General features: G+C 36.3%; 1 protein-coding gene and 1 long non-coding RNA gene across 2 annotated transcripts; one reads left to right on the top strand and one right to left on the bottom strand.

Moving 5' to 3' along the window:
- Positions 1-4,507: 4,507 nt before the first annotated feature.
- On the bottom strand, positions 4,508-16,604 carry LOC121727920. Its single transcript, XR_006035744.1, has 3 exons — positions 16,593-16,604; positions 15,349-15,354; positions 4,508-4,778 (listed from the first exon to the last, which is right to left on the bottom strand). It is a non-coding gene; the product is annotated as an uncharacterized LOC121727920 (long non-coding RNA).
- Positions 6,720-36,548, top strand: LOC121727919. Its single transcript, XM_042115977.1, has 5 exons — positions 6,720-6,987; positions 11,175-11,243; positions 14,358-14,428; positions 21,119-21,305; positions 36,137-36,548. The coding sequence occupies exons 1-5, from the start codon at positions 6,946-6,948 to the stop codon at positions 36,215-36,217; spliced, it is 450 nt and encodes a 149-aa protein (XP_041971911.1). The 5' UTR covers positions 6,720-6,945; the 3' UTR covers positions 36,218-36,548.
- The last annotated feature ends 35,541 nt before the right edge of the window (positions 36,549-72,089 follow it).

The following is a 72,089-nucleotide window of genomic DNA, read 5'->3' on the forward strand; positions in this document are numbered from 1 at the left end:
AGCGCAAGCGCTGTTTCACGCCGGTTCTCTGTGAGAACGTGGTATTTCTCCGGTCGAGCCAGCCCATTCGTGCCGAAGCATGGCTCTCCCACGTATAGGAATAATTAAATGTTATTCACTTAGATAGAGCCATAATTATTATACTACGTGCTGGGTCGAGTTACAGTTCAATACCCCAATTGTGCTATTTTAATGCAATAGCAAACACTCATTGACTTCGTGTTACTCAATAACGCCATCTGCTGGTCGTTAAAACAATTAGTTGCTTACAAAATAGTATTATTATTCGCCAACAGATGTCAGGAAGAGTCATATTTTTCTGTTTATCTATTATCGATACACGATACAAAACACGCATAAAAAGACATTTTCTGAAAATGATTCCTAGCTAGATCGATTTATCGACCCCAAAACTCTACATTTCTATCATACAGGACTAGACACAAAACTAGATAGAGCTCTGATTGAATTGGCCTGTGATCAGTCCAATAAAAACGACCTGCCTGCTTACTGCTATCGTTGGTGCATGGGTCCGTTTGGCATTTCGAGAGAATATTTTGCTGTTTGATAGAAAACTAGACCGAAAAGGAAATTAAGCTACAATTTTAGTGATAGAATCGAAGTACGGGGTACACAGTCTACTCCAATCCTCATCGTCCCTACAGATATTATATTATAATATATCTCTAGGGACGATGAGGATTGGAGTAGTGATAACCGTCTAATAGATACTGAATGCTTAGAATAACGACCCTGTTACGACGCTAACGTGAATTGTTTACTAATAAGAGATTCTGCATGAGACGATATTATAAGGTATAGATTATAGAATATGCAAGTAGAGTTATTGTACCAAGTACGTCTTGGGGCCGTTCACAATGCAAAAGCGAGTAAACTGCGAGTTTCTGACGGCGATTCTTGTAGTCGGGTTAGTTCCGGAATCGGGGTAGGCAACACATAGGACGTTCTGAAAATATTTTTAATTTTATTAAAAAAAATATAGAGTCATCGATTGCGATGTTGGGCTGCCTACTGCCTAGTCCGAAATAGAGGTTTGTCGCTTTGTATTTGAATTTTGTATCACTGGTATACCTTGTTCACTCTCGTTTCGGTATGTAAGAACGTGATTATATGCTAAATTACCTTCCATTATTAATATCCTTTCATAGAACTCAAATTTAAAACAACGCGGATTTTTTCAATGCAACCTTTTCTTCTTTAGCTTTAATCACTGCAAATTGAAAAGTGCATCGATAATGCACGGTTAATCCAATTTATGTCATCGATGGTGTTACACATTTGCGACGTTGCCACTCTTCGCTATGCGCCTGCGCAGCGCAGTTGTAGCAGCGCGCATATCGCTTGACATTCAATATAGCACCAAGGTTTAAACTTTAGTTAAGTCACCTGAGTTTGTGGCTGTTGTTATTTTAACCGAAAAATTAAGTTTTTGTAAACGTGAATAGAATTTAATTCTCTTTTGGGCTATTTTCGTTTTAGTGATCATGTTTGAGTTTACAAAGGATGTCATTTTAACGTTCGGAGTGTCGGCCGTGAGTTTGTTTATATTTTGATAAACCTAACCTTACATTCCAATCTTTAGTAGGTAAATGAATATCAGGTTTTCAGTATAAAATATAATATTATAAAAGGAAACATCTATTTATTATAGAATCATGTATATGATTTGCATTAAAATATGCAAATATGCATTAATTCTTTTACGATACCAATTATTACCATCCTACTTTATCCATGATTGAAATACTTAATTAATGTTAAAAACCTTGTTTCTTCTTGCTTGGATTTTGCGCGTACGCAAACCACAGATGTTATTGCTTTTGACCTAAAAACACATAAAAGGCTAGTTCTTTACTCAAGCCGAACAAAGAAAATCGGTTTTCCTCATCCTGATTTCGAGACGTATTGAAGTTGACTGTGAGCGTTCCGTCTGCTTCTGGTTTTGACGTTGATCGAGAGACGTACAACGACTTACAATACAAAAATAAACATCGGAAAAAAAAAAATCCACAGCCGAACATATAGCCTCCTCGTTTTATGGAAGTCGGTTAAAAACTTAGTATTTGTTACACCAAAGGAAAATAATTTATTAGTTTGTCTACAGGCTAATATAATTATCATAGATGTAAATTTTGTGAATATATTACCGTTACAAAATAATATCCATGCTAAAATGATAAGTGAGAAAGTGTGTCTGTCTGTCTGTTACCTCTTCACGCCCAAATATCTGTTTTGGTGTGTCTCGAGATACTTTGAGTCCCGGGAAAGAACTGTATAATATTATGACACTTTTCATCTAATCCGGAAATATACGGTACTTGCGCAATCAACGAATTTTGGCATAAATTAATTGCAGGCGTCATCTGGTACATATTATTATTATATAAGTACATAATAACAGGATAATTTTATGAAAAATATGTCACTTAAAAATATTCGATTTTTCTTAGCAACATGTAATTTATAGTTACTAGTTTCTTAAGAGGGCGATTTACCCCAAAAATCAAACATCGTCCTTCTCTCTTCACACTCACGCCCGTCTTTCATATGCCAGGTGAAAAACAACGACGCGGATTCATCGCCAAATTAGTTTTTTCTCGATAAATATACAACATTTTAAAAATCCGCTATCTCTCAATGATAGAATTTTATACAATGTGTTAAAATATTAACTTAGTTCAATGCACGGTTATGGCAATAAATGAAAAATTCGTGAAAATTAGATGCATCTTTGTGATTTTTTTCTATCGAGAAAATTTTAAGATATCATGTTTTTGCTCAGATCGAATTCTCGGAAATATAATGTAGTATCTAATTTTAGAAAAAGAAAAAAAATTGGGGCTTATTTTCAAGTATAAAAATGAATTATAAAATCGACACTTTAGGGTTAGTGCCCCCTTAATGCTTTAATTGATTTTTTTATACAATAAGTTATCAATACCTATAGCATATTTTGTTTATTTCTTTTATTTTGTTTCAGGGGTTGTCCTTTGTAGTATCGATCATTGTATTACTAGTGGTAGTACACACTAAGGGACTGCTGAAGATGGAGTCGTATCAAGAAGTCCTACTGCCGGCAAAAGTCGATCTGGGAGTAAAATCAGAAGTTACACCATTGACTGACTCTACAGAATGTAGAGCAGAGAAGAAGATTCATTTATGAGCTGCTGTTAAGAGGATACACTAGGGGCGAGAGAAATTGAAAATAGGTATTTGAAAATGAGACAACACGACAAAAGTTCTAATAAAAGAACAGAAAATCTTCGATTCGTTGTCCGCTGATTCCTTCTCCAAAACTTTACGGATTTAAGTACTTTTTTCATTAAGAATTAAAGCAAGGCTTGAGCTGTGTTCCTATGTTTTTTTTTTAATATTTTAGCCAGTTTTGTTTTCTGGGTGTTTGAACACAGAGGAAAATCTGGCAATTTTTTTGGGTTTTTGGACGTTTTTATCTATAATAATAATAAAATTATGAAAAAAAAAAAGAAAACATAGGGCCATGCTAATAGTGGCCATAGATATTTAGGAAAAAAATCATAACTCTACCGGCATTATATGTAAAATAGCAATTATTATGATCCAAAACATAGTTTTATATTTTGCATTCGGGACTGTAAAATATCAATGAAAATGTTGGGACAAGTTATTTTATAGAAAAAATCTAGTGCCATTAAAAGTGTGATGTTTTTTTCTTACAAAAAAGTACTATGTTTTTCTTGCTCCAACAAATCTTATAAAGTTTGATAAAAAGATTTGTCGTTTTCGTAAAGTTACCAGAGGGGCTTATACTCCTTGAATTCAAATTTAATACGTGACAAAGCTTTATCCTGGTTAATCTTTATTTTCCCTAAAGGAAGACATCTTAATTATAAAACATTATTATAAAATTGTTAAAGGCAAAACAATTAATTGGAAAGATACATTTTAAAGACTTTCTGAGATCATTATGTTGCATCTCAATTGATTAAAGATATGCATAAAGGTTGAGCATAGAATTCAAGAAAAATAAGCCTGTCATTCTAGCACTTGTGAAAATGATACTAAAAAATGAACTGAAAAGAAAACTGCTATATTTTCTGAAACTGTAACAAAAAATATTATAATAAGTAGAACGAATACAATAATGTATGTAGCGTTTTCATCATGCTAATTAATAATAATAGGTAAATACATAATTTTTTGCAATTGAAATAATGTTTCACAAATTCAATCCACGATTTGAATATTGAATATATTTTCATTTTGTTTGTAGTTCGAGTTGATGCAAAGTTGATTGTGTAATGTGTTGTGGTCTGTGATATGAATTATAATATCGTTATACTAATAAATATTAAATCGTAAAGTTTTTTAATTTGTACATAATTATATTATTATAAACTACATTTTAAACAAAAAGCTCCTGAGGGTTATTATAGCACAATTTTGGGGGTGAAATTTGGTTGCAGCTGAAACACTCTCACGTCAGATTTTAAACAATCCGTTGTGACTTGTGAGCTACAACCCCTTATAAAACACATTAACATAAGTACGTAAAAAATCGAAACGGGATTTACCCAGTGTGACGGAGGCAGCATAATAATAGATCGCATGTTAGGTAAGTGTTTTATTCAAGTATTTTCAGAGGCCATGAGGCTGTTGTATAACGAGGGAGAGGCGGAGACAGACGTCGCGACAGCAGTGGCGCCAGCTCGGTCCGGACCGCAGAGTAGACAGAGAGTAGAGGTGCAGGGAACATGCATAGTACCTAACACCATTAGCTATGTCCAAACCAGGGATGTTGCGGATCCCGATTTTTTCACATCCGCGGATGCGGATTTTTAGAGGTTCACATCCGCGGAAGCGGATGCGGATGCAGATGTTTCGGATCCTACATAAATATAGTTTATAAAATGAAAAAGTATTATTTAAATTTTTAATTAATGTGTTACAAAATAATAGTACAGGTTCCCTCGAACAAATTTTTTAATTAATATCAAGCAAATTTTTTGTGAGTAGCTTCATTTTGAAACGCATTTTGATTAGAACAATCCATATTTAAAAGTTAAAACCATCATAATCGAAATATTAAATCATATTTATCTTTGTTAGCTACCACTTTCGCAGAGGAAATTGTTGTACCTTTTATCAAAATGAAACTGCTTACAAAAAATTACCTTGATTGTAATAAAAAAATGTTCTAGGGAACCTGTACTGTAATAATACTTTTGTATTAAAGAGATAATAATTTGTAAATGAAAATTACATTAATTTCCCTGTATTAACCTATACCACTTTTTTGTTAGTAAGTACACGAATTTATAAATAGCATAAAGCATTATACTTAAGTTATTTAATAGTAATAATGCCGCTTTTTATTAAGTAAGAAGCACAAACAAACACGTAGTGATTAATTTACATAAGACAATAATTAATGCACCACAATAAACGCGTCGGATCCTGTGACCGTTTTTAGGGTTCCGTAATCAACAAGGAACCCTTATATTTTCGGTCTATCTGTCCGTTTGTCTGTCTGTTTCTCCGTGGTTTCGCTCAGAGAATAGCCTACGAAGCCGAAATTCAGCATGAATGCACATACATATAAACGGTGTCGACAAAATGGTATATAAAACCTTTAAAAAATTTATGGGACCTCCCTTACACACCAAGCGGGGGATAATTCTTTTTATTTTGCGTCCACTCCACCGTGTGTGGTGTCGTTGGATAGGGTTTTAAAAAATATTACGAGTATTATTATTCGAAGAAATATGCAAAGTTTTAAAGTGGAATAAATCGTTAATGTCCAGTGTCTCCCCCTTCTACCAGCTATTAGTTAAACGGTTGATTTTGAAAAATATGTGGAAAAATTCACGGGAGTAGGAAATATGGTAAATTTTAAAAGTACACAGGAATTTTTCATTCAAATTCCTTTGAATGTAACTGAGATGATGTTGTTAGTAGTGTAAAACATGATATAATTGTACATTCATTGACGATACAAAACTTATCAAAAACTGGCGGTACTACGGTACCCTCTATTGTGCGCACTTAGCCGGCTTTTTCGCTCCCATTGGTCATTTGTCACGCGCAAACGGCACGTACCATTCACAGACCCCGCCGCCTTTTTTTTCTTGTCGCAACTCGTATGACATTCGCATCCGCATAAAAATCCGCATCGATTTAATGCGGATGCGGATGCAGATGCGGATGTCCAAATATATGCGGATGCTCCGCATTTGCGGATGCGGATGCAGATATTCGCAACATCCCTGGTCCAAACTATGCGCTTTCGTCTTCAATTTTCGTCATCTTCTTTCATTCAAATTTATTTTTGGCGCATTCAATAATTGAATGCGTCAACGAACGCAACGCCAACTGTCATTTTTCATAACAAAGCGAAAGTTTTGGATACGGTCAGAGGGCATGCGTCGCGGGCATGCCTCACGTTCGCTGTTGAACTTCCGGATTGTACCAATATTTCTGCTTTTTATTAACTTTTGATTATTAATGGAGTAACGTGCTTTATGGTGTTTAAAACTTTGCTCTATTATTTATTCAGGCATATTTGATATTTCTATACAAACAATGGAGAAAATTGATGACAAAGCTATTCTTACCCTTACCTATTAAAAAAAAAAAACATTTTTTTAAATTAAAATCAGGGTGCACCATGTTTTATTCTCCTTCCAACTAGTATTATAGCTAAGATTACTCGTATCAACTGCACCCTCTAACCGTATAGTTTAGCTTTGACATAATCAAAGATATTTTCATATTAAGAATGTATCTCTTCCCTATTGGTGTTTTATTTTGGTGTAAAGGTTGATCAGTGGCGTTGTGGTATTTTTATGTGCGAAAAGCCTCTCTGAGGTGCTTATGGTTAAAAGTGGAGAATGAGTGAGCGCAGTGTCATTAGAAATTTATCGAGAGTTCTTCGTTTGTGTCTAAATGATTATAATCTACGTTGACATCATTTTGCTTATTATTTTGGTGAGTGGAATATTTTCGCGCTTTCGGATTTATACACATTCCTCAACGTAGCGCATCACAATTTTCTTTGTTCCAATTTGTATAATATTTGGAATACTCAGACATATTGTAGGCTTGTAGGCATTTTTATTATGCGTTGGTATGTTACAAATATTAGGCTTTGATTTGTGCTCGATAAATTGTTTTGTAGATTACTTACGGCCGATCTATCTCTGGTTTTGCCCTACTAGAGATAGGAATAGCTCACAATTGACATAAAATATATGTCTCTAATGTCTAATCTGAGCTATTCCTATCTCTAGTACGGCAAAACCAGAGATAGATCAAATATTGGGAACGACCGTTAGATGATCGATTTCTGAATTCTGATAGCTTTTGTGCTATTAATTCTGTCACAGTTATTTAACTCATTAATTTAAGTTTCATGCGTACAATAAAGTGTGAAATAAATAAAATAGACACAGATACATTTTTAAATGTCATAATTATTATTAGCTGTACTATAAAAGCAATTGATAGAGTTGTTGTTCGAAGATAAGTCTTTAGTTAATTAATTTGTTTGAATGTAATATTTTTGTTTACATTTGTATAAAATGTATTAAGACGGTGAATTCTTAATTTATGAGTCATGAATATTAATAAAAAATAATAATAATTATTATAATTATTATTATTTCAATATATTTTATAACAAACTCAAAATTTATTATCAACGAAACTCGTTTCATACAAGTTTTATGACTAAGGGTTAATTATTCAAACCACAAAACGACGCGTAGATCTACGCGTCGCGTTGCGGTCTGAAGACTGAATTGACCCGGGTTTGCATGCATTTCTAAATTTGTATTGAATTGACAGACTTCAATTGCGTGAGGTACGCCATGCAAGTCTGTCAATTCAATACAAATTTAGAAATGCATCTACACGTCGCGTTGCGGTCTGAATGAACCCTAAGTGCACGGTGGGTCATAACTCATATCCACGTTACAGTGATGCTGCTGCGTCATCACGTTGTGCGCGTACCTTTAGTATGATGTACTAAGAACTCAGCACTTGCGTCACTTCCACTGCTTGCATCCGTACAATGCTATTTGCACGTTCAGCACACATCTACATATACAACTACACATATATTGTACATTTAGAAGTGCTTTGTGAATCAGATCATGGCGGGAACAATCAGTAATAGTTTTATTGTACTTTCGCTGTTCGGCGCTCGCTCCGAGTTCTGAGTTCTGACATACATTTACTCCTTCGCAAAGGAAATGCAAGAAATTGAATCAGAATATAGACTGGAATGCCGTTTTATATGCACAATTCATTTTTGCTTTGCGGAGAGTAGAAAATGGCGTTCGAAATGGCTTACATACTAAATGGTGGTGGAACGAAAAATATAGATCATAAAAAATAATTTAATTACGCCGAATCTTGGAGCATGAATAAATATTCATAAATTAAAGCTTAATTGTGTAATTACACAATACAAAAATACAGTAGCGTATCTCAGTCGTAGTCCAAATGTCAAACAAGTTTCACCCTCACCTAATTGCCTTGTTCTATTCTATATTAAAGCTATCTAGAATCTTCATAATAAGGCCCTTAGCATTTTGTGTGCGAGGAACTGCCAATTTAATTGGCCGAGAGCACTTCACGCTACTGTCTCTTACACAACCGGCTTCTGTCCAAGAAGACGTACACACGTAAGTTTTTACGTATACCCGAGGAAATTGATTCCTAGGCAGTTGACAGACCTACGTTGTTTGGTCGGTATATTATGTCAATTCAATGTTAGCTGTGATCGGTCAGAGGAGTTCGACTTAATGCAACCAAATTACTTAGATCCGCCATCTGCCTAGGAATTAACTTCTCTGATAGTACTATCAGAGAAGTTGATTCCTAGGTAGATGGGGGACCTGCGTAGTTTGGTCGCGTTACGTTAAACCCAGCCTGTCGGCTGGGTTTAACATCACAAGGATCACAATTAACATTGAATAGATATGATTCGACCAAATGACGTTGGTCTATCAACTGCCTAGGAATCAATTTCCTCGATGGTACAATTTTAGAGTATTGCCTGGTCATTTTGAATAGTCGTACCATCAACGCACGAGCATCCTGTTGCTTTTGCGATTCTAAAGGCACTACGAATATAAAGAATAATAATATTATGACCTACTGTCTTATACTGTGATATAATTAACGTAACAAGGTTCGGAGCAAAGATTTTGAATCCATACTAATATTATAAATGCGAAAGTGTGTCTGTCTGTCTGTCCGTCTGTCTGTCTGTCTGTAGGTCTGTCTGTCTGTTACCTCTTCACGCTCAAACTGCTGAACCGATTTTGCTGAAATTTGGCATGGACATACTTGAAGTCCCGGGAAAGGACATAGGATACTTTTTATTCCGGAAAAATGTACGGTTCCCGCGCGATAAACGAATTTTGGCGCAATGGAGTAGCGGGCATCATCTAGTTGTAAATAATTTAATCCTATTATGAGTACGTTATACGACGCATTAATTTTAACTAGGCGGAATGTTTCACGGCAAAACATTAATTATGCATGTCGGATTCGCGACCCCGGCTCGTGCTGCAGCGATTTCCGCTTAATCCATTTGTATATTTTGATTTCCATAGTAGTTCATGACAGTTGGCAGTTCAGCAAGCCTCGATTTATATGCGTCCGCCTAAATGCGCGGTTTGACAAGCGGCATTGTATGTATATTGTATAGGTAGCATTCGAATCAAGACGACCGCGACGCGAGACCGCGACTCGAGAGTCTCGAGACCGCTGCTTTATATTATGAATTCATACTCGTAGGAAGTGCTGACGGATGCAAGCGACCGAGTCGCGCGACGTGTGGGCGTGGCCTGCCGGCGACTTGCATCGCGCGACCCAGACCCAGACCCAGACGCTCACAACTCACAAGGCAGTACCGTGGCGCGACCGATGATACAAAATGGCCGCGTTTTCTTCGCACGAAGACGACATTTTTACGAGTTTCGTATGGGTCGCACGACTCGGTCGTGTAGATTCGTAGGTAGGCTGTCACCATGCGACCTGTGACCGGTTGCCGGTCGCGGTCTCGCGTCGCGGTCGTCTTGATTCGAATACTACCTTAAATGACAGCGCGACCGCGCCGCTATTTAAATAAATCGTTACATAATATTATGTGTACTGCAGTCTGCAAGTGACGTCGCGGTATAGCGACTAAAACACGCGTTCGCGCGGACACATATTATCTACCATAATAATATATTAATCCAGCCTAAAGATCAATTCAGACCGTAGCACGACGCGTAAGTAAAATATATTTCTAGTAGAATTGACAGATTCCAATTGCGTGAGACGTCTTGCAAATCTGTCAAATTTTATGCAATGTGCAAAGTTGCGGTCTGAATTGACCCTTAGTTATGATAAAAATGCCTTCAACACCAGTGAAGGCGATGGTTACAGGTTTTAATAAAACCTAGCCAGCTACGCAGGACTCAGGATTAGTTTTTTGATGCTCAAGCATGAGCATTGAGCATTGAGCCGCCTACAAGAGCTCTTTCCTTTAACTACGATTAGCATGAGATCAGGCGCAGGACCGACTTTTTACAACCCACGGATCATCCTTTCTTGATGGGGGAATCCAGGCGCGCATATGTGGGGCTCTCTGTGGCCACAAGGTGGAAAATTGACAGCAGCTCTACTTATTAAGGGCTCCCACACATAACTGCGAATTCGTATGAATTCGCAGTTTTATGTGGGATCCCTAAAACCTTTCCGTGCCTTCTCCTCCGCTTGGCACTTGGCCGCTGGACTCGCCTGAGGCGAAAACTGCAGCAGCCCAGTTAGCGCACGTGATCAGCCTGCATTGAGTAACCAACTAACTAACTAATTAGTAATCACTTGAAAACAAAAAAAAAAAAAAATTCTAAAACGCGATACGCGAACTGCCGTAGGTGTTGTTTAAATTTTATTTCAACAACGTGCAAAATGATACATGGATAACATCTACTCAGAGTCTGAGGGTAAAACAGCTGTACCACTTTACATTATGGTGTCATTAGTTCTGTTTCGAATTTAGAGCCTTGTAAAGCTGTAATTATTTATTTTTATCACTTGTCTTAGATATAGAGTTTATAAATAATTTGTCGTTGAAAGTGGTCGCATAGCTAAAAGGACTTTAAATGTAATTTCAGTTGCTGTTGGTAATTTTTACATGCGGGTACTGTGCATACAGGGTGCATCATATGCAACAAAATGGACAAGTAAGTGTAATTATTATTTACTAATTGATGTTCACAACTCTATTGCAGATATTACCTTCGTTTATCGTGCGGGGACCGTACTTTTTCGGGATAGAACGTATCCAAATAAATAAATATGTTATTTTCCGGGACTCCAATTAAGTATCTCCATACCAAATTACACCAAAATCGGTTCAGTGGTTTTAGCGTGAAGTGATAACAGACACACATTTACGCATTTGAAATATTAGAATGCATTTGGATTATAGATGACAAAATGTGATAGCCATACTAACTATACAATAATTTTGTACGTTCCATACCCATCTAAATTGTTTCAGCGGGCTAAGAGGTTACAGACAGACGGACATATTAAGGTCATACCCTGAGTAAACGACCTTGACTGCGTTTCAATAATTTTGACACCGCGAATTTGCCGCGTTGCCGAAATCGCACCAATATTCTATTTTTTTTATTTATCTTAGTTCAAAATAGACCTAAAAAAATTCAAACGGCAAATATTATGTAGTTAATGAAATTGTCGATCTATTGGCGTGTGTTTCAAATAAACGTAATTTGTAAATACTAGGGAGATACTAAATGTATGCTTGAATTTAAAAAATTGGTATTACTTTGGAAGCTGATATCTTGAGTATAAAAAACAAAAATAGAAAATTAATAACGGAAAAAGGAATGTTCATAATTATTTTGCTGTAGATTATTGCTGTATTTTTATTATAATTTTGTAGCTTTCAAATTATGAGTAAATAAGACTAAATACGGTAAATTACGACATCTTCGTAGGGGGAGCGTCTTAAGGAGAAACAAAAAATACGAAATTAAAGCAATAGTTAGTTATATACTTTTCTTGCACTTCTATTCTAGTTAACAATATTATATTTCTTACAATATTGTGTATGTCGAGATACGTCGGGTAAAAATATTAATATTGCAAGAAATACCTACATAATTAAGTGGAATAAGCGCAAGATATTATGTGTATAATAATTGCCATGAAAACATGAATTTCCTCCAAGAAGTTCAATGAAGCATCTACTATATAAAAATAAGTCGGGTTTTCCTTCCTAACGCTATAAGTCCAGAACGCAATGAACTGATTTCCATGGTTTAACATTCGTTGGAAAGGTCTCGGGCTCAGTGAGGTCTATAGAAAAAAAATCAGAAAAAAACTTCAAGAGAAAATCAGAAAAACAGGGAAAATCATTTTATGGCAAAACAACGTCTGCCGGGACAGCTAGTATCATAATAATATTAGTGTGGATTATTATCAGCCAATCCTGCGTCTCATAATAAAGCTTCGGCTGAACCTAAATCAAACCGCGATTTAGTAGCAGTGACGGACGACGGTATAATGAGGGGGAACAGTCTGACTTGTCGTAAGTTTGGATAAATGTGACTGATCCGCCTTCAGTAAACTACGCAGTACGCGCACATTGCGACGGGAGCAGTTGACCGCGTCGCATTTTCCATACAAGCTTTGAGATCAAGTTCGCGATTTGTATGAAAATGCGCGCGAATCATTATTGTTTTATTTTTAGTGTATAGTACCTGGATGACCGAGCTTTGCTCGGTATAGCACACACTCATTGACTTCGTGTTACTTAACAACGCCATCTGCTGGAATAGCTTTAGCTGTTGTTAGCTGCTGTTAAAACAATTAGTTGCTCACAAAATAGTATTATTACCTATTTGCCAATACATGTCAGGAAGAGTCATATTTTTCAGTTTATCGATTATCGATAAAACACGAATAAAAAGACATTTTCTAAAAATGATTCCTAGCTAGATCGATTTATCGCCCCCGAAACCCCCTATATATTAAATTTCATGAAAATCGTTGGAGCCGGTTCCGAGATTCCAATTATTTAATATATATATATTATATATACAAGAATTGCACGTTTAAAGATATAAGATACCATTGAAGAAATTGATTCATAGGTAGTTGACGGACCTATGAGGTCTTTAATTTTCGTCATCTTTTTTTATTCAACTTTCGTTTAGGCGCATTCAATAATTGAATGCGCCAACAAACGCAACGCCAACTGTCATTTTTAATAACAAAGCGAAAGTTTTGGATATGGTCAGAGGGCATGCGTCGCGGGCATGCCTCACGTTCGCTGTTGACTGCGCCATAACGTATGCCCTTGACGAACAGAAAAAGGCGCAGTGTGGACAAAGCTGTTGGTCGTATCATTTCAATTCAATATTAGTATGTCGGCTGAGTTTGACATAACCGGACCAAATTACATAGGCCTGCCATATGCCTGCCATAATATGCCTATGAATCAACTTCTCTTATATAAGGTACCATGTAGGTACATATAGACAAAAATATATAATCATATAATTTTTTAGAGCGCGGCGACCGAATCAAGAGATTCCGTAACGAAAAAACCTAACCTAACCTAACTTTCTTTGAGATACTTTAGAGTCTGGGGAAAGAATAATATTAATTGTTTTTATATGGTAATTTATATCAGTGCAATACAATTTCGTATTATTTAAAAAAAAAAATATTAATACTAACTAAAAGCCAAGCTTTGTGAGGGCTCGCATCGTCACACCTTGACTGACTGATGATAACACATCTACATATAAATAAAAAGTACCTGGATGACCGAGCTTTGCTCGGTATAGCAAACACTCATTGACTTCGTGTTACTTAATAACGCCATCTGTTGGTCGTTAAAACAATTAGTTGCTAACAAAATAGTATTATTATTCGCCAATAGATGTCAGGAAGAGTCATATTTTTCAGTTTATCGATTATCGATAAAACACGAATAAAAAGACATTTTTTGAAAATGATTCCTAGCTAGATCGATTTATCGCCCCCGAAACCCCCTATATACTAAATTTCTTGAAAATCGTTGGAGCCGATTCCGAGATTCCAATTATATATATATATATACAAGAATTGCTCGTTTAAAGATATAAGATTATAAGATTACTATGTTAAAGAACAAATCAAAAGGCGTCAAAGTTTTTCCGTAAAATGTACCACAAAATGTACAGGTTATGGGATATACTAGGGCTCGCTTCGCTCGCCCTGATAAGAGTAAATATTATAATTATATTATGTGTATGAAACAAAATGTTTTTCCGTTTCAGGTGGCCATTTTACTGCGGCCGACAAAAGTATTATTCTCACATAGAACAGAAGACAACTCGGAACAGTTGAGGTACTTACTTATCAAAACTTTTATAACATACATGTTACAACACAATATTTTGTTCACATAAAATATATGCTTAAGAATACATAAATTTTATATATAAAATTACGTGTCACGTTGTTTGTCCGCGATCTACCTCTAAATATAACCGATATAAAATTTGATGACACCGTGTGCAATGTGATTAAACTTGAAAGGTAGGATAGCTAACATCTCTTCTTCAACAATAATTTGTTGGGATGTCATTTTATTACAAAGGAAATATTACTATAGCTTGAACGCTGTAAAGTCGACGTAGCATACTAATTACTAAATGTATGCTACCAGTGTCGACTTTACAGCGGCAAGCCTTAATATTATGTACTCAATATGCTGTAAACTATAATCTCACTCGACCAACAGCTTACTGATGATAACATTAAATATTTCAGGTAACTCATTTACACCAATTCAGTCACTACACGCCCTAATTGAACATCAGTTCCGTAATTGACAAATATTTTATAATGTTCAACACGCTAATTAACTAAACATTCCAAATGGGTTAATACTACCTAATAGTAACGTTATCGATAGTTATAATATACAATAGGTTTAATATTATACCTATAATATTAAACCGAAAAAAAATATAACTGAAACACATGTTTAAGTTATTTCTTCATCAAGTTTTCGAAGTGTTTGTGTAAGTGTAAGTGAAAATTTTTTAGTGACCTTGTGCACATTCTTGTGCGGCTTTGTGTTAGTTTTTAAAATGAAATATTAAATTTGTGTCAAGACACGTGACCTGATCGAAAATTTGTAAGGCAGAGAAAGAGTTAAGTATGCCTGTATGAATCAGATATAATATTATTGTTTATGTGTCACCTACGTCCTTAGACATAAAATATGTTAAGAAATACATGACCCTATAGGGGGTGACAGACGTGCGACTAAGTTCACGGGCTTATGGCTCACGATCTTAATCGTCTGTGTGTCAAAGCACAAAGGCAAAGAGCCGCGAGCCGCGAGCCGCGAGCCGCGAGCCTGGGGGCATGGTAATCCAGTGTGAGCGATTCTCGTGTGTCACCGACGCGAGCCGAGTAAGTTCGCGAACCCGCGTACTTAAGTTCGTACGTCTATCAGGCACTTCAAAGGCCGCTAGGAGATACTTAGCGGGGGCGGTTGGTGAAAACGGGCATTAGCACTAAGTTTTGTTCTGCAGCCACATAGTGCAACACGTTGTTATTATTTATCTCTTGTAATTCTTATCCGAATGCGATGATATCAAAGTGAATGGTGAATGTGAGTCAAATTATTATGTTGCAAGTTACTTTTATTGCGGTGCATGAGCGATCATGTTTTAATAAATGGCTCGTAAAAATTTTCATTGTCGAAAATGTATTTATAAGTTTAAAACAATATTTAACTTGAAAGATGTTTATATTTTATTCCTTTGACATCGAGTAATGTTACTTGCACTAACATTTAATCAATTGAAAACTAGTTGCTCTGTGCAGTCGGTAGCGTATGTCAGGAATTCACAAATTATCAGGATGCTCATTACATAATATTATGAACTACTCGTAGAACAAATTGTTGAGAGCATTCTCTATTATAACGTTTGTTTACGGTGGGATGCACCATCAGCGTTGTTCTAGTTATGGTCAAAGTTAAGGTTATAGTTAAGGTTAACCTTAACAACACCTATAACTATGGCCACAGAATTTGACAGATGTCTGTTGCTAAAGCTAATGGGGTTGAGAGTATAAAAATAATATGCAATACAAATTGAGAGAAAAAATAATTTGTGATGGCAACACTGTAACAACAACCGAGCGAAATGGAGCGGTTAAGGTTATCGTCAAATATGGCATTTATTATTAACTTTAACCAGAAATTTGACAGTTCATTTAACATTTCGTTATAGTTATAGGTAAAATAAGTTGGTTCAACCTACCTTTATTAAAGTTTATCATCATCATAATCGACAGGGCCAGCTCTTGTCTTGATAAAGCTTATAGGTACCAGTATTTACAAGAACATAAGTCAATAAAACTACTTTATATGAATTATACTTAAGAGCAATAACCTTTAATACATCTGTGCTAAATCGGTGCAGTAGTTTGGGAGCCTATTTAAATACACCACAAGACTTTGACACAGTTTGTCAACTTGAAACTCAAAACACGTGGCTGACAGATACAATTCGATACTCACTTCTTGTGCCGGTATAAATGTAATATGGAGGATAAATCGATAGTTATTGAGACCTTCTAACCCACCCGACTCCCTCCTCCCCCCTCATTTGCATACCCCTCTGATTAGTCGCTTTGCCTAAACTTATTATCATAAACTTTCCCCGAAGTGTTCACACTTTGAATAATTGTAAGGTCTATCGGTGGAAATAATTCTGGCGCTATAACCCCGCAGGGCATCCATACTTCCATACTAATATTATAAATGCGAAAGTGTGTCTGTCTGTTACCTCTTTACGCCCAAACCGCTGGACCGATTTTGCTGAAATTTGGTATGGAGATACTTTGAGTCCCGGGAAAGGATATAGGATACTTTTTATCCCGGAAAAATGTATGGTTCCCACGCGATAAACGAGTTTTGGCGCAACAGAGTTATGGGCGTCATCTAGTATCGTAATAAAGTTAGTAATAATAAATTTACGAAGTAGAAGATAATAATAAGTTAAGATAATATTAGATTACAAAATCGTTGCCGGCTTTTCATCGTTAACTTTCTTGTGAATTTATCAATTTCAATGTAGATATTTTGAAAAATTGTATTAGAATATTATACGAAAGTTTTTAGCAAAGCAACGATTGGGATCAAGAAATGAAAATTGTGTAAAAGTTAAAAACAGAGAAACAGATATACGTGGGAGAGCCATGCTTCGGCACGAATGGGCCGGCTCGACCGGATAAATACCACGTTCTCACAGAAAACCGGCGTAAAACAGCGCTTGCGCTGTGTTTCACCGAGTGAGTGAGTTTACCGGAGGCCCAATCCCCTAACCCCTACCCTTTTCCCTTCCCTACCCTCAACTATTCCCTTCCCTTCCCTTCCCCTACCCTCCCCTATTACTCTATTCCCTCTTAAAAGGTCGGCAACGCACTTGCAGCTCTTCTGATGCTGCGAGTGTCCATGGGCGATGGAAGTTGCTTTCCATCAGGTGACCCGTTTGCTCGTTTGCCCCCTTATTTCATAAAAAAAAAAAAAAAACCGGAAATTGCATCGTATGCTCTTGATTCTGAAAAAAGTAAGGGGCTGGTATACAGGCGTCAGGGTGTAACAAAACTAAGTGATAATACTTTAGGGTGTTTATGTTACGCTAAAAGAGTTACTTTTTTTTACTTTAGTATGGGCAAACTCTTGACGGTGCCCGTAAAAATCACAAAAAATGCTATTCTTTTGCTAGACACTTAGACTTAACAGGAGGGACAAGATGACTGATTGAATAACTATAGCCACCCCGAGACTAGTCAATTTTATACAAACTAGAGATCGCCCAATGGTCGAAATTCGACCTTAGTTTCAACGACATTAGGACTACTATCTATATTTTGCAAAAAAATATTGACTTTATCATATTTTTTTCAACTCTTGTTTCTGGGACTCAGCTGATCTGAGACTGGCCGTGTAAGCATTGTCTAATAGTAGCTCAGATTCAATAAAAAAAAACTATACTTAATCCATTTTCAATTTGTCACCTTGTTGTCAACAGACTTCAACCATAAATAAAAGAGTATGATTCGCATGTATAGGCTTGTCACTCAAAAATCTCTCATTTTTCCTAGTGTGTGTGTTGTAGTGTGTGTAATGTTTTATTTGTTAAAAATATATGAGTAAAGGCTTAATTTCAAAATAAAACTAGCTCGATGCACTCTTTCACCATGTAAACTATAACTGTGCAAAATTTCATTCACATATTACGTTTCCCCGTTTTTCGTCAAAAGGGATACAAAGTTTTTGACTCACGTATTAATATATAGATATTACATTTGTTATGACGTTTTATGACATCGTTGTTAGGACTGTAATCTTTAATTTTTTTCTGGAAAAGGTCATAACATATCTACTATAGGAGTTTCTATTTTTTTTATCAAAAACATATTGTTATACATAACATACAGTCCGTTCAGAGATTTTTAACTTCTCTACATCCTCACAGTGTTCATGCGAGTGACCCTTATGTCACTGCAATAAAGGTCCTGTCGGAGGTAAAACAGGAGGAATATAAGTCTGAATATAGTACCTAATACAATTATTGGCAAACGGTACATCCATTACATCAGTTAATGGCAACTATAATGGTTGCACCGTCTGGGAACAATAAGCAAGTGGGACCACAAGCACTGTATATTATTACATTCGTTTTTTCTCCATATTATTATTACTTACTAGCTAGTGTCCGCAGCTACGTCTGCGTTAAACATAATAACTGAAATGAATAATTTTCCCCGATTTTTTATCATTTTCACAATTTATCCTATTAGTCGCAGCGTGATTAATAAAATTCCCCCCCTACAATGTTCAACAATTCTAAGTTAGTAAAGCTGGAATCTATTAAAATATGCGTGAAGCATTTTTGATTTTTGACCCCATCTCCCCCATTGGTGATCATCCTCTCCTAATTTCACGCGAGATTTTCAAAATCTGTGTTTTGGCTGTAAACGTGTTGATAATTATTAAATGATGATCTCCAGACTTGGCCATATTCTAGAAATTTTTTTGCATAAAGTTTTTTGCCGGACAAAAAATACGTGATATTTGCTACGACCCCCACCTAAGTGAGATAATATGGAAATATTTAGCTTGACCTTCTCCCACCCTACAACACCTCCAGTCAGTATGGACTTTTAACAATACAATGATTAATATTTTGTTTTAATTATAATAATTCATCGTAGCAATAATAATTATATATACTTATATAAAACTGTAAAATTCTGTTACAAAATTAAACATTTCAAACACTACCTTTTTAATTTTATTCAAGTGTTTAAACCTTATAAAATATTTTTAATAGGTACGTGTGTTAAATAACAATACAGGCATAACAATCAACAACCCGGAAAACCTCTTATTTGTATTTAGAGAACAAATTCGGAATTCGTTTGCGAAAACCTGGCTGCGGATATTTAAATAAATTGGCCCGAAAAAGTGGGTCTAAGACAAACAAAAGCGAACTTTTTCTCGACGAACGTAACACATAACAAATTTCAGTTGTGGCTTCATTCAAAAGGCCTAAATCAAGCGCTTTTAATGAAATTAACTGAGCAAATAAACGCTGCGAATAAAAACTCGCCAATTTGAATTCGGAATGTTCCTGTACAAAAGCTCCTACATACAAATTAGTGGAACATCTGGTGTATTTATAGGAGGAATATTGAATTGGGAGCAATCAATTTTATTTATGAAAACTATTCATATTATAGTAAACTTGCGGTGTATTATTTTAAAAACTGCACGTGTAATAATATAACTAGCTATTTGACCGAGCTTTGCTCGGTATTCGATAAAACACGACTAAAATGACATTTTCTAAAAATGATTCCTAGCTAGATCGACCTATCGCCCCCGAAACCCCCTATAAAAATTGGGATATTATCACTAAGGGTAAGGTATCGCGAGCGACATATTATCACTCGATAATACCCTTAGTGATAATAATTTTAAGGCATTAATGATTCCGTACCGAAAGGGTAGAAATTAGAAATGCCTTAAAACATTTTAAGGCATCGCGAGTGACATATCACTCGATAATACCCTTAGTGATCATTTTAAGGCATTAATGATTTCATACCGAAAGGGTATGTCACCTTGCAAAAGGTAAAGGGTCACCTTCTGTGGTCACCTTAAAATATTTTAAGGTGTCGCCAGCGACATATCACTCGATAATACCCTGATATTCCAAATGTTAATGATATGTCGCTCGCGATGCCTTAAAATATTGAAGGTGTTTATAAAATATTAGATAATATATTGTATAAGTAAAGGCAACATATTTTGCAAACAGGAATATCAACGATGTTGTTTTTATAATAATAATCTCTCTGTATTGACAATAAAAACAACAACTCGTGGAGTGCTACCAGAAGTAAAAGCGAATTTTCGACTCGCGGTAGAAAAAGTGTAGGATATTACTTCCTCTTAAATACGCTGCACCAACGGCGTAGTTTTGTTTTACGAATTTTTGATTAGATCACGTGTCATGACTTTTGACGCAAGTTTGACATTTAGGGTTAATTCAGACCGCAACGTGACGCGTAGATGTATTTCTGTACTGAATCGACAGATTTCAATTGCACGAGACGTCTTGCAAATGTGTCAAATCCATACTCTGTGCGTCGCGTTGCGGTCTGATTTGATCCTTAGAGCCTGTCCACACGGCGCGTTGTGTCGACGCAGCGCTGCCGTTTGACGCATAGCCAGCCACACGGGCGCTGCGTCATCGCAGCATTATAATTACGAAGCAGCTTCGTCTCGGGGGCTGCTGTCCGTCACGTGTGCGTTGCGCGCTGCTGTCACGACGCAGCGCGCCGTGTGAACACCTTGGTTATTTGTATGTAAAACAACGCAACGGCAGTGCTGCGTCGACGCAACGCTGACGCAACGCGCCGTGTGAACAGGCTCTTAGCCATCCCAAAGTGCACAACACTAAGGAAGTTTTCACTTCAATAACAGAAAGTTTTAAAATTCCAGGACAGTGGTGGCATACCGAAATCCATTCACCGGGGACTACTGCGTTCACAAGAACAGGGAGCCCAAGGGTTACCTGAACTCCACTCAATCCCTGGCCTCCACCGACAGTGGGCTGTCCGACGAGTACGAGCCTTTGAACCTACCGCCCTTGCCGGAAGACAACGCTACAATGCCAGGACAAGTTCATGTAAGAAATTCCGAAAGTTTTAGGCTTGATTTATACCGCGACCGCTTGGATATATAAATTAGGAATTACATACTAATATTGGTTGTGATCTTGCGGTACAGCGGCCAAACCGCTCGTTCGCGTGGACGCATATTAATCTATTACGCTTTAGGCGTTTATAGAAATAAGAAACTAACTTATTTCTCGCAACTATTACCAACCCTTTCGAATCGCGTAAGCATGCTTGGCTACATGCTCGACATACTAGTAATAAGACATGTCACTTAGCAATAGGGAACATTACGTAAAAATCGGAGCAGAGGGCGCTACTAGCACATATACAGTAAATAATCCAATAGTCCATTGAAATGTTACAATTTAAGGACCGAATATTGCATATAATAGAGGACGCAATTTTATTTTTGGGACATATCGGGGGGGTCAATAGAAGCTTAACCTCATGTTTGTGGGGTTGCACCACTAATGTTCCCGACCGCCATCTTGGAAAAAGTGGTGACAACACTATTTTCGCAATACCTCGGAAACTATACGTCTTACAAAAAAATTGTAACAATATAATTTGTTGCAAATTATTCTGCCTACAAAAATTTTATAACTTTTTACCCTAAATTAAAAAAGTTAGAAGCAAAAAAGTGACAATTTTTTATATTAATGTACCTATGTTTCGCCAGAACTTAATCGAGGCATACTGTAGAGCATTTCAGGCCTGCTTTTTTGCAGCCACACTTGTGGCCAGTAATTAAATAATATATTTTACTGACTTTAAGTTTAAATAATTCCTAAGTGTAAAGTGATATTTTAGTCCATAATTGTTTCAAGGTGTGTCGGGGGACCGCCAACAGTGTCTTTTGCATTTTGTATCGCCATGTCAGTGATTTTAATTTAGGGTAAAAGGTTACATAAACAAAATAGAAAAAATAATTTGCAAAAAATTATGAGCCTAAAATTTTTTTGTAAGGCGTATAGTTTCCGAAGTATCGCGAAAATAGTGTTATCACCCCTTTTTTCAACACGGCGGCCGGGAGACAAGGATGGCAATCCCACAAACTTGAGGGTAAGGTTCTTTTGACCCCCTCCACATGTTCCAAATATAAAATTGCGTCCCCTAAAAATTCAAAATGGACTACAACCAAAATCTGACATGCATACGCCATATAACAGAAAAGTTTTTAACCCGGCGTCATGGGGGCAGAAAAGTGTTACGCGGACGTTGGAGTGGGTCTCACATACCCGTGTGTTAGATATCAAAATTAGTCCAACCTTTTATAATAATCAATTTATTTTATATGTTTATATTAAGTTCATTATGTATTTATATGAATTAATGAAACAAAAATATATTATATAATTTTTAACCATATTTAATAGAGCTTTAAAAAATGAACGACAAAAGTCAACAAAATATTTCTCCTCTACTTAAATGTTACTCTATTACTTATTAACAAACAGTTTTCATTTTTTAATGGCACTTATTTAAAGAATACTAAAATATTTTTATAAAAAAATAACATATAATCACATCTAATCATTATCTTTGGTACAATCAGCATAGAAAGGTACAACATGTTCTAAGCAAATGTGTTTGGTGCAAGTTGCAACTTTCGCAAGTGTAATTATTCGTTTTACGGTCTTTTTTGGCTGGCCAGTCTTGACATCTTTTGCAAATATTCGACTTCTTTACCGGAGGTTCCCCTGAAGATTCACCATCAAATTTTTCAATAGGCGTCTTGTACCAAATTGCACCGTCTTTGTCAAGAACTGGCCGATTCAGGTGTACAATGTTCTTCCGACAATCGATTTCTACCCGCAAGCGAAGACAGTGGAATGTCATCATCGTCAGAGATATTTTGCTCTGTGTCACTAGGATTACTACGTTTACTCAAGTGATCTTCTGCTTCGCATATTTCCTGGTCTGACGAGGTAGAATCAGAGTCCGAGTTCCGACTCTTGTAAAATTGAAAGAATGCGTTGTCGTTCTGCCTCTTCTCGATCCATTTTGAGATTAACCTATTAAGCGCCATAAGATCACAGGTGATCGCGACAGCAATAGAATAACAATAGATTTCCAAGAATCCACGATCAAAAGATTAAAATACTTCAAGTACCTACAAAAAACGCAAAAAAAGTAATTAAGGAAGTACCTACAAAAAATAAAATACATTTAACTATAAATCATCTTGTTTCGTATTGAAACTGGATTTAGTTAATTTGATCCTATTTTGAGGATACTGAATAAAATGCAATTTAGATAAACTTTTGTATATTCGTTTTGTAACAAAGGAACAGCATTACAGTGCAAAAAAAAATGGACGATACTAGAATATATCGACTACCGCCTACCAATTAACAAAAATAAAAATAATAAAACGCCTATAGAAATTACATAGCAACAACATGATTTGATGAAACAAAAAAACCTAAATTAACATTAAAAGATTTAGGCGCTGCAACATCCTGGCCCCCGTTGAAAGCTCCTTCTTTCAACCGTTGGTGTCTTCATCTTGCTCTTTCCTTCAACCGTTGGTGTCTTCATCTTGCAATGGACAAAGGCGAACTAGAGGCCTTCTTACAATACCCCGTGTAGTGGCGATATCTGCAACTCGCGATATTCCGTCGACACCCGGGAATAAGCGTGTGACTCTGCCAAGCCTCCAAACTAAGGGAGGTACGAAATCTTCATGTATCAATACAAGATCATCAACTTTCAAGCTGACACGATTTTCCTTCCATTTTCGGCGCTGCTGCATTTCGGATATATACTCCTTTTGCCATCTTGTCCAAAAATGTTGACGAAGTTTTTCTACTCTGGCATATCGCTGAAGATGACTTTCATTGCAGTCAGTCAGATTTGGGGTCGGCATGGATGTCAACTGTCTTCCAATTAAGAAGTGCCCTGGGGAAAGGAAAAGAAGGTCATTGGGTGAGGAGGACAAGGGACATAGCGGACGACTGTTTAGAATCGCTTCCACTTGCACAAACAAAGTATACAATTCTTCAAAAGTTAAATGACTATTTCCTAGTATTCTAACTATGTGATGCTTGGCAGATTTAACGCCAGCTTCCCATATTCCACCAAAGTGAGGAGCATAGCACGGTGAGAAAATGAATTTAATACCGTCCTGAGATGCAGAATCAGAAATAGAATCGGAATTTTGTTTTAGAAATATACTTAACTCTTTAGCAGCAGCAACGAAATTGCGGCCATTATCACAAAATATCTCTGCTGGCCTTCCGCGTCGCGCTACGAATCTTCGTAACGTCATCATAAAGGCATTTTTGGACAAATCACTAACGATTTCTAAATGAATACATTTAAATCTCATGCACACAAAAATACACATATAACATTTAATCAATTTTGCGCCACGTCCTTTGCGATTAAGAATATAAAAAGGTCCAGCAAAATCCAGTCCTACGGAAATGAAAGGATAGTCAGGATTGAGTCGCTCTGGGGGCAGATTCCCCATTTTTGGTTGCAGCGTTTTACCTTGCGCACGTCGACACCGAACACATCGACGCACTACCTGACGAGCCAATCGACGGCCATTGATTGGCCACACCGACTGCCGTACTGACGCTAAAAGCAACTGTGGCCCAGCATGAAAATTCTGCAGATGCTGATATTCAAATATTAATTTGGTCAAGTAATGAGACGCGTCAAGCACTATAGGGTGCTTGTTTTCGAAAGTATATTGCGAGGACTCTATTCTGCCTCCCACTCTAATTAAGTTATTTTGATCAATAAATGGAGATAAACACAGCAACTTAGAATTATGTTTCAATGGACTATTCATTTTTAATAATTTAAATTCAGTAAAAAATAATTCCTTTTGAGCAATACAGCATAAGCCATTAAACGAGTCATTTAATTCATCTACAGATAAACTGCCTATTCTCCTTTGAGAAGGATTTTTTAAATTGTAAATAAAGCGTTTTACATAAGCGAATGTTCGTTGTATTTTAGTTAATTTAGAATACCGATCGAAATTAATTATTGGCTCGGATACAGCTAATGGAACAGATTTAATTTCGATTATATTTTCGTATGGTACTTGAGGCATAGTGGGCCATCCAAACTCTTCACATTTTAGAAAGTTTGGGCCAGACCACCATATTTCAAGATCTCGAATTTGGGCTGAATTGACAGATCTAGAGATTTTATCAGCTGGATTCATATCTGTAGGCACATATCGCCATGAAGCAGGATCCGTCAACTCTAATAATTCTCCTACACGATTTGCAACAAACGTTTTGAGTTTCATTATGTCTCCACGAAGCCAACTAAGCACAACGGTGGAGTCACACCAAAATACAGTTCGAGAGGGTTTGTACCTAATAGAATCAGTCACACTTTTAGCAAGCCTAGCACCAAGGAGAGCCGCGCAAAGCTCCAAACGAGGAATAGTAACGGGTTTTAAAGGGCATACCTTCGATTTAGCGCACAAGAGTTTTACTGTTACATCCCCGTTAGTATTAATACTACGCATAAATATACAGGCTCCATATGCACGTTGAGAGGCGTCACTAAAGACGTGCATTTCGATGGATTTCACATCATCAGACGTAAGAACTTTTCTAGGCACTTGAAGGGTTGAAAGGGCAGTTAAATTATTAGAAAACTCTAACCAAGACTCCTTTATCTCTTTGGGTACAGGTTCGTCCCAATCAAGTTTCAATTGCCACAACTTTTGCAAAATTAATTTAGGTTGAATAGTGCATGGACTCAGTAAGCCCAGCGGATCAAAAATAGTAAATGAATTGGACATAATAAGTCTTTTAGTAATACATGCATTTTGAGATGGTAATTTAAAAGGAAAATGGAGATAATCATTTAAAGGATTCCATCCTAATCCTAATGTACTCGTAGATTCACTTAAATACAATGACTCAGAGCAACCTGAAATTTTATTTAATAGTTTCGGTGCATTTGTTTTAAATTTTCTTAAATTAAAACAGCCAGATTTTAGAGTATCTTTAACGCGATTTAAAATAAGCTCTAATTGTTGTTCGTTATCACTTCCAGTAATTAGGTCATCCACGTAAAAATCATGCTGTATTATTGTTTTAATTAATTGATCATCACATTCCTCCCCCACCTGCCACAAGCACCTTGTGCTTAAGTAACTCGCACTTGCAGTGCCGTAAGTAAGAGTACAAAGCTGCAAGGTTCTCAAAGGCATTGACTCTTCCTCTCTCCACAATATGAGCTGCAAATTTTTATGCATATTATTAGAAATATTTACCTGTCGATAAAATTTATCAATATCTCCTGTTAGTAAATACCGATATTGGCGAGCCCTTATTAGAATGGAGAAAAGTGAATCCTGCACATGTGGTCCCTTATGTAATAAATCATTTAAAGAATAGCCTGAGGAGGTGGGTTCTGAGCCATTAAAAACGACACGTAGCTTCGTGGACTCACTACATTCTTTAAAAACAGCGTGATGACAAAGAAAATAAGAAGGATTAGGCTTATCGATTTTTATTTCAGTTAAGTGTCCTAAGTCTGCATATTCACGAATGAATTCTACATATTTTGTTTTTAGTGTCGGATTTTTTCTAAACCGCTTTTCGAGATTAAAAAATCTATTTCGAGCTAAGTTGTACGAATCTCCCAAACAGTCAGGGGAATCTTTTAGAGGCAATTCAACACAAAATCTACCTGATTCTAGCCGAGACGTGTGAGAGGCAAAGTGCTGTTCACAGAATTGATCATTTTGATTTAGAAATCTTTTTTGTGGTACATCTTCAAGAGACCAAAATTTAGTTAGCATTTCTTCAATACTATTGAAAGAATCTTTAAATATAGTAGCGTGATTACAGTGAACACGATTATGTTTAGTTTTGTCTTTTATATTTAATATAGGACCAGCAATTAGCCAGCCAAATTTTGATAGTCTGAGCTTTGGCTTGTTGGGGCCCAAAGAGCGTTGATCACACTCCAAAACATCCCAGAAAATATCGGCGCCTAACAAAATATCAATTGGCCCAGGTTGACCAAATTTTGGATCAGCAAGTCGTACCGTCTCCGGTATCTGTAATTCGCGTATGTCTATAGGAGATTTTGGCAATTCTCCAGTTAACTCGTCAAGAACGAAACACGACAAAGTAACACTATACGAAGTGTGAATAGACCTTAATTGAGCGACACAGTTTTCCATTACTTTATTTATTAAATTATTACCTATGCCTATAACATTAATAGATTCAATAGGATTAGAATTTAGACCCAGCCTCGTCTGCAATGATTTAGTGATGAACGAAGACTGGCTACCACAGTCTAGAAGAGCACGAACGGTCTCAGATTTATTTGTATACGGATTTTTGACCTCAATTAGCGCAGTTGATAAAACAACTTGACTTATGCCTTGTTTAGAAAAATTTGTGACGGTTTGTGGTTCCTCCGTTTTATGCAACAGTGAGTTATGCCTCTGTTTACATTCCTTGCAAGGGCCCATTCGGCATTCACTTGAAGGGTGCCCCTGTCTGAGGCAATTCAAACATAATTTGTATTTAGTTACATAAGCCATTCGCTCTTTTACATTTTTTGATTTGAATATTGGGCAATCATATATTTTATGATCGGAGTCACAAATTATACACAGATACGTATTTGAACTATGATTAGTAGTACATGTTTGTGATAATTTCGCCTTTGGAGTAGAAACCGCAAAAGATTTTGTATGGTAGTTACCACGATGTTGTAAGTTGCTGGGCGAAGGTGCCGTCGAGTTATTTTTGTTTGATTTATTTTGAAGTGCATTATCATGCTGTTTACTATTTCGGTTCAATGACTCGAGGACATCTGCCCGTGCAGTTAAGAATTTATTAAAAATGTTTAATGTAGGTACGTCATCTAGACCATTTCTTAGTTCTTCCCACTTCATAAGAGTTTGAGCATCCAATTTTGAAGATAACATAAAAATAATAATAACATCCCATTGACCGGTAGGTTGTCCTAAATTCGATAATGCCCGTAAATTTTTTGTCACGTGATCGACTAAAAAACGTAAAGATTTCTCTGTCTCGCGAGCAATAGGCTGAATATTAAATAACGAGTTTAAGTGGTGATTTATTAGTAATCTTTTGTTATCGTAACGCTCACATAATAAGCCCCACGCAGTAACATAATTATCAGATGATACCTCCAAATTAGAAATTATCCTGGCTGCCTCGCCCTCCAGGTAAGATATTAAATAATGATATTTTTGAATTGCAGAGATACGCTCATTATTATGCACTAATGAAATAAAAGAATCACGAAAATCCAACCACCGAAAGTAGGCTCCATCAAACCTAGCAATTTGTATTTGTGGCAATTTCACTCCGAGCTCCTGTTGTTCATGAACGATATTTTGTGCTACAGATTCTCTCCTACTAATTTCCAGTTTTTGATTGTGCTTATCCAATAAATCTCGAGAAAGTGCAACCAGACTAATCATATCGGACTCAATACTATCTCTTTCATCGATTTCGGCATCTAAATTTTGAGAATTTAAGATTTCTATCTCAGTCTGTACCTCCTCAAACCTAGAAGACAGTATCTCAAATTTACTCAATTTAAGTGTTAATTTTACAATCTCCAGCGGTGAAAAAGTTTCATCATCTTTATCAACAAAAGATTCTAAGTACCCTTTGAATTTAGTAATTTGCCCTTTTATGGACGCTCGCCTTGCTATAAGCGACTTTAAATCTACAGACATTGTGATAAATATTTACTTATCACAACAAAAACCTTTAACCCGGCGTCATGGGGGCAGAAAAGTGTTACACGGACGTTGGAGTGGGTCTCACATACCCGTATGTTAGATATCAAAATTAGTCCAACCTTTTATAATAATCATTTTTTTTTTATATGTTTATATTAAATTCAATGTGTATTTATATGATTTAATGAAACATAAATATGTTATATAATTTTAAACCATATTTAATAGAGCTTTAAAAAAAGAACGACAAAAGTCAACAAAATATTTCACCCCTACTTAAATGTTAGTCTATTACTAATTAACAATCAGTTTTAATTTTTTAATAACACTTATTTAAAGAATACTAAAATATTTTTATAAAAAAATTAACAAATAATCACATTTAATCATTATCTTTGGTGCAATCAGCACAGAAAGGTACAACATGTTCTAAGCAAATGTGTTTGGTGCAAGTTGCAACTTTCGCAAATAAAATAATTCGTTTTACGGTCTTTTTTGGCTGAACAGTCTTGGCATCTTTTGCGAATATTCGGCTTCTTTGCCGGAGGTTCCCCTGAAGATTCACCAAGAAATTTTTCAATAGGCGTCTTGTACCAAATTGTACCGTCTTTGCCACGAACAGCCGATTCAGATACAGTACAATGCTCTTCCTACAATCGATTTCTATCTGCACGCGAAGACAGTGGAATGTCATCATCACCAGAGATATCTTGCTCTGCGTCACTAGGATTACTACGTTTACTCAAGAGATCTTCTTCTTTGCATATTTCCTGGTCTGACGAGGTAGAATCAGAGTCCGAGTTCCGACTCTTGTAAAATTGAAAGAATGCAAATGGGTTGTCGTTCTTCCTCTTCTCAATCCATTTTGAGATCCATAAAATCACCGGTGATCGCGATAACAATAGAAAAACAATAGATTTCCAAGAATCCACGATCGGAAGATTAAAATACTTTAAGTACTTACCTACAAAAAACGCAAAGTAATTAAGTAAGTACCTACAAAAAATAAAATACATTTTACTATAAATCATCTAATTTTATTGTAAAACACAACAAAAATACAAAAAAAAATGTTAAAAACACTGATAATCATTAAAATAATGTCTGTGTAAGATGTCCCGAAATTGTAACACTGACTGCGGGGATGGGTCTCACATACCTTATGCAACTTTGGGCCCCTGTTACTACCGCTGCGGCCGTCGCAGGACTAAGGCGTTACCTGTGACTCATAGACCAACTCAACAGCTCCAGCTATTGAGAAATTTGGCAATGCTGAACGCATGGTAACTGAATTACAAGTGAAATAAAAAGTGATGGGTCTCACAGACCCAACCCCCATGACGCCGGGTTAATGCAAAACAATATTCCTTAATTAATGATTCTGTATCACACGAACAAGAAGTTATAAGTTAATTAGTTAAATATGAAAAAAATGTTTATGCTCACGCTCCTCATTTTGACGGAATTTACAGTACTTCCGGAAGCCGACGACTTGCAGGCGCATGCACAGCTGATCACGGTGTCAAGGTCGACCGGCGATAAGCCGTACACACGCTGAATGCACTGAATAGATGCACTGCCAGCACACCTGAAACAGTTCGGCCAAACAACTGTTAATATATTCTATTATACATATAAAGGAGTTTGTTTTATAAGCTAAACCAATAATAGTAGATACCTAGCTCGTTAATTTTAGTTAAGCTATTTTATACACAATATGTTAGCCTTTATTATAAATGATTAGATACTAATTAATAACATCAAATAACAACAAAAACAAGAATTAATCTAAACTTTTACACAAGAATTACTTAATCTAAACTTTTGCACTTTTGTGACAATATTATAATATTCTTGGTTATTTACTACGTTTTTAAACTATTAAGGCTATTTATTTCAATAAACGATGAGTGTGAAAGTGGATATTTAGTTGGATAAATGTATAAATTAAGGATTTTTGTCTTTCTTAGTTTTATAAGGTTATAATTAGGGAAATAGGAAGGGCACTTAACTTGCGTAGAATCTTCTCAAAAATGCTGCTCACAACTCAGTCACCGTGGCTTGGTTGTCTTTCTTGAAAGAAGTCTCGTTATAATCCTGAGTAAGCCTGAATTTCTTCGTTTTGTACTTCCAAATTCCAACCCACGCCTCTTTTGAATTTTTGATTTTGCAGGTTCTTCTTATTTGTATCACGGTCGCCAAATTGTTTCGTATTGAAACTGGATTTAGTTAATTTGATCCTATTTTGAGGATACTGAATAAAATGCAATTTAGATAAACTTTTGTATATTCGTTTTGTAACAAAGGAACAGCATTACAGTGCAAAAAAAAATGGACGATACTAGAATATATCGACTACCGCCTACCAATTAACAAAAATAAAAATAATAAAACGCCTATAGAAATTACATAGCAACAACATGATTTGATGAAACAAAAAAACCTAAATTAACATTAAAATATTTAGGCGCTGCAACACATCTAATTTTATTGTAAAATAAATACAACAAAAATACAAAATAAAATGTTAAAAACACTGATAATTATTAAAATAATGTCTGCGTAAGATGTCCCGAAATTGTTACACTGACTGCGGGGATGGGTCTCACATACCTTATGCAACTTTGGGCCCCTGTTACTACCGCTGCGGCCGTCGCAGGACTAACGCGTTACCTGTGACTCATAGACCAACTCAACAGCTCCAGCTATTGAGAAATTTGGCAACGCCGAACGCATGGTAACTGAATTACAAGTGAAATAAAAAGTGATGGGTCTCACAGACCCAACCCCCATGACGCCGGGTTAAATGTCGAACAAAACACTTTTTTACATAACATTCTATTAGCGATTCTTTTATAAAGGCCTTACCACATTTTTTGCGTACTGACGACGCGCGTTTCTGATGCGCCCGATTTCTGCGCGTTTTCATCGCGTTTTGGCAGATATAAAGTTTAAAACTTTAGGCTTCCTTGCGTTTGCTGAGCGTTCAACTTGTGTTTGTATCGATACAAACGAGCGTAAAAAAATCGGCCAAGTGCGAGTTGGACACGTGCACGAAGGGTTCCGTACCATTATAGAGCAAAATGATGTGTATTTTGTATGGGAGCCCCCCTTAATTATTTATTATATTTAAACTTTATTATTCATTATTAAAGTATAAATACAGCTGAGTATTTTGTGTATATTTCAAGTGCCTACCTGTTGTCATCATTGATACCGAGGTCCCGTTTTTACCTTTTGGGTACGGAACTCTAAAAACGTCTTGGGGCCCTTCCACACTTCCCTTAGTCAAATCCTGTGCGTCAGGAATCAGGATCAGTGCACATTGCAACCTGACGCGTGGATGCATTTTTAAAATAATAAATTCAAAATAGGCAGCACAACCCTGCGGGTGGCAAGTCTGCTAATGCTAAAAGTTCTGCAGTAAATAAAGTTTAGTTTTGAACTTTATTTACAACAGAACATTCAGTTTTATATTTTACACTAGAATTTGCGCGCGGATCTGCTTGCGCAAAATTTAGTATCAGAATATTTTTCCAGATAAAAACCTATAAAAGCCTATTCGATGCAAAAAAACAAACAAACTTGACATGTTTATAAAAAAAATTATTAGTATTAAATCTGATGTTATATGTTCGCCAAGATTGTTAAATATATTCACAAAGATTAGAGTAGAATTACCCTTGCCCTAAGAATTTAATATTTAACATGACTTTCAGAGTAAAGTTCATATGAGTTTAATAAGCAAACAATTTATTAAATTCACGTTAAATAAAGCCAGACATTGCAATACAATGGAAAAATAAACTTTTAAATTCAAACATAATATATTACATAATCTATTCTCAAAGGATATTATAATATTTTAGAAAATTTGTTTACGTTCGTGTGGATTCTAAAGCAAGTTCATCATGTTTTTATTACTTGATTGTTACATTTTTACTGTAAGATTGATATTATTCTGTAATTTTATATTAAAAATAAAATTTTATGGTAAAAATATTGAATCGTTTTAAAATTGTATACCTTGATATTTAGGCCTTTTTCGGAATTCTGGTGTGGGCTTGTAGGCATTTTAATGAGCTATTTAAAATTATAATCCTACACGGTGGGTGGCAGGTCTGTCAATGAGGGTGTTTGATTTTCTATTTGCTACCAGTTTTAACGTCAACACCCCCTCCCGCTTCGTCTCGGGGGCTGCTGTCCGTCATGTGTGCGTTGCGACGGCCGTGTAAATACCTTGGTTATTTGTATGTAAAACAACGCAACGGCAGGGCTGCGTCGAGGCAACGCTGACGCAACGCGTCGTGTGGACTGGTTCTAAGGGTCTATTGTATCAAACTGCTGTCATATGTCATGATACAGCTGTCATGTGTCACGATAATATGCTTATTTGACACGATAGACCCTAAGGCCTAAGCACCATTTGACACAAAGACCTGGCACCTCGATGTGCATCGTGTAGTTAATAAAATTCAATTTAGAATAGATCATTTAAAATCGCATCGTCGCGTCACGTCGCCATGTGAACCGACCCTAAGTAACTGCCGCATAGCGCGTTCCATATTATGATACCGAGTGTTGAGAACATCTGTACGCGCCTGCAAATACCGATTGGGGCTGCTGGCAGCGATAGCTGAAAAATATTCACGTGTAAAAAGAAAATATAAAATGGATGCTCCACCGCTGCATCTCTTATATTTAATTGCGTATATTTTTATTTAGGCTTTGAAATACAGATTTCAAAGCTTTGTAACTAAACTAGTATGGGAGCCCTAGAGCATTTTTTTTATTACTATCAAAAAAGTATGAAATCCTTCCTATTTCTATTAGCTACCACTTTCAAGATTTTTCGCAGATAAAAAATGTTGTTCGTCTTATCAAAATGAAGCTACTCACAAAAAATAGCTTGATAGTAAATAAATAAATGTTCTTGGGCTCCCGTACTAAACACGTAGTTTTTGCGATGGTCCCATTTCAATAACCCACAGTTATATCACTAGATGACGCCAGCAACTTCTGTTGCCCCAAAAATAATTCATCGGGAACCATAGATTCTTCGGGATAAAAAGTATCCAATATCCTTTCCCGGGACTTAAAGTATCTCCATAGCAAATTTCAGCAAAATTGTTTCATCGGTTTGGGCGTGAAGAGGTAACAGACAGATGGACAGACAAACAGTTAAGAGACACAATATCGCATTTATAGTATTACTAGTTTTTGCCCGCGGCTTCGCTCGCGTTATTAAGTAGTCGCGGTTTTTGATTGAAATTGACAAAGCTTCATACAAACTTTCATCCCATATTTTAATCCGTAGAACTTATCAAACTCCTAATTAAGCGGATGCCTACGTCGTCACATCTACCTGCAAGCCAAATTTCAGCCCGATTCGTCCAGTGGTTTGGGCTGTGCGTTGATAGATCACTATGTCAGTGTTTCAGTGACCTTTGAGTTATGTATAATTATTTAGATTAGATTAAATTTAGATATTTAGACGTATGTATAATGTATATGGATTGGAAAAAATACTTACTGCTGTATCGTTATCAAGATTTTTTATCCACATCTTATACGAATTACGTTAAAGAGTTAGTTTTAACTAGCTCGCAGAAGTTTTAATATTAGAACCCAATTTTCGGTCAATACCTAGCTAGTACAAAGCGCGTTTTTTTTAATGAAATAATGGGGGGCAAACGAGCAAACGGGTCACCTGATGGAAATCAACTTCCATCTCCCATGGACACTCGCAGTATCAGAAGTGCGTTGCCAGCCTTTTAAGAGGGAATAGGGTAATAGGGGAGGGTAGGGATGGGAAGGGAAGGGAATAGGGGAGGGTAAGGATGGGAATAGGGTAGGGAATTGGGCCTCCGGTAAACTTACTCACTCGGCGAAACACAGCGCAAGCGGTTTTCTTTGAGAACGTGGTATTTCTCCGGTCGAACCGGCCCATTCGTGCCGAAGCACTTTCGTCGTCTTTTTATTCATCTAAATAGCCGCAAAGCCATCAATTCTTTCTTGGCATTCGGTTAAAAACAATTTGCGGTTATAGCATTAAGCTATAATTGTAAGCCTGGCTTCAGCTAATCTAGTGTAGCGCCTGCAATGAACGAACTGCGCCAGAGAAAGGCCAATTAAGAACATCGATTCAATAGAACAATTCCGTGGTGCAGTATACATGTGTATAACCTTTGTATAGAGTATAGCGTATGTACAGAACATACACATAGTGTGTTGGGGCGTAGCTACCGCCGTTTAATATTTCTTCAGTACAAAAGAGGGGCAATGAACATTGTTTGATTTGAGGTCTATTTGGTGGAACGAGGAGAACGTAGGGGGCGGCCGGGGAAGGGCACACAGGGACAATGGGCATGCATGCCATTTGCCACTACAAAGCAGCGGCGGCACAGGGCGCTAGGCCAATGTCGGTAGAAAATGAAACCTACCGATATTGGCCTAGCGCCAATGCCTAGGTCCTAACTCATTAAGTAGCATTTTGTTTGAATTTTTATCGATTGTGGTCGCTTGCGGCAAAGGAAAGCCTCCAGTTCTGCACGACCAGTTAAGTCAGCAGTTTCCGGAATACCCACAGACATATCATCAAGATAGATACCGCATGTCCTTCCATTTGTATGAAAACGAGCGTGCCATTTTACCTACTGTGACGTACCGATGATAAGAAACGTGTCCATTATCTAGGCCAACGTTTTTATTCGAATTTCTACAGCTCAATACGGCACAATTAGGCATTAGGGCATTTTTAAAATTCCGGTTGACGTCCGATTCCGATAGGAGACTAGAGAACAGACTTTCGAAATACGGACATTGCTCGTCGTTTGGGAACGCGATATGGCACACGAAGTACATACACATGCGGTATCAATCTTGATCTATGTCTGTGGAAATACCGCACAATACTGACCTATTTAAATATTCAAAAGTCGCCACTTTAACCATGATTGATAGCTGACCGTACTCAGGGTCCGGCTTAATTTTGTATTCCCAATTCCCGCACACAAACATAAAACATTGATATGTATTTTTTCCGCGTCACAATAACCTTTTTTGTGACTCACTGGGACTCCCATTTTAATCACAAACTCCTAATACGAAACTTTTTTACAGGATTTCCCTCACACCACGCGAACAGACGACTACAGCCTTAAGAAGACTTGGAAATGGGACTACACAGAATATCAAATTTAATCATAATAGTATCCGGGGATTGTTGATTCGAAAGTTGGAGGAAAGTATTTTCCAACTTGGCTATCTTGTTATCATACTCGTAAATAACTAAAATGTTGAAGCCCGATAATACGAAAATTTATCAGATGATATTATGTATACTCGTTGGCAGAAAAAGGGGCACATATTATACTTTGCGTCTTTTTCAAATGATGCAAAATGACGTAAGTGCCGAATCAATTAAAATGGGAAAAAACTTTAAGTATCCATCCTAATATTGGCTCAATAGCTTTTGTTTGAAAATGCTATGAATGCCAATAATAGGACTTTCTATAATATTATGAACTATAAGTGCTAATTTTTTCTCTCTCTCACGGTTGTAATATGGGGCTCCCATATTACAACCGTGAGAGAGAGAAAAAATTACCACTTTTGTTTTTCTCGGGCTTTCACACTAATCTGACCAGTACTGTCAGTAAATATCCTATGAAGATAAAAAAGGTCTCATTTGGAAAAACTAAACTTGTGGACTAGGCTTACACAGGCAATATGTTATAAATTTCGTGGAATTTGACAATTAAAAAAATTGTGTATTTTTTAATTAATGGCTTTTTATGAAAATTGCTGCCATTTTACAACCGTGAGACTTGAGAGAAAGAAAAAATTTGAGAGCCAATTTGTCGATAAAATATGCCATAGATCATAACATTAAAGGATCGGACACCGGTGCCGGGACACATTCTATATTATACATGTAACAGTATTTTTGTCGACCTCAGTCGCTGAATATCGGTGACTAATAATAGTCCAAGCCATGAGGCTAGGCATAAAATATCATACAAATTGTTTACAATATAATTATAACAGTACAAAATATTGTAACGTTTCGATCCCAATAAAATAACAATAAAATGTTTTACGCCATACATGTAGGCTGTAGGTTCATACCTACCTCAATTTGCTAAATTACTCTCTGTCAATCACTTTAAATACAAATTACTAAGCTATATTATATAGTACGGGGGCCCTAGAACATTTTTTTATTACTATCAAGCTAATTTTTTGTGAGTAGATTCATTTTGAAAAGACGAACAACATTTTTATTTGCAAAAAATCTCGAAAGTGGTAGCTAACAGAGATAGAAAGGATTTCATATTTTGAATTGATGGTCCTAAAATATGACTATTAATCTATCAATATACAAAAATCAGCTCGTTAGGGTTCCGTTATAGGGTTCTGTAATCAACAAAACTTGGTTGACTAGCTGACTAGCTTTCAAGATTTTTCGCACATAAAAATGTTGTTCTTCTTTCTTTTCAAAATGAAGCTATTCACAAAAACATTAGCTTGATAGTAATAAAAAAAAATGTTCTAGGGCTCCCGTACTAATAGAGAGGCATTAAAATATATTTTGTTGATATTTGGAATGTAAAATTATTACCTTAAAATAATTTTATTCTTGTTAATTATAGTTACGTCAAATAATTACATTTTTCGCGGACGTTATAAAGAAATATGAAGAAAATAAGACTTTTTATTTTTTACTTTTTATAAACTCTATATTTTATTCCTAACTTTATTTTTTATTTTAATAAATAATAATAGTTCTTATTCAGTTTGTTCTTTATTTCTGCCACAATCAGAACAAGATTACCTTTTTGTGTAAAACAAATGATTTGTATTTCAATTGAAATATTTTTATTCTCATTTGACGGGTACTCTGTTGATAAATTAATTTTCACAAAAAACATATTGCATTTTTTAATCTATTTAGTTTACGCCTGCCAATATATTATCATCTAACTGATGTTAGTTTCCACCATGCGAGTGATTTAGGCTGGTCGCAGCATACATACGTTTTCCTATTGCGATTTTCTTATGTAGAATTATGATTTTGAATTCCGTGTGGCTAGCGCAAACGAGCGACGCGAACGCGCCGGCTTGTTCGTGAAACGTACGTGCGGAATTCGTTCCGTTCAGAAAAAAGCGAACGAGTGCGCTTAAACGTGGGAGAGCCATGCTTCGGCACGAATGGGCTGGCTCGACCGGAGAAATACCACGTTCTCACAGAAAACCGGCGTGAAACAGCGCTGTGTTTCGCCGAGTGAGTGAGTTTACCGGAGGCCCAATCCCCTACCCTATTCCCTTCCCTACCCTCCCCTATTCCCTTCCCTTCCCATACTTACCCTCCCCTATTACCCTGTTCCCTGTTAAAAGGCCGGCAACGCACTTGCAGCTCTTCTGTTGCTGCGAGTGTCCATGGGCGACGGAAGTTGCTTTCCATCAGGTGACCCATTTGCTCGTTTGCCCCCTTATTTCATAAAAAAAAAAGATAATGTATTTTCTACTGATTCCATGCATTCGGATTTCCAAATACGGAAAACTAATTCGGAAATCGAATACGGAAAACGTGTGTATGCGGCCAGCCTACTACTTACTTTTATGACACATGCGTCTATCTACGAAGCTTCGTGCTATGATACCTACTATTGGACGATATACACGCAGATCGTCCAATGGCATCGTTTTAAGCACGAAGCACTACGCAGGTGCGGCCCGGGCTTTACACAAATTGATCATGAAATTGTTTGTACGTACCTATAATAAAAAAATTTGTGGTGCATTATTGGAAAGAGTAAAACCAGAACTGACCTTGTTCGTGTCATCGATTTTATAGAAGTTAAACTGTCCGTGCGGAGTTTTGAGTCTACAGTTTTATTTCTCGTCAGCGGCGCAAATGTTAAGATCTACGGATGGTATCGTTTGTGGAATGAATATATGGCAGGTTCCAGTAGAATTTGCGATATTTCAGGGGCCACCCCCTGGAATAGCGCAAATTCATTCACGCCATAGAATGGAAAAAATTCTCCTTTATAAAATTATTATGACTTGGCAATTATCTAGGCAGTAGCCATGTAAGCCATATTTTAATATCTTGAACTATCCGTGATACGATTCGGAACTCGGAAGTACCTACAAATTGTTTTTATTGGTAAGTCCATAGAGATATTTGTTTCTGATATCTATGAGTAAGTCCATACGTCCATCATTATGTTGTTAATAAGACAAAAACGACAAAACAAATTCTATTCAAGGTTTGATTAAACTACAACAATAGAGAAGGCTGAAGGATACATATGACGTAAAATTATTGTCACTGGAATTTTTTACGCGTTTCCCGTAAAAGTTCCCAAAGGGATTCCTATCAACAACAATGTATCCCCACAACTGATATGAAACTTATGACACCTCATGTGTTAGTCCATCACAATTTTGCCTGAGGGGTGTGCTAAGATACTGAATACGCAGTAACTTTTCGTGGGATTCCAAAATAATCCCGGCTTAGGGTGTCGCCTGCGGAGACTGAGCAATAAAAGACATTAATAATTGTCGAACACAAATGATAACGTCCGGCTCAAAGCTCCTACTAGGTATTATTTGGCACGCTAGAAGTATCACGACGAAAATCAAGTGCTCCCTAGACGGTAATTCAGCATGACATGCTGATCGTGAAACGATCATGCATGCATGTAATGCACATAATATTGCAGGACTAATAATATTATTATAATTATCAACTACTGCATGTATACACTTGAACATACATAGTAATTTTTATTGTTTGTTTATCATTTCGAATATATTTATTAATAATTATATTATATGAAACATTTAGACATCATGAAGATCGAAGAGCCCTTAAAATCGTTAAATGGATGAATAATATTTTTACCATTAATTGCTTTTACGTCATGTTAATTAAATAGGTACCTACTTCCTTTTCAGTTAATCCCATGTATTATGAGGGAAACCTATACAAAAATGAAGCCGAATTAAATATTCTACGTTTTTAACTTAAATATTCTAAGCCTAAAGTGAGCGTAGAGGAAGTACTCTTTGTTAATAAATAGTGTTGAGGAGACTAAATTGAAATTAGGCTCTGACTCCTGACACAAAGGAATTCGCAGAGATTAATTGGCTGCCTTCAAAGAGCTTAAATTGAGAAATTTATACCGAGCTTATAGTTAGTACCTACAATTAGTTTATTGTATTCTGGGTATATGACAGATCCCAGGCTAGCCTACCCATGATACTTTATAATATACAAAATGTTATAGTAGTCTAAGAAAAGGGTTGATTCAGACCGCAATGCGACGTGTAGATGCGTTTCTAAATTTATATGGATTTGACAGATTCTCAAGACGTGTCACGAAATTGAAATCTGTCAAATCCATACAAATTTATACCGCGCCGCGCCTCGCCTCGTCTCGTCGCGTTGCGGTCTGAATTGACCCAAAGACGTACCTAAGTATACCTGCATTTACACATCCCCAATTTGTTGTTGTTGTTGCAATAACAGCAATGGACCCCGTATAGACCCATCCACAGACATAGATCAAGATATATACCGCATGTCGCTCCACTTGTATGAAAACGAGCGTGTCACTTTTTTCCTACCTACTGTGACGTACCGATGATAAGAATCGTGACCATTGTCTTGGCCGTTTATATTTGAATTTCAACAGCTCAATACGGCACTTTTAGGCATTTAGGCATTTTTAAAATTCCGATTGACGTCCGATCGTGATAGCAGACTAAAGAACAGACTTTCGAAAGACGAGCATCGCTCGTCGTTTGGGAGCGCAATATGGCACGTGAAGTACATACATATGCGGTATCTATCTCGATCTATGTCTGTGGACTCATCCTTGTAGGCCGGTCGGATCGATCGGCTTCCCCATATCATTTCAAAAAGTACACCGTTTTCGTGGAATATTTAATGTAAACATTACACTGGCAAATGCCATTGAACTGATGATCAATATTGGTTTAATATCCAGTGATATTACAATAATTAACCCTTCCAGTGAAATGAAAAACACAGAAACCTTACACGAAACGCTCAAAGAAACAGTGAACTCAAAGCCATGTCAAAGGCCGTGTACACTAAGCTAGAGTTTGTCTTGTCCGACACAGTGCGGGACATCTGACCTATGTAACAGTTAACACTGAATAAGAAATGTAAGCTTCATTTACATTTGTTGTACATTCTAAATCTTGAGACTGTACTGCAGGATTACCATAACAACATTAGAAACGGGAAAGAGTGGACATGCTGACAGATTTTAGTGACAAAATGGCGGATTACCTTTGTCTAACGGTCACTTTGTCTATTCTTCCATAGAAAGAAACCGCTTCTATGTTTAACATGCTAAGCCTGCAAGTGTTTCCAAGCCTTGCAAAATAAGAGCGACCGCAGACTTACAATTTCAAGTTGGCCAACTAAATTGCATAGTATAGCAATAGCTATAGCGACTTATGAGAGCTCGCACATTGCGTCCAATTAAATTGTACAACTAAATAATTGGACAACGATCGTATAAGGACCGCGATTCCTTTCCGATTACCTACAAAGTTGTCCAATTAAATTGTGAAACTGCGCAATTTTGTTGTACGTTAGTCGGCCAACTTTAAATTGTATGTCTGCGGTAACCCTAAGAGTTAGTTAATTTTATATACTACACAATTTTTTCTACATCCTATACCGTAGTTCAGCCATTCTCAAGGTAGCATGCAGAGTCCTGAGGCCCCGCAAAGGCCTTACATACATTGTTTTAAAAAAATATGTCATCAGACACCAACATGGAGACCTAAGCAGAGTAGACAGAATGATAGAGTATGTCGACTTAGAACTGATGTTGAAATTTTTAAATTTGACGTATTATGACTAAAATCGTCGCTAGTGTTCCTCTTTGGTCGTATTGTTGTTTGTGTTTTGGCACATGCAATTAAAATTGTCAGAATCCAATTTTGAAATATTTATTTTAAATATTTAAAAATAAATTATATCAGCCAGCGCGAGGCACATTCCGCTTATAATCCTAGTGAAATCCGACGAATTTGACAGATATTGAAACCTGTCCGTCTCTTTGCAGTCGAACTACTGGTCCTTATGTCTATTGTGACCTAAGTAAAAGGTAAAACATTATCTTTTTATGGGGTCCGTCAAAAATGACACTTTAATAAGTACAGTACTCCCAAATTAATAATGCGCATGGAAATCTTCGCTAATTGTCGTAATCACGAAAACACCCGAATCTATGAAACTTGCATTTTGCACCTTGTTCAAAGGAAGTAGAAGTAAATATCATATAACCTCTACGTCGCTGCAAAGCGCTATTTTTCTTAAAGATTAAAACAGCGCTTGCAGCGACGACGTCTTCCGACGCTCGGGAAATACGTTCGTTGCCGAAAAATTACGAAAATTTCTATGCGCATAATCACTTTGGGAGCGCTGTAAATGGTTGCGCCACCAAAAAAGTTTGAGAACTGCCACTATCAGTAACACTGCGTGGTAAAAAGAGACGTGTGATACATGACAGCAGAACTATTTTTTTTACCATCCAGTCGGCACTTATCGGCACGTTGACAATTAAATCTCATAGAAAGATGCTTGTGTAAGTATATAACCTCATGTATACGTACACATATTTTTACACACAGATGCTTACATAGGTACTTGTGTAAACGAAATCCTTTGACAAAAGATTTCCTTTGACAGCTCGAGATTGTTGCTCTATTCCGCTAGGTATATTAACTTTATGGTTTAGTCATACAAGATACTATTAAGTTTCATAAGATGCGCTAAAAACTATATCGGAATAACGATAAGGGAAAGAAGGAGAATTAACACCATAATATTAGTGCAGTTTGCGGCTAAACCATAGTAAAAGGAGGGGAAGTAAGTTATCTTCATATAAAGGCACTGCGCGCGGCTTGTATGTGTGCGCCATAGTATCAATGCGTCGCCACGTACGGCACACAACAAAATCTCGGCCAGTTTTATAAGGCTGGTACCGCCGAGATTTTGTTGTGTGCCGTACGTGGCGACGCATTGATACTATGGCGCACACATACAAGCCGCGCGCGGTGCCTTTGTATGAAGATAACTTACTTCTCCTCCTTTTACTATGGCTAAACCGAGCTTAAACCAACCGGTTTAAAAATTTAAAGTATTAGTCCTGCTTCGTTTTCACTTAGGAATAGAAAAATATCAAATGTATTAAAGCTTTTAATGTGAGTAGCTTTTTAAGGTCAGCACAGAACCTTTTAATATTAAACTAAAGTATGTATCTGAACTCCGTACAATTTTAATGACGAACTAAGATATTGGTATTCACTTCGTAAGAAAAGCCTTCAAGTTAATAAATGTATTGGGTACTTTGCTAATAAATTGGTGATTGACTGGCTTTTAGGGTTCCTTAGTTGTTTTGAATTTTTTTTTAATGAAATAAGGAGGCAAACGAGCAAACGGGTCACCTGATGGAAAGCAACTTCCGTCGCCCATGGATACTCGCAGCATCAGAAGAGCTGCAGGTGCGTTGCCCTTTCTTTTAAGAGGGAATAGGGTAATAGGGGAGGGTAGGGAAGGGAATAGGGTAGGGGATTGGGCCTCCGATAAACTCACTCACTCGGCGAAACACAGCGCAAGCGCTATTTTGCGCCGGGTTTCTGTGAGAACGTGGTATTTCTCCGGTCGAGCCGGCCAATTCGTGCCGAAGCGTGGCTCTCCCACATATAATTCAAAAAGTTAAGACACTTCATTGATATAGGGATCTATATCAATTGTCTTAGGGCTCACTTTGTTATGAATTTACAGATTTTAAAATGAATTAGTAAATAAATAACACGCTTATTATTTGTTTTGTATATTTTTTTCAGATTTCATTTCATGTCAAGAAGCACTTTTCATAATACGATTTTTCGGCATTTTCCCAGCGGCTGTATTTATAAGGGCACAACCCAAAAATATTTACTTTTTGGGTTGCGTCCCTTTTCTTTCTTAGCAGTAAGTAGAGTATCATATAGCTTATGGCGATTGAACTCTTATGTAAAGTGAGTATCAAATATTCATTAAAGTAAAAGCATTGGGCCACATCTGGAAATGAATAGGTTCGTTTTTACACAAACGCCGGTGCCTAATATTTCACCGTTTTAAAATTTTTAAACTTCTTGCAGCCAAACTCAGAGAGGTTACTTAAATAGTTACAGGAAAACAAGAAATGGCAGAAAATGTTAATTAGATTTTAGGGAGTGCCTCCGCTGCCGGCGCTTGCTACCAAAAATATCACTGTTGGGAACCGGCGGTAAGTATACTGCCGGCAGCCGAGATTTAAAGCAACGGCTGCTGCTTAAAATGGGAACCGGTGATGATGCGCAAAACGCTGGGTTCTAGTACCGGTAAGCAAATGTTAAGAGGATACACCAGGTGCGAGAGAAATTGAAAATAGGTATTTGAAAATGTATTGCTGTCTCACCAATCTCAAGTCTCCCACCGCAGAGCGCGATAGAGACAACACGACAAAAGTTCTAATAAAAGAACAGAAAATCTTCGATTCGTTGTCCGCTGATTCCTTCTCCAAAACTTAACCGATTTAAGTACTTTTTTCATTAAGAATTAAAGCAAGGCTTGATCTGTGTTCCTATGTTTTATTTTTTTGTATATTTTAGCCAGTTTTGTTTTCTGGGTGTTTGAACACAGAGGAAAATCTGGCCATTTTTTTTTGGGTTTTTGGACGTTCTTATCTTTTTAATAATAAAATTATGAAAAAAAAGAAAACATAGGGCCATGCCAATAGTGGCCATAGATATTCAGGAAAAAAATCATAACTCTACCGGCATTATCCAGGGAGGAAACAGGGGACAACATTTGTATGGAAAAACGGCGGTGTGGACTCCTCTTAATAATTGATGCCCGCAACACCGTTGCGTCAAAATTCGTTCATCGCGTGGGAACCGTACATTTTTCTGGGATAAAAAGTACCCTATGTCCTTTCCCGGCAGTCAAAGTATCTCCAGACCAAATTTTAGCAAAATCGGTTCAGTGGTTTGGGCGAGAAGAGGTAACAGACAGACAGACACACTTTCGCATCACTACATAATATTATAAAACAAAGTCGCTTTTTTCTCTCATGTCCCTTTGTTCCCTTTAATTTTTAACCGACTTCCAAAAATGTTCGGCTGTGGAGATTTTTTTTATTATTTTTATTTGTGTATGTTCAACAATTACTCCGCTGTTTGTGAACCGATTTTCGAAATTTTTGTTTTGTTGTATTAGGTTTCACTCCAATTTGGTACCATGTTCACAAAAGTGGTGACCTGATGATGGGATCCATGAGTAATCGAGGGAACTCCTCGAAATTTATATGGAAACATATGGTGATTTTGGTTTTATAAGAAGCATCTTAAGCATATGCTACCAAAACGCAAGATTTTGCACCGAGGTATACTATGGTTCCGAAGATACTAACAGAACTCCGGATTCCTTATAAATACAAGTTTAGGGGCTTAGGCGCTGTTTTAAGAACTGAAAGCATATGCTACTATGCAAATTACATTCATCATCATCATTATCATTACCACGTCAGGGTCACCAATGTCACCAAAATTAAACATAACAAATTCAGCCTTAACTCCAGAGCGTAAGGCACACATTTGACATTACTTCTGAGAAGTAAGCTGCTTCGATAAAGTAACATGCATGTCTCACTTCCATACAAAGTAATACAAACTGCGCGAAATTGCCGAGATATTATTTACCTACTATTCTGGAAAACAACCTAATTTCAACCTTATGCATTGCGTTTAGCGTTCATTAGTACAATAACTGTCTGCCGTCTCGCTTTAATCTGTCAAGCGAGCGGCGCGGGGCCGGGCGCGCACTAGCGGCCGAGCCGCAGCGGCCAGGCCGCGGCGGCCATCGAGATAGTCATAGATACCTTAGTATGCAACCGCCCGCGCCATAGACCACACGCACCTGAGGCATCTTCGAATAAAATACCGAATTATGAGATTTTTCCGAGCGTAACACAGTTTGTGTATTCTCAAAACTTCACATTCAAATATTTCGTGCAAAGATCGCTCGAGTCGAACGAGAGGGACCGGTTATAGATGTCCGAATTCGTACACCACATGCGGCCGCTTGGGAGTTGAAGCGTTCGAGACCGGTTTCCTGCACGATATAATTTGTTGCTAATAGTTTGTGTATTCTCAAAACACTCGAAATATTTCGTGTAAAGATCGCTCGAGTCATACAACTTACAAGTGCTAGGGACCGGTAGATGTCCGAATTCGTACACAAATTCACCCTCCTATTGGTGGATATGTAGCAAAGTAGTTGTCAAATAAATAAATTACGAGCAAATATTCGTACTTGTGTTTCTTTTACGATATAATTACCTACTTATAAGTTAATGTGTTTAAAAGAAACTATTTATAATTTCGTTAAATTAGAGTAGCTTGTACAATATACTCTGTGGAGTTGCTGAATTGATGAATGAAACAGCTTCCCCCCCGAAAGGGGCGATTCGGGGGGCGTAGCCCCCCGCCAAAACAAAAACAAACACAATCCAGAAAGTCCAAGAGTAGGTTAGGTTAGGTTAGAACTTAGACCACAACACAGAGGGAGCAGAGCGTGCTGCAGCTGCAGCCGGCGACCGTCTTACTTTCGCTTTATAACGCGAGTATACGCTGTATAATGCGAGTTCGACTTGCACTTGGCCTATTTTATTATATTTTACCACCTCATTGGTTAAAAAACTGCTGAGAATGAGATTTCTTACTGACAAATTCCGATTCGTTACTGCACACTCATTTATTAATTTTTACCGCTCATTTAATTATTTTACTGTTCAATAATGTTTTCAATGATCCATTTCATTATTTTTTATAACTCATTTTTGTTTACTTTACTGCTTAGTTTTAACTGCTGAACTAGTTATTACACGTGCTATTTATAATTTTCAACTTACCAAAACTGCAATTTACAACTGCCCCTAAATAAGTGCCTTATAATATTAATATTTAATACAATAAATAATCTTCTTATCTTCATAAATTATTTAAAATTCTCGTGTCCTTACTCCTCCGAAACCGTTTTACTGATTATACTCCCAATAATCCTTCGATCGTGGATTCTTGGAAATCTATTGTTATTCTATTGTGTCTCGCTCACCGGTGAGCTTGTAATAAGATACGTAGAATAATATAGTGTATTAATTATTCTACGTATAATTAATTTTTCCGCTTACATTGCAAACGCAGGTTGACCCTACGAGATTTATCAAAATAATGTACCAAGTATTGTATTGTACACTATGAAAAGGTCTACAGAAAACTTCGCGATGGTATAATATTATGTCTATCTCTTATGGATATCCCACAATAACATTTTTTGTCATTTACTTTTAACTACAAAATATAATGGCTTATTTTCGAAGCGATTTTAACCAATACGGCATTAATCCTTATCCAATTAAATACTTTAAATTCATTATTTAATATATATCTATATGGCCCTTTACAGCATAATATGATTTAAATGAATATTTTCGAAAATATTACATTAAATATTTTTGCTCCCTTCGTGCGCGAGTTCAACTCGAACTTGGCTGATTTTTCTATTTGTTAAGAGGATACACCAGGGGCTAGATAAATAAAAAAAAGTTCGTGTAATATCTATAGCTGTCTCCCTTACCTCAAGCCTATACCGCAGAACGCGATAGAGACAACTGCAGAAAATCAACGACTCGTTGTCCCCTGATTCCTTCTCCAAAACTTAACCGATTTAAGTACTTTTTTCATGAAAGATTAAAGAAAGGCTTGAGCTGTGTAATAAAAAAATGTGTAATAATAAAATAAAACATAGGAAATGTTTTTTTTTTGTATAATCTAGTCAAATCTGTTTTCTTTTTGAACGCAGCGGAAAATCTGGCCATTTTTTGGGTTTTGAACGTTCATATCTTATTTAATAATTAAATTATGAAAAAAAAGAAAACATAGGGACATTGTATTAGTGGCCGTAGATATTCAGGAAAAAAATTATAACTCTACTAGCATTTATATCCAGGGAGGAAACAGGGGACAACGCTTGTACGGAAAAAGGGCGGTGTGGACTCCTCTTAATAATCTTATGTTTATTGTCACGGTTTGATTTAATTGAACAAAAAAATTAAAGTTGGTGACGAATATTCGTCATAATAATTATGAAGAGTTTTAAGAGGATTTAAATAATCGTCGCAATCTATTTAGCAAGCGGCATTGGCAGCCTATTCTAGTAGAGGAGGCACTCCCTAGATTTTATTGATAAGAAAATGATTAACCAGGGACTTTTATTAATCGTCAGATGAAAAATATGAGCATTCATCCGTGATGGAGAAACGTGATGGAAGAACTCTTTTAAAGGAAAGATAAAAGAAATTAAATTCAAAAACCATTTATTTCAGGAAACACAGGCTTATATTCCGAATACTTTACAGACTAACACAACGGAAAACATACAGTAATAAACATACAATAAAGTTGTTGTATGTTTATTACTGATTAATTTTTAAGTACTATTCAAGTGTTTCCACAATTTATTTCTATGTTTCTTTTTTTACTTAACCTTAAAATATGTGCCTCATCGCCGTTATGAAAGAGTGAGTGCTGTCTTTGGAATTTGTATGAACAAAATCTTGTTGGCTACATTTCCGAGATATCTTTAATATCTCGACTCCAGTCTTAAGTGCATAATATTATTCTTTGCTCCACAACTGTCTGACTAAAAATCTCATTTTATCAATCTATCGCTCACAATCCATACTTAATATTATAAATGCGAAAGTGCGTCTGTCCGTCTGTGTGTCTGTCTGTCTGTTACCTCTTCACGCTTAAACCGCTGAACTAATTTTGCTGAAATTTGGCATGGATATACCTAGAGTCCCGGGAAAGGACATAGGATAGTTTTTATCCCGGAAACTTAATATTATAAATGCGAAAGTGTGTCTGTCCGTCTGTCTGTCTGTCTGTCTGTCTGTCTGTTACCTCTTCACGCTTAAGCCGCTGAACTAATTTTGCTGACATTTGGCATGGATATACCTAGAGTCCCGGGAAAGGACATAGGATAGTTTTTATCCCGGAAACTTAATATTATAAATGCGAAAGTGTGTCTGTCCGTCTGTCTGTCTGTCTGTCTGTCTGTCTGTTACCTCTTCACGCTTAAGCCGCTGAACTAATTTTGCTGACATTTGGCATGGATATACCTAGAGTCCCGGGAAAGGACATAGGATAGTTTTTATCCCGGAAACTTAATATTATAAATGCGAAAGTGTGTCTGTCCGTCTGTCTGTCTGTCTGTCTGTCTGTCTGTTACCTCTTCACGCTTAAGCCGCTGAACTAATTTTGCTGACATTTGGCATGGATATACCTAGAGTCCCGGGAAAGGACATAGGATAGTTTTTATCCCGGAAAAGTGTACGGTTTCGTCGCGATAAACAAATTTTGGCGCAATGGAGTTGCGGGCGTCCTCTAGTTATGTCATAATATATCACGTGGTAGGTAACCGTACATTTTGGAAATTCATGAGGAAATCTTAAAAAGGACACAAAGCACCATCGATGAAATTGATTCCTATAGGGATAGGCAGTTGACGGACCTACGTCATGTTATGCTTATGTCAATTCAATAGTTAGCTATGTTCAGTCGGATAGGTTTGACTTAACGCGACCAAATTACTTAGGTCCGCCATCTGCCTAGGAATCAATTTCACTGATAGTACATCCAAATTATATTTTTAAGGATGGCGACTGGCCAGGAAAAAGACAAACAGAAACACTTTCGCATTTATATTATGAGTACGGAAACTAGGTTTACCTGAATCACTATTCTGAAGGTTTATCGTCCAGAAAGACGTTTCGGATTTCGTATTGCTCTTCTGCCAACAAAGAGTTAAAGGTGATTTATTGTAGTCGGTGTGAGCAGCTGCTCACGTGAGTACGCGGTCGACTGAGCGCAATCCCAGCCACACTGTCAACTCAACTTGTGCGAGACTACAAGCCAATACAGTAAAATAAGGAATAAAGCCCTGTATTCATTGTCCATGTTGACGTACGCCAAGTCAATAAAACAACTTACGCTTGAAGTACGTCAGATAATAATAAAATTATACGTCAATAATATTACATACGTCAGTAGGTATATTATTATTATCTGACATTCATATTATCATTGTTTTACTACTTTTAATTACAGTAAAAAAAGGTAAGGCCAGCCAAAATATTACATAGATACCATCAATATTCTTAGCAGTCTATCTAATATTAATATTGGCTGCATAAACAAAAAAATCTGCTCTAGTCCCCGCCACGTTTCAAGAAAATCAACGGTGAGGCCAATAAAAACTGTGTTTGAATCCCCGACAAACTTGAAATTAAACTTTTGATAGGATTCTTTCGTCTTTAAACTTCGGCATTACTGTATTTTTCGATTAGGTAATAAGATTTGTGGCACAGCGTATAGAAATACGCACACATAAACATTCATCGTGTTTATCCTATTTCCAACTTTTACGTACCTAACTTAAAAAATATGGCCTACGTGATTCGGTCGGTTTAGGCCGGCCGCAGGCAGGTTTTCTGTATGCGATTTCCGAATTCGTTTTCTGTATTCGGCAAACAGAATGTATAGAATCAGTAGAAAATACATTAACTGCCACACACGTTAGCTTTTTTCTGGACGTACGCGTAAGAGTACCTACTATTCAAGTGCAAGCCGACGCGTTCACGCGTGAAAAAACAAACGGTTGCGCTAGTCTCACGGAATTTCGAATACGGAAAACGAAATCGGAAATCAAACATGGAAAACGTGAATTTGCAGCGAGCCATTAATATAGGTCTATGTATATAGGTCTACCAGAATCTAATGGCTGATGGCAGATTTTCAAAAAATATCCTTGATATTTTTTATATTTGCATGTTTCTCACACATAATTATAAGCTGCTATAAGGAAAAAAGTTTTATTCCAATTATATTGCTAGAGTCAATTTATTTTCTATATTCTATACGGTATTGCTAGCGTCAATTTATTTTCTCACTTTTTGCCATCAGATTCTGGTAGACTTATACATATTAGCTCTATCAAATTACATAGGTCCATTTGACTATGAATCAATTTCTCTGATACAATAAATTGTCATGATGATAAAATAACTGTCATATATAAATTAAATTATAGCTTGAAATCAATTCTTCTAGTATACTTACCATATATGTTTAGTCTACCACATCTTTGTGACGTAAACTTTTAAATTAAATTTTTCTACAGTCGGCAACTTGGTAGTTTAGAAAAACAGTTTTCTACACTTTATAAATATATTTTTAATCTCGTTCTAGTTTCATAACAGTAATTTAAACTTTGTCATATATGCTAGCAAAAACTTTGAGCTCACGAAATTGCGATTTTGTGTATGAGGATGCAACGGTGCTTGTAAAACTTACTATGCTGTAAAATACAATATGAAATTATTATATTATGATCCTTTTAGGGATAACCAGAAAGTTAATATACCTAGCGGAATAGAGAAACATAGGCCTGAGCAAGCGTGATGCCACTATCAGTAACACTGCGTGGTAAAAAGAGACGTGTGATACATGACAGCAGCACTCTTTTTTTGACGTCCAGTCGGCACTTATCGGCACGTTAACAATAATTTTAATCTCATATAATTCATGTTCAATCATGCTTGTGTAAGTGTATACGTACCTACACATATTTTTACACACAGACGTACACTAATTTCGGTTTCGTTTGACAACTCGAGATTGTTGCTCTATTCCGCTAGGTATATTAACTTAATGGGATTATCTAGATTTTGCCCAAAAATTTCCTGAAATTTTGGCGAGAAGAGATAAAGGCTGAGATTTTGGCGTAGAAAGATATCAAGACATAAATATATAGATAGACAAACACAATATTTAAAATTAAATGCTAGTATCTTGTCTGTCGAATGGCCTTGACGTAACTTGACAAGATGACGTAGGTCCCCCATTTGCCTATGAATAACTTTGTCTGATAGTACAAAAATATTGAGCATTTCTAAAAGTTGATAATCAGAAATAGAAATTTCTGATTATACATTTTCAACATCTAGAAATAACGGCTAAACAACATCGCAGATATCGCAAACTGTTTTTAAAGTAATTGATGGTTAATTAAACCAAACTTAATTATTTGCCGTCGATTCGGGGCCAACCTTTGTCGCGAACAAATTCTCTACAATTAGCCAAGATAAACATTGTTATTCCACGGAATAACAGTTTTGATGAACAAACAAGTTAAGTTTATTGTTGTACGGAATTACCTGTACATTATTAAGTATTTGCTTATATTGCTGAGTTGCGATATCAAGACTCGAGTTCCTTCGCTGTATTAGCAATTTGAAGCGAATATTAGTATCGATTAGAGCGTTTATTATTATAAACTCTGTTTTATACTCTAAAATAAAACAGAGTTTTATATAAGAGTATAAAACGTTATACGTGGGAGAGCCATGCTTCGGCACGAATGGGCCGGCTCGACCGGAGAAATACCAAGTTCTCACAGAAAACCGGCGTGAAACAGCGCTTGCGCTGTGTTTCGCCGAGTGAGTGAGTTTACCGGAGGTCCAATCCCCTACCCTATTCCCTTCCCTACCCTCCCCTATTACCCTATTCCCTCTTAGAAGGCCGGCAACGCACCTGCAGCTCTTCTGATGCTGCGAGTGCCCATGGGCGACGGAAGTTGCTTTCCATCAGGTGACCCGTTTGCTCGTTTGCCCCCTTTGCCCACTCTAATCGATACTAATATTCGTTATAAAATAAAGAATATTAGTATCGATTAGAGTGTTTATTATTATAAACTATGTTTTATATATCTAATATTTAGGTTAGGCTTATATTACCTACTTTTATTATTATAATATTGATGAGAATTGACAAAATATTATGGTCAATATACACTAACCCCTTCCTTCATTTTCTAACAACCTTTTTAGGACGTAATGTATGACGAGGTCCAAAAAAGGAAGATTGGATAATTCTTCGTTAGCATCAATAATGTTCAAATAACTAATGTTTAACATACTTGTAATATTTTTGGTGACTTCTGAGTTATAATTTGGTTATTCTACTATTTTTTTTTATGAAATAAGGGGGCAAACGAGCAAACGGGTCACTTGATGGAAAGCAACTTCCGTCGCCCATGGACACTCGCAGCATCAGAAGAGCTGCAGGTGCGTTGCCGGCCTTTTAAGAGGGAATAGGGTAATAGGGGAGGGTAGGGATGGGAAGGGAAGAGAAAAGGGGAGGATAGGGGATTGGGCCTCCGGTAAACTCACTCACTCGGCGAAACACAGCGCAAGCGCTGTTTCACGCCGGTTTTCTGTGAGAACGTGGTATTTCTCCAGTCGAGCCGGCCCATTCGTGCCAAAGCATGGCTCTCCTACGTATACTATCTAATATCTAAACATAGAACAATAATATCTTGCCTATGTAGTGATGTAGCATGGATTAGCGGCGTACTAAGCGGCCTCGTGCCGAAAACCGACAAAAGCTAGGCCACATTACTTCTTTATATTGCGTTACGTCGTCGCAGTTTTCTCGTTCTAATATTTTTCTTGAAAATGTAAGGCTTTTTACTTCAGAAAATCCAATTATTCAAAGTATTTTCAAACAAAGATCTAAGGTGGCAATAATAGGTTATAGATATTTTATAGTACCTATATGATACATTAATGCTTTGCGTCGTAGGATATTCACGAAATGAAGAACAGTAAAAGTTCGAAGGGAATAACAGCGCATCCTAAAACACGGTGCGGCGTCGTCACCGTGCCACGACACGGTGAACCGTGCGCCCCTATTCAGGGTGAAATTTCCGAACAAAAACTGCGTTCCAAACTTAAACGAGGCATATGAAATTACTTTTAATCAGTGCTTAAACAAGAAGAACAGTGATTAGTTGAGTAGCGGCACGGAACGGCGTCGTGTCGCGGCACGTTGACGACGCCGCACCGTGTTTGATGGTTACGCTTTCTTTACAGATTGTGATGTTATCGTTTTGCATTATATTGATGTGCGTTACTGTGACGCAGCACAAAATTCCCATGTGGCAAAGCAATGTGCCGCAGCGTACGAAAGCAGTGTGGCCACGCTTATAACTGCTAGAATAACTTATGTTTTGTCAAGATACCATAATGTTGTTAGAAAACTGAGAAACATTACAAAGTTGGACAGTGTTTAGTTAATCCTTTCTTTAATCGACATAGATCTGGCTAATACGTCTTAGGCGCTAAATGTTGACAAAGAATCCTCACTGGATCTTGTACTATCTCGCTTGGAGAGTTAAGATATAGAGTTAAATTTTCAAATGTTTTATTTTTTAACAGAACATTGAATACAATTATTAGTCATGATGACTGGCTATTTTAAAGAATTTTGGTATAGGAGTGATAGACCTTGTGTAAGTTTAACATTTCAATCGGACAATGTAATCAACTATTATAATGTTGTGCTCTACGTAGCTTTAAATGATACAGCTAGATTTAATTCTGATGACAGTTAGGTACAAAGTGGGTATCTTAAATCATAGAAATGATAAGAGAAAAAAACCGTAATGCAATTTTTCTCAGGCAAACAACTTTTGTTCATAGTCTGGCTACAAAATTAAGAAAAGTTGTAACTAAAATAAAATTATTTTCTTTTAAAGTTTAAAGAAAAAGAAATTTTCACAAACTTTAAAGAAACACTGAGGGATAGTGAGTAACGTTGCTAGTTGCTGCACAAGTTCACATCTACTTTAATCTTTAGATTAGCCACAGTATTATAACGTTACAGTAACAAGGAAGGCATTGATCTGTCGTAGTAAAACATACAATGTACCATCGAGGAAGTTGATTCCTATGCAATTGACAGACCAACGTTATTTGGTCAAATATGTCAATTTAATGTTAATTGTGATCTGTCAACTGGGTTTGACGTAACGCGACCAAACTACTTAGGTCCCCGATTTGCATAGGAATCAACTTCTCTGATAGTACATACAAAGAAGTAGTCACAATAAAGCTTTCGCACAGATAAACATAAGAGGCTGACCACTATTACAGTTTAAGCCACAGAAAAAAATCTTGATTTATTTCTGTGGCTTACGGCGACGGCTTGATAATTGGGCTGTACTCGTAGCGATATCGATTTTTCTCAGCAATGACTAAAGCTAAGAAATTAAAGTTCATTGTCAGTACTCATCATGTCTTTGTCTTTAAATTACCCATAGAATAATCAATCAATAATGAAATATCTGTAAAAAAGGGATTCTTAATTTGCCAACAGAGGAGAGTGATTTAAGCTTCCAAAATTTGTACATAGATTTGTTCAAGCATACACTTTAATTTTCCTATAGCTTATATGAAATGTATTTATGATTCTTAAATTACGCGACAAGAACATTTTGTCGCTTACGCCCTTTCTATTTTTTGCTGTTCCATTTCCTTTAAAATGCTCACGGCGCTATATTTTACATAGGCAGATTTAAATGCATCAGCGTGAACGAGCGGATTTGCTGCTACACCGCGAGATCACAAGCAATAGTATGTAACGACTTATTTAAATAGCAACGTGGTCGCGGTGTAGCGGCTATACCGCGCGTTATATATAATATATACTAGCTGTTGCCCGCGACTTCATCCGCGTTAACATAGTATAATAACAAAGATGGATAGTTTTCTCCTTTTTGTTTTTGTGGTTCCTTATACAAAGGGTAAAAACGGACCCTATTTAAGCAAACGTCAAACGCAAACGTCAATAAACTTTCATGTTTCTAACTCAAGAAATGACAGACTTTCATTGAAACTTTCTACCCCAATTTCACCCCCTTGGGGGTAGAATTACCAGAAACACTTAAATACGTATCCATTCATTTTTAATCAGTAGCACAAAAATAAAGTTTCATGTTTCTAACTCAAGAAATGACGGACTTTCATTCAAACTTTCAACTCCAATTTCACCCCCTTGAGGGTAGAATTTCTAAAAACGCTTAAATACATTCATTTTTAATCAGCATTCCAAAAATAAACTTTCATGTTTCTAACTTAAGAAATGACGGACTTTCATTTAAACTTTCAACGCCTATTTCACCTTCTTGGGGGTAGAATTTTCAGAAACGCTTAAACACGTATCTAATAATTTTTAATCAGTAACCCAAACATAAAATTTCATGTTTCTAACTCAAGAAATAACGGAGTTTCATTCAAACTTTCAACCCCAATTTCACCCCCTTTGGGGGTAGAATTTACAAAAACGCTTAAATACCTATCCATTCATTTTTAATCAGTAATCCAAAAATAAAGTTTCATGTTTCTAACTCAAGAAATGACGGACTTTCATTAAAACTTTCAAACCTTATTTCTCCCCCTTCGGGGTAAAATTTTCAAAATTCCTTCCTTAGTGGACTACTTAATAAAACAACCCTACTCATCAAAATTCGTGGCTGTAACTTTTACAGTTTTTGCTCAGCGATGATGAATCAGTCAGTCAGTCAGTCAGTCAGGACATGTAATTTTATAGGTATAGATATATTGATGACTTTGTAGGTATTTAATTATTAATTTATATCTTAACTAGATAACGCCCACAATTCCATTGCGCCAAAACTTATTTATCGCCCGGGAATCTATAATAATATAAATAATATAAATAATAGCTCGGTCAGATAGCTAGTTATAATAATGTATGATAAAAGTATAATTTTAAAACAAATCAATATTAGCTCGATGCACTCCTTCTCCATATAAACTACAGCTGTGCGAAATTTCATGCTCCTACGTTTCCTCATTTTTCGTAAAAAGGGTTTCAAAGATTTTTGCTCTCGCATTCATAATATTAATTTATCAAGCCCTATACGGTCACCGGTGACCGACACACAATAGAAATTCTATTTTGTCTCGTTTTTCTACGATCGAAATTATAAAATCGAAATTATTATTATTACTAGAGATCGCCCAATGGTCGAAATTCGACCTTAGTTTCAACGACATTAGGATTACTACCTATATATTATTTTTTTCAACTCTTGTCTCTGAGACTCAGCTGATCTCAGACTGGCCGTGTAAGCATTGTCTAATAGTGTCTAAGATTCAATAAAAAAACTATAATCCATTTTCAATTTGTCAACTTGTTGTCAACAGACTTCAACCATAAATAAAAGAGTATAATTCGTATGTATAGGCTTGTCACTCAAAAATATGTCATTGCTCATGTGTGTGTGTTGTAGTGTGTGTAATGTTTTATTTGTTAAAAAAATGTATGATAAAAGCATAATTTCAAAATAATATTAGTTCGATGCACTACTTCACCATATAAACTATAACTGTGCAAAATTTCATGCACCTATGTTTCCCCATTTTGCGTAAAAAGGGTTCCAAAGATGTTTGCTCGCGTATTAATATTATTATTATATAAATTGAGCCAATAGCCATATGCTTTTTTTTTTTTTTTATGAAATAAGGGGGCAAACGAGCAAACGGGTCACCTGATGGAAAGCAACTTCCGTCGCCCATGGACACTCGCAGCATTAGAGCTGCAGGTGCGTTGCCGGCCTTCTAAGGGGTAATAGGGGAGGGTAGGGAAGGGAGTAGGGTAGGGTACGGAAGGAAATAGGGGAGGGTAGGGAAAGGAAAAGGGTAGGGGATTGGGCCTCCGGTAAACTCACTTACTCGGCGAAACACAGCGGATGCGCTGTTTCACGCCGGTTTTCTGTGAGGACGTGGTATCTATCCGGCCCATTCGTGCCGAAGCATGGCTCTCCCACGTCAAAAACAAGCACACATTGCACATTTGACAGTAACTGTCAAATGTGCAATGTGTGCTTGTAGCAGTGAAAACATAAGAAATACTTAATTATTATTTTTTCATTGATACCTATTACTCAAATTATTACTTTACTTATACGAAAACGTATTTTTGTTATTCTGTGCAACTAATACTAACTCTACTCTGAGGGTAGTGTTATGAAATGTTCGGTGAGTGATTTTCATTCGCTATACAGAGAAGAATCCTTTCATTTTCGCATCAGCATTGCGACGAAGAATGGTCACGCTTCACGGTCAATTTGACACCAATGACGCTAATGAGGAAGAGATGGGACTAAAAGAAAATTCCCCAAGAAAATGCTGGGACTATATATTTTATTATTCCGGTTTGTATGACCGAGAGTGCAGCCTTAAGAGTTTAAATCTCAATGTTATAATGGAGTACTTTTTTCCTACTTATTTGTTTTAATTGGTATATTATATTATAATATGAATATGTATGTTAGTCTGTAAGGTATTTGGATTATGGGCCCTAGATGCCTGAAATAAATGGTAAAATAAAATAAATTTATATATAAAATAAATTTCTACCCCAATTTCACCCCCTTGGGAGTAGAATTACCAGAAACACTTAAATATGTATCCATTCATTTTTAATCAGTAGCACAAAAATAAAGTTTCATGTTTCTAACTCAAGAAATGACGGACTTTCATTCAAACTTTCAACTCCAATTTCACCCCCTTGGGGGTAGAATTTCTAAAAACGCTTAAATACCTATCCATTCATTTTTAATCAGCATTCCAAAAATAAACTTTCATGTTTCTAACTTAAGAAATGACGGACTTTCATTTAAACTTTCAACCCCTATTTCACCCCCTTGGGGGTAGAATTTTCAGAAACGCTTAAACACGTATCCAATCATTTTTAATCAGTAACCCAAACATAAAATTTCATGTTCCTAACTCAAGAAATAACGGAGTTTCATTCAAACTTTCAACCCCAATTTCACCCCCTTGGGGGTAGAATTTCCAAAAACGATTAAATACGTATCCATTCATTTTTAATCAGTAATCCAAAAATAAAGTTTCATGTTTCTAACTCAAGAAATGACGGACTTTCATTAAAACTTTCAACTCTTATTTCACCCCCTTCGGGGTAAAATTTTCAAAATTCCTTCCTTAGTGGGTGTCTACTTAATAAAACAACCCTACTCACCAAATTTCGTGGCTGTAACTTTTACAGTTTTTGCTCAGCGATGATGAATCAGTCAGTCAGTCAGAACATGTAATTTTATAAGTATAGATATATTGATGACTTTGTAGGTATTTAATTATTAATTTATATCTTAACTAGATAACGCCCGCAATTCCATTGCGCCAAAACTTATTTATCGCCCGGGAATCTATAATAATATAAATAATAGCTCGGTCAGATAGCTAGTTATAATAATGTATGATAAAAGCATAATTTTAAAACAAATCAATATTAGCTCGATGCACTCCTTCTCCATATAAACTACAGCTGTGCGAAATTTCATGCTCCTACGTTTCCTCATTTTTCGTAAAAAGGGTTCCAAAGATTTTTGCTCGCGCATTCATAATATTAACTTATCAAGCCCCATACGGTCACCGGTGACCGACACACAATAAAAATATGTCATTTCTCATGTGTGTGTGTTGTAGTGTGTGTAATGTTTTATTTGTTAAAAAAATGTATGATAAAAGCATAATTTCAAAATAATATTAGTTCGATGCACTACTTCACCATATAAACTATAACTGTGCAAAATTTCATGCACCTACGTTTCCCCATTTTGCGTAAAAAGGGTTCCAAAGATGTTTGCTCGCGTATTAATATTATTATTATATAAATCGAGCCAATAGCCATATGTTTTCACTGCTACAAGCACACATTGCACATTTGACAGTAACTGTCAAATGTGCAATGTGTGCTTGTAGCAGTGAAAACATAAGAAATACTTAATTATTATTTTTTAATTGATACTTATTACTCAAATTATTACTTTATACGAAAACGTATTTTTGTTATTCTGTGCAACTAATACTAACTCTACTCTGAGGGTAGTGTTATGAAATTTTCGGTGAGTGATTTTCATTCGCTATACAAAGAAGAATCCTTTCATTTTCGCATCAGCATTGCGACGAAGAATGGTCACGCTTCACGGTCAATTTGACACCAATGACGCTAATGAGGAAGAGATGGGACTAAAAGAAAATTCCCCAAGAAAATGCTGGGACTATATATTTTATTATTCCGGTTTGTATGACCGAGAGTGCAGCCTTAAGAGTTTAAATCTCAATGTTATAATGGAGTACTTTTTTCCTACTTATTTGTTTTAATTGGTAAATTATATTATAATATGAATATGTATGTTAGTCTGTAAGGTATTTGGATTATGGGCCCTAGATGCCTGAAATAAATGGTAAAATAAAATAAATTTAAAGTAGAATTAGTTATTATTTAAGACCTACTAATAATAAAAACTAGTAGGTATTTCTTATTCGTAGCTCAAGACTTACATTGTAAATAATAGTAAGTAAAACAAAAGATTAGTGCTAGTGATTAAAAACCCGCCGTACTCAGAGACATTTAATTATAATTAACCTTCAATTTAATGAAGAGTTTGACAGATAGTGTATGGGGCTTATGTCAAAATTTTGAATTAATTACATTTAACTAATTATTATTAATGTTCCACTCTGAGTGCGGCAGTTAAACTCTTAAATTACTACAGTTTTCCACAGGAATACAGGTAGTATTTCTAAACTATAATTAACCCTCTGCGACTGACGTGGTAGTCCAACAGACACCACGAAACATAAAATTCTGTTTATTTTCATTAAGTTTTAAATTTGCGCGCTGCTGAGCTCAGTACCTTACCGTGGTGACCTCGCAGGCCGGTTAGAGTGTGGGGGGGCGGCCGCAGCAAGTGCAAGCTTCCGTGGAGGAAGGACGGTGTCTACGGTACTACCACGTCAGCGTCAACGTAAGTGTCTATTATACTACCACCTCAGTAAAATTGTTATATTTCCATAGTGTCTCCTAAACAACCACGTCAGTAAGTTTGTGTTTACGATACGGTATTTTTTGATTATTTATAATTGAGGATTTGAAGAATTTGATTTTTTTAAACTAGATTTTTTACAAAATGTTCCTAATTTATTTATTTACTCATTTTTGAGATGGCAGACTCAAGCAACAACCCTACTCGTAAGATAACATTAGTTACAGTCGAAGTTCTCTTACGAGTATATTAGATGTGGGAGAGCCATGCTTCGGCACGAATGGGCCGGTTCGACCGGAGAAATACCACGTTTTCACAGAAAACCGGTGTGAAACAGCGCTTGAGCTATGCAAAGTGCGAGTCCGAGTGAGTGAGTTTACCGGAGGCCCAATCCCCTCCCCTGTTCCCTTCCCTTCCCATCCCTACCCTCCCCTATTACCCTATTATACCGAATACGCCTTGAAAACAAGAGTATATAATAAAAGATTGCCAAGGGAGCTACGCATGCGGCATGACCATCGCTGGGGTTTTAGGTAAGGATACCCCCCCTCCACCACCAGCAGTACTATCATTTTCTGCAGATGGCAAAAAGCTATGTTATATTTGTCCGTCAAAAATAAAAAAATAAACTAGATAAAGGTGCTGTGATTGTTCGAAAATTTGTCTTCAGTGCTCCAAGACACTGTATATTATTGTCAAACAAAGCTATGATTTTGAAACTGTGTAATTTTTAAATTAACCAATGAATGTTCCTAATGTTTACTCGTCTGATTAGTGTAATTGTTAATTTCTAAAATACCTAATGTTATATATTAAAAAAGTTAATTTCGTATTTTTTTCTATGACAATAGTGCCTAAGTAAAAATGTATACACTGATTTGTGTGATCTCAATAAACACTTTAAAATTTGTTAAATAAAAGTGTTTTCTTTTATTTATAATGTATTTAACATAACAAATTTGTTTATTTTTCAAATAATATACATAAATAAAATTGCTGTATAATTTAATTCTTTAAAAATATTCAATGTTTAAATGGTGTCTCGTGTACTACCACGTCAGTAAAATTGTAAAAATTGAGCTACGTCAGTTGCAGAGGTTTAAGCTGTGTGGTAATCCAGAGACTTGCCACAAACCATTGCTTTTGATCAACATCAACTGATCAATATTTGCGTAAAGAAATAATAAACATTCACAAGCAACATACAAACTTTTCTGTAATATTAGTTTAACAGCATTTTCTAAAAAATTACTTTATTTTTTGTATTTTAATAAACCGTTAACTGTTCATAGTAAAAAGCGAAGTTGACGTGTCATTAAATAAATCACTTTTCACAGGCTTAGAGGCACTAAAACTCGTCTGAGCGAAATCCAGCAGCTGCGTATTATTAATTAAATAACCCGTTTGGATAAACGGCAAAATATTATTTTATATTTTCTATTATAACCTAATATCCAGCGACAGCCAGACTTGCGTCATTTTATAAAAGCTGCAAGTTTACCTGTTTATGATTCCTATAAGCTATGTCCACACTGTGCACTTTTATCTTCAATTTTCGTCATCAACTTTCATATTGGCGCATTCAATAATTGAATGCCTCAAGAAACGCTACGCCAATATTGTCATTTTTGAAGTTTTGGATACGGTCAGAGGGCATGCGTCGCGGGCATGCCTCACACTCGCTGTTGACTGCGCTATAACGCATGCCCTTGACGAACAGAAAAATGCACAGTGTGGACAAAGCTATAGAGGTAGGAATGACTAGTAACTTCGCACCCTTAAAGTTTCTTAAGACTTTAAGGTGGTCTGGCAGTCTGAAGCAGCTGTCAAAAATGTCTGGCAGTGGCAAACGAGATTCCTACCGTTACCCCCAAGAGAATAAGATAAAAATTGGGTTTCTCGCTTTGTCGAAGGTCAGGTAGACCTTCAGATCTGGATACCTCCTAAATTAACCGCGACCAAACTCCATAGTCGATGGTCGTTTCTACCTCTATAGGAGCCATAAACAGGTCTTCAGCTTCTAACTTCAGCTTTTATATAATGACGAAAGCCTGGCTGTCACTGGCTCTTGGGTTATTATAATTTAAAACACTTTATAAATATATAAAGTTCGCCAACTTTATGTATAAAGCGTTTTAAATTATAATAACCCAAGAGCCAGTGACAGCCACAATTGTGACGTTTGCCGTCGCCACGTCAAACGTCACAATTGTAGAGTTTTAATTGAAAGGCGTCTCGTTAGTGAAACACCGCAGCGTTAGTTGCGTGACGTTAAACCTCGGTTGAAGACAATAACTGGATAATATTATATAGAATGACTTTGTAGGTATTTAATTATTAATTTATATCTTAACTAGCTGTTGCCCGCGACTTCGTCCGCGTGGACTACATTTTATAGCGCGTGGTGTCAACAAAATTGGTGTCTTTAAAAGCTTTTTAAAACCCTGGTACTCCTTAAATCAAAATACCCAAAAACAGCTGTGCATTTCTTTTTTTTTAATTAAACTTTATTTATGCCAAAATTTAAAGCTTATTTAGCCCTCCATTACACAACTTTAGCTTTACTCATAAACTATTTATCATTGATAGGTTTAAGGTTACGTCACTGCATAGATAAAGTACTGAGTAGTGAGTTATTTCAAAACGTGTATATCAATCGAAAGAATCGAAAAACTTAACTTAATATGGCACCACCTCTTATAGAAAAACGTTTGAGTAAGCGCTAACGCGATAGGCGCCGTCTGTTATGAATTTTTGAAACTTACTTAATTTGAACAAATTTATGCATAAACGTGGGAGAGCCATGCTTCGGCACGAATGGGCCGGGTCGACCGGGGAAATACCACGTCCTCACAGAAAACCGGCGTGAAACAGTGCTTGCGCTGTGTTTCGCCGAGTGAGTGAGTTTACTGGAGGCCCAATCCCCTATCCTATTCCCTTCCCTACCCTCCCTTATTCCGTTCCCTTTCCATCCCTACCTTCCCCTATTACCCTATTCCCTCTTAAAAGGCCGGCAACGCACCTGCAGCTCTTCTGATGCTGCGAGTGTCCATGGGCGACGGAAGTTGCTTTCCATCAGGTGACCCGTTTGCTCGTTTGCCCCCTTATCTCATAAAAAAAAACACCCCCTTACAACCCCTTTTTCCAGTTAAAAAGTAGCCTATATCCTTCCTCAGGGTTTAGACTATCTATTTACAAAATTTAATTACAATCGGTTGAGTAGTTTTGGCGTGAAAGCGAGACAGACAGACATACTTTCGCATTTATAATATTAGTATAGAAGTATAGACTAGATAACCTATAGACCTAGATAACCTAGATAACCTAAACTTATTTATCGCCGAGAATCATATTTTTTTCCGGGATAAAAGTATCCTATGTCCTTTCTTGGGACTCAAAGTATCTCCATTGCAAATTTCAGCAAAATCGGTTCAGCGATTTGGGCGTGAAGAGGTAACAGACATACAGACAGACAGACAGACAGACGGACAGACAGACGGACAGCTAGATAGAAAGACGAACCCATTTCGCATTTATATTAATACGAGTAGTATGAATATAGTTATGTACCCGTAATAATGTAACGTCGCTTAGTCATAACACTTTAATAGATACGTTGCACTTTCAGGCGTAGTTTGCCTAAATATAATATTATTCTAAATAATATTATAGTTTACCTAAAATTCATTGTTGGTAAACATAATCAATGGTTGCTTTGTGAACCAATAAACGCATAACTTTTAAACGGCGTCAGACAACTGCAAAGTTTCGCCATGCGCTGCAACGCCAAATAAATTCTCGCGAAAACAGGAAATAAAATCATAAAAGTGCGATAGCGGTCTTTACAACCTGATAGCATGTTTTTGTCGCATTCACCCTATAAGTAATAGTAGGGAAGGCGAATGTGCTATTTTTGTCGTTGCACCTGCTGCTCTTCTAATGTCCATGGGCGACGGTAGTTGCTTTCCATCAGGTGACCCGTTTGCTCGTAAGTTACTCGAGCGCCGTGGAGAGCTAACAGTCTTTAAAAATTTTAAATATCATCTGTGTTTTAGGTGTAAGCTTCTTTGGGGTAGGTAACTTAATATTACCCCTTATACCCCTACTCGTATCTTTATCCGACAGATCCGATGACATTTCAATACCTGAAAATAACTTTTTTTAACGTACCAACTAAGAAATCTGATTTTTACACCATGATAACTAGATACATGTGGGAAGCCTGTACAATATACATGCTTAGAGTCAATACCCAATTCAGACTAGAACGCGAGGCGTAGATGCATTTCTAAATTTGTATGGTCTTGACAGATTTGCAGACGTCTCACGCTCACGAATTCTGTCAATTCAGTACAAATTTAGAAATGCATCTACGCGTCGCGATGCGGTCTGAATTCACCCTTAGTTTGACATCCTCGAGCAGGTCGCGAAATCCCCTCTCGGCCTCCCCTACTATAAAGAGATGTTCCACGGGATGATGGGTTACCGCACGCACGCACACAAAAGTCAATTTTTCTTGATGAGTTTCTTTAATTAGTCCCTATTGTTAGTAGACAAAAGAGGCTCGCGTATTTTTTTTTCCTTTTTTAATTGTACACAATACACAGTATTATTTTTTCCGCTTAGCCTTAGAACATTGTTATTAAGGCCGTCCCCCGAGCAAACAACTTTGGCCATACATTTGCCGCGTTAACGAGATCGCAACAAAACCCTATTTTTTTACTTATCTTACTTCAAAATTGACCTAAAAAAATTAAAACGGGGAATATGTAGTTTATGATATTGTCGATCTATTGGCGTGTGTTTCAAATAAAAGTAATTTGTAAATACTAAGGAGATGCTGAATGTATGCTTGAATTTTAATAAATTGGCTTTACTTTGAAAGCTGATATCATCAGTATAATAAACGAAAATAGAAAATTTGAAACGTGGAAAGGAATGTTAAGATACTGAAGGTTATTGCTGTATTTTTGTTATAACTCTGTAGGTTCCAATTTATGAGTTTATAAGGCTCTAAGCCTCTAAATACGGTAAATTACGGATTCTCCGTAGGGAACGCCCTTAACCTTCTTCCTTGTCAACTGTTTTTTTAATACAAAACAGGGCCTTTACCCTGTGACTTTTCACTTAGCGGTAATTGAATGTCAGCATAATATCATAATAATTTTTTATCAAAGGTTTTTTTTTATTCAGTATATTAATTCATATTCAATGTGAAGGCAGCCTATGAGTTAAGAATATATTCCTTAATATTTTACACATAAAGTTCGTAATATTATATTTTACTAACGCCCGCAACTTCGTTGTGCCATAATTCGTTTATCCCTCTGGAACTGTACATTTTTTCGGGATAAAAAGTATATTAGGTCCTTTCCCGGGACTAAAATATATCCATACTAAATTTCAGCATAATAGTTTCAGCGCTTTAGGCGTGAAGAGGTAACAGACAGACAGACTGACACACTTTCGCATTTATAATAGTTGTATGGATTAATAATTAATGAATAGATAATTAAGTATGTATTATAATACAAAACTTATAACTACTTAATTCTTGAAATGGATTCTTGCGGTTGTGGTGCTTTCTCGTTAGACCCTTTTATTAATTTTGCAAGATTCAAACGTGACTCGACTAAAAATATGCGTGAATGAAGTGGCTAAGTAACATTTTATAACAAAAGGATAACTACTCATTTTTTTCCCTTATTATTTGAACAAACCGCTTAACTTACCTACTTCATAATCTGGCTAATAATAATAATAATAGCTCCGACACCGGTTTCAGTGACGGTGGCCTGATTTCATTGAAACCAGGCCAGCTACGCAGGAGTAATTTTATAGTGCCCAAGTGTGTGCGCAGCACACAAGAGCACTCTCTATTCCTTTACTCTCATAACCCAGTGGGACGGAAGACCGACACGACTGGCGAGAGATCAGGCGCAGGGCCGACTTTTTACATGCCCATCCGACGCATGGATCATCTTACTTGTCAGACAATCAGGTGATCAGCCTGCATTGTCCTAACCAAACTTGGAAGTAACAAGTTTCCAACGCGGGAATCGAACCCTCGACCTCCGAGTCAAGAGCCGCGCTCTATGCCACTAGACCACGGAGGCATCGTCGCCGGCGTCGTCGGTTCGAATAATATATTTATATTAGCCAGATGATGAATGATGATATTACATAAAATCAACATTTTTTTATTTCAAATCATTTTCTTGGTCCTAAGTATCTAAACACACCATGCCGAAGTTCCGCGGCGGAAATTCGGCATTTTATGGTTCAGACACTTAAGCCTCCATTTATGAAAAAAAAAGAAAAAAAAATCAAAATGTCACTTACCCACTTCATCTAATCATGACTTATGAAAACTATGAAAACGATTTTATAGATTTATGAATTCCTAGATTTTGCATCCACAAAGCAAAATTAATTTAATTAAGACAACGCAAGATCGTTATTAGAGCCGATTAAAGCATGAATAATAATAAATTATGATTTAATTAAGTGAGATAATTTACTATTCAATTGTGAAGAAGTATGAAACAAGAAGATCAAAAAAAAGTTTTTAACAAGTATTATTTAAAATATTTTAAAAGGTTATCCAGAAATATTAAATTATTTATAACCCTAAAATATAAAAACTAAAAAACTAGTACCTATCTAAATATTGTTATGGTGTACCAACACCGTATCAATAAAGTATAAAATAACTTGTTACCCAATGGCCAATACCCTAATATCCAATTAATTTATAACTAGCTAAAAGCCGAGCTTTGTGAGAGCTCGCGTCGTCACACCTTGACTGACTGATGGTAACACATCTACATATAAATAAAATTACTAAGTACAAATCAATAGGCGTGATAGTTTTTCCGCGAAGTGTACCCCAAAATATAATGCTCCTAGCCGTTAGCGTCAAGTTATTGACGTTTGGTTGTAGAATAATTACTATAATAATTTTGTTATCAGTAGCGTGCTCAAAATTTGCCATTCCTGGCATAGGCGGATAATTTGTTGAAAAGCTTATAGTTTGTGGGATATACTAGGGCTTGCGTCGCTCGCCCTGATTATTTATGATAATTTACAGGTGTAAAAACAATTTCTGTGACCAAAATGAAAAAATCACACGCTGCATAATATCGAAGCGACAGGGAAAAGCTCTTATGAGATTCCATATTCCTTGACAAGTTTAGTTCGGAAAACTTTTTTTATTATTTCCCGCACTCGCAAACTTGATTCTCGACATTTCTTTTACATTATTTTTAACTAAATTTCCTTACACGTGTTTCAGCTATTCTGGGCATTTATTGTTATTTTTTTCGAAACATTTTAGCGATTGTGTTTCCTTATGTCTCGAGATTGACTCATAATGTATTAAGTAATACATTGATTGATGATATCGTCGTATCCTACGAATAAGGGCGCCCTGGTCACTATTGCTTTTTATTTTTATTGCATAATCGAAATCGGTAGCTCATTATCTATAACCTTCAGTTAAAAATACTAAAAGCTAACTTTAATAACCAGTAAATGAAATTTAAAAAAATGCCACACTTGCTAGCTCTTAAATTCCCCGCCGAAAAAAGCAACAAAGGCTTCCGTGACCGTTTTCTTTGAGTGCATGAGAGTACGCGCGGGGCGGGGACGAGGCGCTCGCGCCACCCCGCCATTACTCCGCGAACTCGTGTTATGCGTCATTGCACTGTTCCTTGTTTAAATTACGTTGTGTTAACCGTTAAAGGGAACACACAGTAAGTACAAAATATGTTTTACATTCTTAAAAGTAATTACCTGGAAAAAAGACACTATTGCGTCTGTGGCCTTTTTCCACGGAATTGTCTCTAAGTACTAGTACTAAGGAATCGTTTGCCCTAATGGCTTTTGTGGCCTTTTTCTATGTACGAAATTTATTTCTTTTATTTTTCTTTAGTTAAACAGTTATTTTTAGCAAAATTATGATATGAATTTACCTTTTATTTACTAACCATTTCGAGAAGTATATAATTGAAAGTTTATAACGTTTTGTTTTAATTTTCTTAAAAAGCCGCAGTGAACTTTGTGGCTTTTTCCGTAGTATAGAAAAATAGTTAAATGTAGTGTGCTACAAGAGTATTTACATATAAAATAATATTCCACAATACAATTTGAGTTTTTTTTTCGTATTTTTAGATTCTAGGAAACGAAAACACTCCCCGGTGCATGAAGGAATTGAAAAAAAAGTTTAGTTTTTATTAAAACATTTAGGAAAAGAGATTTGGTGTATTGAGAGTGAGTGTAACGAAACTTTTTTTTTGTTACTATTATTTTTTTTTGGTTTATAGGACAAACTGTTAGTAACTGAACGTACCCAAAATGTTGAGTACATATTCTCTTGAGCTGTGCTGATGATGTATCATCGGTCATCACACTATTACGAAAGGACACGAGGGATGTCGTATATCGTCTCATTTTAAAAGAATTTGATTTAAAATACAAAGTATTGGCGTTCATATAGGAAAACAGCTTCAGCTTTTATAAAATGACAAAAAACTGGCTATCGCTGGCTCTTTGATAATCTAATTGTCATAAAAGTTAACTAATATTATAATAGTCGTTAGTTATAATGATATTTGGTAATTTAAAATAACTGTCATAAAACTGCGAAGTCTTATCACGTTATACGGAACCAATAGTTATTGTGATTGCTTTCAGGGTCGAGAATTAATATAAAACGTTCCTTTTTTTAACTTTAATGTACTTATATATTTTTTTCATATACCTATTTATATTGTTTTTTTGGTTTACGTACCCAAAGGGTAAAGACTGGACCCTATTAATAAGACTTCGATGTCTGTCTGTCTGTCCATTTGTCTCCAGGCTCTATCTCAAGAACTTTTCACAAATTGATTATATCTGCTACCACCACTATAACAACAAATACTGAAAACAAAATAAATTAGTATTTGGGAGCCCCCATAAAACAAACGTGATTTTTTCTAGTTTTTGCTCTGTCAATAATAGCAGCGATCTGTCAATTAAAAGAGCTTTTGAAAAATATTCCGTTGTATTTATACTTTAATAATAATTAACGACTAAATTAAAATAAATTAAAAAATTAAAGGGGACTCTCATACAAAAAACACAATTTTTTGGCTATTTTTACTCTATAATGGTACATAACCCTTCGTGCGCGAATACAACTCGCACTTGGCCGATTTTTCAATGTAGTTTTAAAAAGAAAATTATTTGATAATGATCAGTAGAAAGACATAAATGCGCTTAAGACCCCGTTGAATCCGTACAAAAAAGGCATAACGTTGCTTGTGTGTGATGAGACTTATTTTACCCCGCCGAAAAAAGAAATAAGGGACAAATATACCCGAAATATCAAATTAAACGTCTTATTTAAAATTTCATAGCAACCGCTATGTAGTTATGCGATAATTTCATAATTAATTTCTAAAAGTTGTTTAATAATATTTTGAAATAAACACAAAAAACCTTCTCCTGTAAAGTAGGGGTTTTGCAATAGCGCCCTTATTCGTAGGATACGACGATATGCTAATGTTATAATGAATAATGTATATATTTACTTTGTTACTTAATACGGGTACTGAGAATAGTTTCAAGGGCACTTACTTACTTTCCTTAGAGCTCCTGTAGTGCTCCTGTAGCACGTTATCATTTATAAGAAGTAGGTATAGCTACTATTTTATAAAAAGTATAAAATATAACTACATTGATTTATAACATAATATTAAATATTATCCTTATTGATGCTCGATGGGACCATTGGATCAAAGCAGTATTTATATTGGATTATAAATAGCAATATTAATTAGCTATAATGAATGCTCTTTAAAATTAAATTTTCTTTAATGTCACTTACAAAATTGCTTCCGAGAATTGCTAACGCCAAAGCCTCGTATTTCCGTTTGAAACATTTGTTTCTTCATAATAATTTTGACGATAATAAAATTGTATGATTTATCATACAATTTTATTATAAATATTTTAAAATAACATTAATGAACATAATATTAGACTGCATTAATTATGTCTGAAAAAATATTACGTTTATTAGCCTTAAGCTTCATAAAATGCTTAATGCACCTTTGCTGCATTGTATTTTACAGTATTTATTGGGATGTTAGTTTAAAAATAGCTTGTTTTCTTACGACTGCTGGCAGTAATTTAATTTTGCTTCATTTCCAGTCCCATCGCTGCGAAGACGGCGCGAGCAAAAAGTAACTTTTATATTTTTACAACGCCATCTGAGTGGCTCAGCTTTATACAAGTCTAATCCTTTTTTACTGATCGCAACTTTTTATTCTGCTCTTCATAAACTCTGCATACTTTATCGGCACAAATATAATGAATCCTACAAGTACGAGTACAGTGGTTTCTCCCAGTGCTGTAAAAGTAATGAAACTAAATATGACCGTGTAAGCAACACAAAATAGATAACTTTATTGTTAGATTGTTTTCAGTAATATGAGATGTAAGCTAATTTATAGGTCACACTGAGACGAAACGAAACGTGGCGTTGAATTTTTATGATTATATTTCAACATTCAACTTTTTTTATCCCGAAATAAAAATAAAAATAGCGCGTTCTACAGCGCTGCGCACGGAAATTTATTTTAGTGACAAGTTAGTAAAGTTTATTTTGAATAACTACTTTGCAGCATCGCGTCAATATCGTTATTCTGTTTTTTATGTAATAAAGGGGCAAACGAGCAAACGGGTCACCTGATTGAAAGCAACTTCTGTCGCCCATGGACACTCACAGCATCAGAGAGCTGCAGGTGTGTTGCCGGGCTTTTAAGAGGGAATAGGGTAATAGGGTAGAGTAGGGAAGGGAAGGGAAAAGGGGAGGGAAGGGAATAGGGGAGGGTAGGGAAGGGAATAGGGTAGGGGATTGGGCTTCTGATAAACTCACTCACTCGGCGAAACACAGCGCAAGCGCTGTTTCACGCCGGTTTTCTGTGAGACCGTGGTATTTCTATGGTCGAGCCGGCCCATTTGCGCCGAAGCATGGCTCTCCTACGTTATTCATCATGGTTTCAAAATAAGCACTTTTTATCGTTGCCATTCATTCATACTCAAACATGACAGATTCATTTACTTTCAATCATCGTAATAAAAGCGCGTATTAACGTGAATTTTTACGCAAATTTAATTGCATTCTTTCCACTGAATAGGCCAGCGGGTCACCCGTATTCAGCG

Source organism: Aricia agestis, chromosome 6 (genome assembly GCF_905147365.1).
Source record: "Aricia agestis chromosome 6, ilAriAges1.1, whole genome shotgun sequence".
Lineage (NCBI taxonomy): Eukaryota > Metazoa > Arthropoda > Insecta > Lepidoptera > Lycaenidae > Aricia > Aricia agestis.

Bases quoted from the DNA above. Each gene is read 5' to 3' on its own strand.
- LOC121727919 (XM_042115977.1), top strand. From the start codon at position 6,946: ATGATTATAATCTACGTTGACATCATTTTGCTTATTATTTTG. The intron at 11,244-14,357 runs GTAAGTGTAATT...TTTCCGTTTCAG, and splicing joins ATATGCAACAAAATGGACAA to GTGGCCATTTTACTGCGGCC. The intron at 14,429-21,118 runs GTACTTACTTAT...TTAAAATTCCAG, and splicing joins GACAACTCGGAACAGTTGAG to GACAGTGGTGGCATACCGAA.